Source organism: Tasmannia lanceolata, unplaced genomic scaffold, assembly GCF_043159265.1.
Source record: "Tasmannia lanceolata isolate RefF3 unplaced genomic scaffold, GAP_Taslan_0.1 ptg000002l, whole genome shotgun sequence".
In the NCBI taxonomy this organism is placed as follows: Eukaryota; Viridiplantae; Streptophyta; class Magnoliopsida; order Canellales; family Winteraceae; genus Tasmannia; species Tasmannia lanceolata.
In genome coordinates, this window is record NW_027518679.1 from 47,954,247 (window position 1) to 48,005,701 (window position 51,455).

The window sequence follows — 51,455 nt, forward strand, 5'->3', positions numbered from 1 at the left end:
ACGGGTTCTCCATAGAAAACATGAAACAATCTCCATAGAAAACAAAAAGCAATCAGAGATGGGAGCCTCACTCTGAAAAGCTCCTCGCGACCATAATGTGCTAGCAGGGGAATAGACCAGGACTAGAGTTAAATTTCAAATTACTCATCCAAGTGAGATTTGCATATCCTCATACACATTTCCATCCAAGCTCAACAGGGTACCACCCAGTGTGTGAATGAGGAAAAAGTTGACGACAAATCGATATAAAAATGTGCAAGTTGATATTTGATCATAGTTGTGATCAGATCAACAATCAAACTATACACGCCTGTTAGATAAAAAGGCTTAAATGCATTATAATCGGGAGGGTTACTCTTATTACTCTTCCCAAATATAGTAAATGTAAAGGCCGTTCAAATTGAAATCTTGCACGAAAACCGTTCCATAACATAGGCAAGCCAGAGAAAATAGGAGATGGATGTAACATGGCAGAGCAGATACACTAATACACATAAACCGCCATTCTCAAGAAATATGGAGTTTTACAATTGGTTTCAACTAAAGCACATAACCTTGAGAAATGGCAACACTTTGTGAGCATGGTAATCAAGGCCACCAAGCCTTTAGGATGCCCGATATGAACAGTTCATCTGTTAAAAAATAAATAGACTGCACGGGGAATGAATGGCGCACAAAAAATATATAAATAAACTAAAAGAAGAAGGGTTACTCGATAGCCTTCAACTCAGATTCATTGGCTAGATTGTTCTCGATAATGTATTTCTTTAGGGCCACGATGGGATCTCTAGCAGCATAATGAGACTTCTCAGCTGCCAAAACAAAGAACATGTGAGGGGAAATCATCAATAATAGATGCAGTATTGTTCCATTAAAAAAAAAAAAGATTCAGTATTGTATGATAATGTTTTCTGAGCAACAATGCCAACAGAAGAACTGTGTCAACTTAGTAAGGGAGTGACTTGATTTTTATTGTAGAACAATAACATGTATCACAAAATCTAAGGCTATAGAACGAGGATCGTTCAAAATGGGTGGAATACCCAGCTCGAAGATAAAGATAATGGTGTGGATATGTGTTGGATACGGCTAACCGGTATCCTCTTTTGGCGCTATTGCTTAGGTGCATGGTCTTTCGTATATAAATAACCTTTTGAGCATAAATTTTCTTCATTCTTTTTTTGTTCCTCAACATAAATGAAATGAGAATCATAAGTCCTACATGCTTCTTTTTTCTTTTTATATTCATCCTCATAAAGGAAATGAGAATACTAAGCTAGAGAGAATGGCCATTCAAAAAACAAGCTAGAGAGAGACGTATAAATGGAAGCTTAAATTTAGATAGAATCTTAAATTTTGACATAGAATCAGGTAAATAACTAGGATATAATTTCAAAATATCAATGAAAGAGAGAAGAAAATAGAAAAGCATCCACATCCCACGTAGATGCAAACAGACTCTTACATTACTTGTGTCGAATCACCTGGCTTGGGATATGATTGATGCAATTTGGTTACGCATATTAAGGAAATGATATCCAAATAATACATTTTAAGGTTTTGAGACTTAAGTAGAGCCAAATCCACAAATTGTAGTATCAAAAGACATCAAAACTGGTCAGAGTCAGAAGCTGAGTTCTACGAGAAAGGAAGAAGTATGGTTTGATATTGGCAGAGGAACTGACAAAGAACTGCAAAAAACTTTAGAAAGAATGAACGCAACAAGTACAAATACTAAAGCCTCAAGCTCCTATCTTCAATGAGGAAGAAAGTTTTTCTGAATTGTTAATAGTGTTCCGTTGCCCCAATTAGAGATGGGAAAGACAGAAAAATTAGATATTTAACAAATAGAGGAAGCTCAGATGACGGGAAAACATAGTAAGGATCAAATAGAAGCATCATCGTCATCATCATAATCATCAGAAACAACAACAACGGCACCAAAACACATAAGGCATATTTTGGATCAGCATAGAAATATCTCACGTTAAACCAACAAATTTCCCTAATTTGACAAAAAATAACTTGGGCACCAGACTTCACGAACCTAATTTTCACCAACCAACTGCTTGGCTCTGGGCTACAAACCAACCTACACAGATGGGACGTGTAATAATGGGCAGTTTTTTGAATGTTTGAATATGGCGGCGCTTTGGAAATTGCCAATTGTGTTTGTGGTGGAGAATAATTTGTGGGCGATTGGGATATCGCATTTGAGGGCGACGTCAGATACGGAGATTTGGAAGAAGGGGCCGGCTTTTGGAATGCCGGGGGTACATGTGGATGGAATGGATGTTTTGAAGGTGAGGGAGGTGGCAAAGGAGGCGATTGGAAGGGCGAGGAGAGGGGAAGGGCCGAGTTTGATTGAATGTGAGACTTGGTGACTTACAGGTTTAGAGGGCATTCATTGGCTGATCCCGATGAACTTCGCGATCCTGGTGAGAATTTGAATTTGAGGTTACTTTTTTCTAATTCGTTTAGTGTTGCATTTTCGGTTTTCGTTATGATTTATGCTTGTTATGCTAGTTGGACTGTGATTGAATGGAATGCGTGTTTGTGGGGTTCTCTATTTATGGGTGTGGTTGTAGGGGGGTGGATCTGATCCGTTCTTTATATGTTGGTGGTGATAAAAAAAATATTTTGGTTATATTCTTTTCTTAATTTTTTGCTGTATTGTTCTTGGATTGGAAATTCGTGCTTGGATAATAAATTAACGCCAAAGTCACATGATCACAATCCTCTTCTTTCAGTACCTGTTAAAGTATAAAAGATTAAAAAACGCAATCTCTAACACATTAACCTTTTGGAGTAATTGGTTGTTTCACATGGTATCGGAGCAATTGCCCTTGGTTCAAAACTCCTTTATATTAAAATTGCACATGTAATGGCCAACCTAAAAGAGGGACGACATGTGCCATGTGTAGGCCAACCCTAAAAAGAGGGGCCACACATGAGGGGGTGCGCTAAAATAAAAAAGATTAAATATAATCCCTTCTCCAACAGCTTAAGCTTTTGGAGTAATTGGTTACTTCACATGGTATCAGAGCAAAAGGTCATGAGTTCAAACTCCTTGATACCAAAAATCCACATGTAACCCAAAAGAGGGCCCACATGTGCCACATGTAGGTCAACCCCAAAAACGAGGGGGCCACACATGAGGGAGAGTATTAAAGTATAAAAGATTAAGCGGAATACTAGGGACGCCCTTGCAAAAATCTGAAAGGGCGCCCCATTGGTTCAATGTAACCAAAGTACATTTAGTGTGGGGGTGCCCTTTGGTTACATTCAACCCATGGGGGTGCCCTTTCACCCCTCAGTCTAGCATTCCTCAAAGATTAAATAACGCCATCTCTAATAGCTTAAGCTTTTGGACAAATTGGTTGTTTCACAGTACCTCCCTCCTATACCTAGAAGTAAAAGCCGAGCCAGTGGCAACCGGAATTCCTTCTCCTATAAAGGCGAACCCTCCAAGTACATTGTGCTTTTTGGAGAACATGTGCATTGAGCCGCCCTGGCCGCGGCAGCATCCTGTGGTTTTGCCAAAGAGCTCGCCATTACTGCGCGAGCTGAGACGCCCTTGCTTAGGGCATGAACGTGGATCACGGTAGGTACTACAGACTGAATCTTCTTTTTTTAAGAACTTTATAAAACCAGTTGAAACTGCTTCTTGGCCGTTGTTGTAGAGATGAACAAACCCAAACATTTTTCCTCTGTAATACATTTGCGCTCACATGTCTTCGAATGATCGGCCTAGGATCATGTCTTCGTATATATCTAATCCTTCTTCTTTCGTTATAAGCTGCAAAGAGAAATCAAATAAGAAAAGTTAGGGTTAGGGTTAGCGTGGTTTTCAGATCTAAGATGGAAAATTGAATAATTAGGGTGTTCTGAGATGGGAAAGTGAAAAAATTAGGGTTCTTAGAGATGAAAATTTGAAAAAAATTAGGGTTTTCTGAGATGGAAAGTAGGAAAATCAGGGCATCCTTAGAGACAAAGTTGGAAAATTAGGGTTTTCTGAGATGGAAATTTGAGAAATTAGAGTATCCTGAGATACAAAATTGAGAAATTAGGGTATCCAAAATAACAAAATTGAAAAATTAGAGTATTCAGATATACAAAATTGAGAAATTAGGGCATTCTGAGATACAGAATTGAAAAATTAGGGTTTTTTAATGATTACCAGGTTGGAGGAGGAGGAGGAATTGGATTTGAGCTTATTTTCCTTGACCAGATCAGAGACGGAGGCGATGGGGGAAGAGTGGGGGGAGGATGAGCGTAAGATTTTAGGGGAAATGCGGAATTTTTTGGTGGAGCCGAGGAAGGGGGTGGGGGTGAGGGAATTTTGGGGGGTAGATCGTGTGGTGGTGAAAGGTGGAGGGTGGAGGATCTTGATGGCGGAGAAAGCAGAGATTTTTTTTGGGGCTGGATTGGGAAGATTTTTTTGGGGGAGGGGGGTGATTTGAAGGAGGAATGAGAGGGAAAGGGAGAGGGAAGGCGGAGAAAACAGAGAGGGTAGGTGTGGAAGAGACCGCCATGGACGTTGGCTCCTTCTTCTTCTTCTTTTTTTTTTTTTTTTGGGCAGTGATAAATTCGCTCCCTTCTATGATGAAATCAAACTGTTTTTTTTTTTAAAATGGACTGTACAGCCCACACCATAGGATGATCCGAACCGTCCATTGTATGGGCCAAAATATAAATAGCTTGTGCCCAAAAATCATTTCCATAGGATGATTCTAACCCTCCAATCTAAAGAGAGACTCACATTATGAAAACTTCTATAAATCGGACGGTTGGGATCGTACTATGGAAATGATTTTGGGGCACAAACTATTTACATTTGTGGCCCATCAAATCGTCGGTTTGGACCATCCTATTATGTGGGCTGAGCCTTCCCTCTTATATATATATATATATATATATATATATATATATATATATATATATATATATATATATATATATATATATATATATATATATATATATATATATATATATATATAAGTAAAGCGGAATCCTCTAAGCCGTGGCGGTGCCACGTGTCACCCCTCTCTATAAATATTTCTCCATCCCGTATATTAAATTCCCCTTATTCCATTTCAAACGTTTATGTTTGGATTTTATTACTCGTTTAATTTCTTAATTAAACCTTTATTTTAGCAGTTAATTAGTAGAGTTTGAATAGAATAGGAAAAGCTATAAGAATCCCAAAGGTTATTTTCATTTCAAAGAGTCACATACCTAAAAAAAGAATTCTTTAAAGGATATACTTTCCCTTATTGGAGAGCTTTTTTTTGGTATTTAACTGCTAAATTAGAGGATTATTAATTAGAAGCCATAGAGAGAACTTTTCGGGATTTAACTGCTAAATACGTTAAGAGATTGATACATGAGGGAAGGGTTAATAACCTACCTTCTCGTATTCCTACTTCTTAGTTTTAGGAATTTGCTTGCAAAATTATTTGGGTTGATTTTTTTTTTGCGACTTTACTGGTAAATTAAAGGAAAGATATATAATTAGAAGCTATTAGAAAGCTTTTTTTGAATTCGTTCAGTGCCTAAGCAAAAACCTTTTATCATTACCATATATGATGCAACCGCATCTTTGAGCAACATGGAGTCAAAAATCAAGGTGAAGAGAAGTGTTAGGCAACATGATTTTTTATGAGATTTAGTTGTGAGGTATTTTTTGGACTACACAGGCTTACTCCATATATTCGCCCTATTTTTATTAGAAGCTGTTAGAATTCGTTCCGTACCCATTTTGGATGTGAGTTTTGGATATCAATTTTTTTTTAATTTATGGTTTACATGGTTTTGAAGTATGTTGATTTTATTTATCATTGATATAAAATGATTGTTCTTTCTGTCTTGCTCATTCCTTTAATCAGACCAAGAAGCCGAGAAAGAGTGCAATATTTAAGGGCAACATCAATGATTCTGTTTATAGGTCTGTGTTTGTCAGATCTCATGTTGAGTTTTGTTCTAATAAAATTTCGTTTGTTGGTGATATAGGAACTAAGAGCTTCGGCACCTTTTGTTTTACATTTTGGCAGTCATTCTTGTACAGGCTTATTGCACAACTGGTACCTACTTCAAATTAATTTGCTCTTGATTTTAGCTATCAGATTTTCCATTTTATGTTCTTTAGTTTCTTCTATATTCATCGCATATAGCTAAACAATCTTTTTATTATGAATTATTATTTGCAAGAAAGATGCCATATTATTACCTATGATATCATTAAATGGATTGGGTTACTAAGAATATGTTTGTTCTAATGTGGGGATTTTTGCTTGCACTTTTCTTTTGGTCTTAATTCTTAAATGGGTTGTTGGCATTACTGATTTCTTATATTGTGGTACTGAAATTTTGAGTTACTATTATGTTTCCTTTGTCTAATAAATACATGGTCTCTTTTTGTATGATTTTTGTTAGTTAAACTACATACACACTACTTCAAGAAAAGTTGAAACTAAATCCATACAGGGTAAAGACCCGAATTAACAAATTTCTATTAGGCAGTTTTTTTTTATTTAAAATTTTTGATTACCTTTATAAATCATATTGGCCGCTGATTTTCTTGATTTTTCACATTTTATGTTTTTTTTACATATTTTTTCACAACCTGTGCCCCGTGCGATGCACGGGACTGCAACTAGTTTTAGATAACAGTAGGGCCCAACTCACCGTTACACTTGTCAGTGACAAGTGAGAGGATTAACACGTGGAAACGTGATGGCCTAGTGGGAGAAACAAGGAACCCACTTATGCCTATTCATCAAGTCAGCTCAGCAAGTACGTTCATGTTATTTAATGTATCCTTAAAATCAAGTTCTCGTTGGCTCAACACCAACAGAAAGCGCAGATTCAACCAGGGTGGTATGAACCATACTTTCATTAAGTGATTTATCATATAATTGGAAACATAGGATCTTGAGTACTATTTGAAATTCAAAAGAACTACATAGCCATTGAGCAGCTGCAAAAAGCATGGGCTCGCTTATGGAAATTGGAAATGGATCACCTCCTTTTCAGGGAGAGCTAATGCTTGTTGGGAATTTTGGTTTGACATTGCTTCACAGCTCTTTTTTGCAACAACGCTCCTCATTTTAGCTTTCCTCTTATTAAAATTAAGTATTTCAATAATGAAAATATCAAATTCCTCACTTATAAATGAATTGAAAAAAAATCAAATGACAGCAAAGTAATGGCGAATTTTGAATTCACGTCAGAATTGCGCCATACGAGAAAAAAACGTAAATGCCCTTCGAGGCAGTTTTATCTCTTTTCTTCCACAGTTCTCACATTTGACTTATCGCTACTTGGGGTCACCTCGGTAAAAAGTGGGGTCAACTCTATATAATGTGGGCTTGGCTCAGTCAAAAGTGAGGTCACCTCAGTAAAATGTGGGCTTGACTCGGTCGAAACTGGGGTCGCCTCGATAAAAGTATCCTTGAGGACTCAAAAGCTAAGGTGTTTATTGAAGAAATGTAATGGATAAGGGATTCATGGGGAGAGAGGAGAGTTTAAAAACTAAGCTGTTTATCAACCTGAAGAAATGTAATGGATAAGGGGATTCATTTGGGGGGGGGGTGGGGGGGGGGTGGGGTAGAGAGTGAGAGTAGTCTCTTCTACCATCTCATGGATTAAAAATAGATAGATACTTTCTTTGGATAATAACTTCCATTAGAATAACCAAACAATAGTCGATGTAAACATATAGTAAACATGCGATTTAGGCAAGTTATTCCTAGTTCTTTCTCTAAAACTTCACACCACGAGGAATGCATTGTTCATTTGGAAGTTGGAAGCAAAAGGAACCACAATCATCACATATATCATTGCCACATTTACATGCATCAGTCATATAAACATAACACACATAAGATTTATTTATTGATGCGAGGCTCATCCGTATAACAGCCTCGGCTCTTTATTATTACATTCGTAGATGCAGAAAGAGTGCAAGAAGATAATCAGTTCCCTTATTTTAATACTAGTAGTAGTAGTAGTATCCATCTCTCTTTGCAAAGCTGCAAATTAATCAGCGAAGGGGAAGTTGTAGTATGACTTCCCATTCTCATCGAATACTCCGTAGTAACCGGTCCATTCATTCTTAGTCTTATTGTCCTTATCGTACATATAAAAAATATAGGTCTCAAGAGCTTCCTTCCACCTTGGGCATTTTCAATCGTTGCTTCGTCTCCTCCATTACGAGGCCATCCAGTTGTTGCCACAATAAGCTTCACATATTTCTATGGATAGCATTTCTTCAGATCATAAATGGCTGAATGGAACGCATCCACCATAGAATCAAACACATATTTGTATTCATATCCTCTGTCTAATTAATATAGGGGTTGTGGCAGTGAAGAGGTAATGAGTGATATCCAGCTTTCGATTTGCGATGCTGGGGAAAATATTCGTACGGGTAAACATTAACGAAGAGTCGGGCATCATTGGAGATAAGGAAGTCAAGGATGGGTATTAGGAAGCCCTTGATGCTACTATTGAAGATAAATTGAGAGGGAGGCTTCATGACATCATACTTATCTAGATCAGATATTCCAATGGTTGTGGACACCTTGATGTTTCCCTTAGTGTTTGGATCTTGTTGGATTGCATCATTTATGTTGGTCATTGCCGCGAACAAGCTTTCAGATTCATCAAGTAATAACGCGTCCTGACCAACACAGATATACAGGAATTTGACGTTAGACCAATACTTCAATATGAAATTCTCAACCCACAAAGCTGCTTCTTTAGGGTTTTTGGCGAATGAATCGATAAGATTGTTGGCAACTGGAACGATGACTTTAAGGTGGGTATCACGGAGCGCATCCAAAACATCAAGGTCTGATTTGGTGATGTTGTTAATTTGGCAATGTTTGACCGTGTCTTGAGGATCTATTGCTCGGCTCCTCTCATTTCCATAGACGAAACTGAGAGCAGGGACTGCAAAATTATCATCATCATTATCATCAATATATGGGATTTGTGAGGGACCATAGAAGAAGGCATTCCGTAGATCGGCTACTGCATGAGAGAGCGGCCATATAGGCTCAGATTTTGTCTCATTCATTTAATTCGGTCCGCAAGATGCCTTGTCCTCGATCAACAATTCCTCATATATATATATATATATATATTTATATACTATATAGCAGAAGAGAAATTAGAGAATTTTTTGAATTTTTCCAAAATGCTGTGAGATTTACACGTCCATGTTTGATTTATTTACCATATGGCCCTTTAATATTATAGTTCATCTCATCTATATATCTCTACAGTCAAGGGTAAAATGGTCTATTACAGATACTACAGATATTTATCTTCCTTTTTCTCACCTACTATAGATATTCCCACCTACTACAGATACCACGCGTCCAGGCTCTGATTTGTTTCTGAAAAATTTGTAATTTTGGCAACCGACCCCAGCTTTGAATCCTAAAATGCCTATCTTATCCTACCGCCTCTCTCTCTCTCTCTGAACCATGGAGGTTCCATCTTTTCCATCCAAATGAAAACCCTACAACCTCTCTCTCTCTCTCTCCAACCCTATCTATTCTTTCCCCAAACCCATTTCCCTCTCCCTCCGAAATCCCTCTCCACCAAGGCGACAAATTTCTCTGATTTTTGTTATTTCATCACACAGGTATCTTTCTCCCTCTGTTTCAACTTTCTTTTTCTGAATTTCTCTTATATCAAAATATTATTCGGGTTTGAACCATTCATCCTCTAAAACCAATTCTAGGGTTTGACACAAGAAACATTTGTGCCTCTTCTGATTCTGGGGTTTCTTTTGTCTGCCATTCATGTGATCTCTACACAGAACAGGTCATCTTTGTTACTTCTCTCAACATTAATAACAATCTATGTATAGATAATAGCTTCGAAAACTAGCCCCAAAACTAAAATTCCCATCTACGGAAAATGGAACTGAAGGAAGAGCTTAAAGAGGAAAAGAGAGTAAAAAGAAATGCAGTCAAATCTTCAACAGTAGTATATAACAGCCTGTATTATGTTCTTTATAATCTGAAAAGCCAGACAATTCCAAGCTGCCCATGTGGTCGGAGGCTTCATCTTCTTCTACATTGGAGCCACCTCTGCTTCTGAGTTGCTCTGTTTTCTGTTCATACGTTTTGGTCATTTTGTTATAAGTCAGTTTCCATGTCCTATTGTGCTATCCATTACAAGACCTAATAGATAAATGGTTTAGATTGAACAAGTGGGCTCTATTTATACTATTAGCTGGTCATATTTTTTCGGATAAAAATACGAGCATGCATCATATAACAACTCATATTTACAAGTTTCTTGAGGCATTTAGTTATTACTTTCTCTGTTTCAGTTACCAAAAAATTTGCTTCATCATAAAATCTCCCCAAAAAAATTCACATAATAGTACATTTCCTGCTTTCAACCATATGTGTAATGCATATACCAATAGCAACAACAAAAAGACTTTGCTTAAAAAAAATGAATGGTACTGAGATTAACGAGTTGCCATCAACCATACACATGGCGGCATGTTTAGATGCATACGGACATCATTACCCAGGCCTCCAAAATTGCGGCTTATTTTCAAATATATATATATTTTTAAATGATTCAGAAATCAAATTACTTTAATTTAATCATAGTTACAAATGGGATTTTAAATCTATTTAGAAACCATTAACTATATCATTTCTAGGACTATAATAATCAGTGTCGGCAAATAATCATATATGGAGAGAATGACATTCATGGATTTTAGGTTTTGCAGTTCTTGATTGCTTCTGATATTTTTGCCAACAAATTTTATGGATTACAAAATCGGGTGTGTGCACCAATGGAACAACACTTAATCTCCAATTATTCTCATTATTTTTCTACAAGTGTGCTCTCTTCATACAATTGGTATCCAAGTAGTTCTTTTCATTGAGTTAGGGAAGTTCTGCAGGCAGTGAGGTGGCATGCTATTCTTATTGTATTAATTAGTTACTACAGATTAGAATTTTTCAATGCCATTTTGATAGAAAAGATTCTGATGATTAAATCCCTATCAATTCCGAGTTTTAGTGCCTCATTGAATGCCACAAAAATACCTTTATTTTGCAAATGATTGTAACAGAAAATTTGAAAAACAGCCTCATCAAACCTATTTAGCCCCAAAGATTTGTAGCTTTTTTTTTTTAATTTGATGATTTGAGATGATTGATTTAAATATGTTTGTCGCTTCTGTGCATCGCACGGGATTTTTTTATGGAAACCTCTATAGATTGGAGGGCTAGGATTAGCCTATGGAAATGATTATTGGGGCACAACCTATTTATGTTGTGTTCCACCACATGGACGGTTTGGATCGCAAACCAACCTATGATGTGGTCCGTACAGTTCTTTGTCGGCCCGTGCATCGCACGGGGTTTTTTACTAGTATATATATATATATATATATAGAGGAAAGTGAAGCTACACCGCCTGTGTAGCTAACTTAGCTACACCGCCGGCTTAAAATACAATGGGCCCACATTGTTTTGGTGATCCAAACCATTCATTTGATTGGCCCTCACATAGATAGGGTGTCCACCAAAAATCAGCTCCATAGGATCATCCCAACCCTTCAAACTGTGGAGGCAAAAATGGACAAATTTGTGAAGGTTTTTACACGTTCATTTTTGCCTCCACAAATCGTAGGGTTGGGATGATCCTATGGAGCTGATTTTTGGTGGACACCCTATCTATGTGAGGGCCAATCAAATGAATTCTTTGGATCACCAAAACAATGTGGGCCCATTGTATTTTAAGCCGGCGGTGTAGCTAAGTTAGCTACACCGGCGGTGTAGCTTCACTTTCCTCATATATATATATATATATATATATATATATATATATATATATATATATATATATATATGAGAAAACGGTTCCTACACATATGTGTAGAGAGTTCTCTACACACTAGCTTAAAATACAGTGGGGGTCCACATTGTTTGGGTGATCCAAGCCATCCATTTTAAAGGCCCTCCACATGAATAGGGTGTCTACAAAAAGTCAGATTCATAGAATCATCCCAACCCTACTATTTGTGGAGGTAAAATGGATGTCTTTAAACCTTCACAAATTAGTCCATTTTTTGCCTCCACAGTTCGAATGGTTAGGATGATCCTATGGATCTGATTTTTTGTGGACACCCTATCTAATGTGAGGGCCTTAAAAATGAATGGTTTGGATCACCCAAATAATGTGGCCCCCACTGTATTTTAAGCTAGTGTGTAGATAACTTATCTACACATATGTGTAGGAACCGTTCTCTCTCTCTCTCTCTCTATATATATATATATATATATATATATATATATATATATATATATAGAGGAAAGTGTCTCTAGTCTCTCCCCTAGATAAGCTTATCTACTCCTCCCTTTAAAAAAACACAGTGGGCCCACGCTGTTTGGATGATCCAAAGCATTCATTTGATAGGTCCTAACATAGATAGGGTGTGCCCAAAAAATCAGCACCAAAGGGTCATCCTAGAACTTCATTTTGTTGGGCACACCGTGTCCAAAATGGACGCATATAAACGTGGACGTTTATATGTGTCCATTCTGGGTACCACAAGGCACCACAAAACGAAGTTCTAGGATGACCCTTTGCTGCTGATTTTTTGGGCACACCCTATCTATGTTAGGACCTATCAAATGAATGCTTTGGATCATCCAAACAGCGTGGGCCCACTGTGTTTTTTTAAAGGGAGGAGTAGATAAGCTTATCTAGGGGAGAGACTAGAGACGCTTTCCTCATATATATGAGGAATAAGATTGTACGCTCGACCGTACCTAAAGTTAGGTACGGTAGAGTGCCAAATCACATGGGTCCCACATTTTTGGTGAGCATCTAAACCATTCATTTGCAAGGCCCCATCATAGATAGGGTGCATACCAAAAATCAGCTCCATAGGATCATCCTAACCCATCCATTTGTGGAGGCCAAAATGGACAGACAGTGTTTGTCCACAAATCTGCCCATTTTGGCCTCCAGTTTTGGAGGGGTTAGGATGATTCAATGGTGCTGATTTTTGGTATGCACCCTATCTATGATGGGGCCTTGCAAATGAATGGTTTAGATGCCCACCAAAAATGGGGGACCCATGTGATTTGGCACTCTACCGTACCTAACTTTAGGTACGGTCGAGCGTACAATCCTTTTCCTCTATATATATATATATATATATATATATATATATATATATATATATATATATAGAGAGAGAGAGAGAGAGAGAGAGAGAGAGAGAGAGAACATTTCCTACACACTTGTGTAGGTAAGTTACCTACACACTAGCTTAAAATACAGTGGGGGCCCACAATGTTTGGGTGATCCAAACAATTCATTTGAATGCTCCTCACATAGATAGGGTGTCCACAAAAAATCAGATCCATAGGATCATCCCAACCCTACGATTTGTGGAGGTAAAATGGACGTGTATAAACCTTCACAAATTTGTCCATTTTTTGCCTTCATAGTTTGAATGGTTAGGATGATCCTATGGATCTGATTTTTTGTGGACACCCTATCTATGTGAGGATCATTCAAATGAATTGTTTGGATCACCCAAACAATATGGGCCCCCACTGTATTTTAAGCTAGTGTGTAGGTAACTTACCTACACAAGTGTGTAGGAAATGTTCTCTCACATATATATATATATATATATATATATATATATATATATATATATATATATATATATATATATAGAGAGAGAGAGAGAGAGAGAGAGAGAGAGAGAGAGAGAGAGAGAGAGAGAGAGAGAGAGAGAGGATTTCCTACACACTAGTGTAGATAAGTTATCTACACACTAGCTTCAAATACAGTGGGGGCTACATTGTTTGGGTGATCCAAAGCATTCATTTGATTGGCCTTCACATAGATAGGGTGCGCCCAAAAAATCAGCTCCATAGGATCATTCTAACCATTTAAACAGTGGAGGCAAAAAATGGACAGATTTGTGAAGGTTTATACACGTTCATTTTACCGCCACAAATCGTAGGGTTAGGATGATCCAATGGAGCTGATTTTTTGTGGACACCCTATCTATGTGAGGGCCAATCAAACGAATGGTTTGATATATATGAGAGAACGGTTTCTACACACATGTGTAGAGAAGTTATCTACACACTAGTTTAAAATACAGTGGAGGCCCACATTGTTTGGGTGATCCAAACCATTCATTTGATTGGCCCTCACATAGATAGGGTGTCCACAAAAAATCAGCTCCATTGGATCATCCTAAGCCTTTGAACCGTGGAGGCAAAAAATGGACAGATTTGTGAAGGTTTGTACACGTCCATTTTACGTCCACAAATTATAGGGTTGGGATGATCCTATGTAGCTGATTTTTTATGGACACCCTATCTATGTGAGGGCCAATCAAATTAATGGTTTGGATCACCCAAACAATATGCCCTCCACTGTATTTTAAGCTAGTGTGTAGATAACTTTTATATATATATATATATATATATATATATATATATATATATATATATATATTAAGGAGGAACGCCTATTTTACTGTTCATTGAAGCGTGGCAGCCTCCCCTTTCGTCTTACCGTATATTTTCTACGATTTTAAAAGACTTTGTATACGTGTCAGCCCCCTATTTTGTCTCACCCTGAGAGAGAAAACCTCCGCCTGATATTTTAGAGATTTTCTCTCGATATTTTCTATCTCTTTCTCTCTCGATATTTTCGTCTTACCTAGAGAGAGATAACCTCCGCCCGAAATTTTCTCGATTTTCTCTCGATATTTTATCTCTCTTTCTCTCTCGATCCGGCGTTGCAAATCGGTTCTCCACAAAAGATCGTTTATAATAGAAACAAATCTCCTTTACCTATATTTATTGCTATTAAGTCTCTCTCTACATTGAACGTGTCCATGTTTCACTCTTCGTATTAATTAACCTTTCTCTCTCTTGAGAAATTTTGGCAACTTTCTCTTGCATATGCGATTATTTTACCCTTTATTTAAAGAATTTTATGGGTCGGATTATGATATTCCCACACCCCATTTTTAGAGTTTTTATACGGTAAGCTTCCATTGTATTTTCCAAAAAGTACTCTACATCACACTATAGGATGATCCAACCCTTCCATTTCATGGGCTACAATGTAAAAAGGTTGTGCCCCAAAATCATTTCCACAAGACGATCCTAGCCTTATGATATATCGAGGAACTGCATGTTATGGAAAATTGGAAACGTCTATAGATCAGAAGGTTAGGATCATCATGTGGAAGTAATTTTTTTGGCACAACCTATTTGGGGCCATAGGATGATCCAAACTGTCCATTTGATGGGCCACAATGTAAATAGGTTGTGCCCCAAGAATTTTAGGGGTGGGATTACTTACAGAGCTATCTGATTTTTCATCCCATCAAGCTGTCTTCCACTTCAGAGTTCTCTGATTTTTTATCCCATCAAGCTGTCTTCTAATACATTTTCTTGGTTTTTTTTCTCCCCCCCCACCACACACACACAACTCTCTCTATCTCTATCTCTCTGCCAATGCTTTCCCTATTTTTGTTTCTATTTTTTATGAATTTCATTTTAGCCTTGCAATTATTATTGATTTGTAGAAACTATTGCTGAGATTATTCATTAATTTGTTTGCAGTTCTATTATCTTTATGGGAATGACAGATGACCTACTTTATTATATTTTACACCGAACATCATTCAATTTATTGTGGTTTCTTTTTATTTACATTTTATTTGTTGCCCGTATATATATACCCTTCCCTGGCACATAATATTCCAACGTGGCAATTTTTTTTTGCTTATGGAACCTCCAAAGTCGCTGTTAATACGCTATTTCATACTAAATGAGTTTCGGATAACTACACAACTAATTTGGCTTATTAATTTGTGTTTGCGACCTACTAAATTGAATTGAATTCATTCCTTTTTTGGCTATTGTCTTGAATCATGCTATTTTTATTTTTATTTTTTTTTTGGTTTTTGTTTTTTTTTTTTGGTTCTTCAATTTCTTTTTTGTACTTCTAAATTATAGCCCACCCATTCTGTCCCTCTACTTCGTCCCAATTATTTTGGATATACTATCACTTCGGCCCTGTTTGAATGGTTTTAGTTTTTCAGAACCTGTTGTATTTCCAACACTGATTATTGGATTCAAAATTATGTTTAATTTTGACCCCATTAATCAGTTTGGGTCTCTCAATCGGTTCTCAAATCACAACAAACGGGGCCTACTTGTAATTCGAGTCAAATAATCACTTTTCGGCTCAAATTCTATCCTCAAAAGCTAAATCAGACAACTGTGTCTAAAATACCATGGAAATTTCGGGACTGCTTCTCTCTCTAAATCATGCGCCTAAAATTTATTCAATTGTGGACCCAGTGCTTCTAAACACTATGCCCAAGTATGTGCGGATACCAACACAGTAGTTATCCATATATATGATCTTAGTTATCTGATCTCCTTTGCAAAGGAACGGTTTGGATCATCCATGTGGGCTCCACTCATTTCTATATACTACGATAAAGGACGTGCAGATCAAAACATATTTATCATATAGGATCTCAAGGCTTAATTAAGTGGGGGCCAACAAAGCAATAGTTGGATCATCCATGTAGGCGCTGCTGCATTTCAAAACACTATGTTGGTCAATGTTGCATTCCCTTTCTTTCTTCTTTTTTCCTAATTACAATGTTTTATTTTGTTCTCAAGATTATTATGACCAAAATCAACTTTTCCTTTCATAAGAACTGTTGTTTCTCAAAATTGATTTCTTATAATGTCTTCTCTGCCTTCTTTCTCCATTTTTCCATTAGTTAGAAATTGTTTTATGTTGTTTAGGGCTACCCGTGCATGGCACGGGTTGACTCACTAGTACATAAGTAAAGCTAATGTGGGAAGCTGAGGTTGTGCCACGTGTCACACCCACAGCTTCCCAAAATTAAATACCGAATTAGCATTCCGAATTCTAAAACGTTTTCTACATTTTAAAGCGGAATCCTCTAAGCCGTGGTGATGCCACGTGTCACTCCTCTATGCAAAAGTTTAGATAAATAACGTATCTCCTCATTGCGGCTAAAATTTTGGGAAATCTATAGTTCCGATTTTAATAGAGAGTAATTTTTACGCAAAAGTTGGAATTACAAGAGCCTTTGGTATCTTCAAACGTCTCCCCTTACCATTTTTTAGATATTTCCCCGCTTTATATTAATGTGTTTTGCCGATTGCCTCTTCGCCTAACGCATAACGCTTCCTCAAAGGGGAAGCTCCAAACGCATACAACCTTTCCATTCCAAACGGTCCGTCTCCTGCTATTCCCGTAACGCCAGTTTTGCCATTTCATCACTGAATATCCTTGATTTATGGCTAGCCCATTACTTTCCACATTCCCCAAACATTAATCCCCTTCTCTGAGAATCAATGGCTGCCATGGCCTCTACCTACCTCTTCTTCTCTCCATCACCGCAATCCAATCCTGTATTACAGGCCCATGATAGGATTCGTGACTTTCTACAACTTTTTAAAGGTTATAGTAGTATGGTGGAACCCGGTTCTTTCAATTTTGAGATATTTCTCCTTTCTTCTGTTCTTCTGAAGGGTTATTTTGGTTATAGTTTGGCTCTACCTCTGTTGTTTCTTTCATATTTACCTCATCAAGTGTGTGTGTGTAACTGTATATATATAAAACATGTATAATTTCATTTAATTTTGTTGGTGGGTTTAATATTGGTGTATATTCTATACTAAAGCATGGTCTTATAGAAATTGTGTTGATGCAACTATTCTGGAGTTATGGTTGTCATTTTAGCTCATGATTTTGTTTCTGGCGCACACATTGGTGAGAACACCAATTCATTTGGTGTATGGCAAATAACATGTTGATGATTTACAAGAAGAACCAGAAGATGGGGTCCCATTAAAAGCGACACCAACAGATGATGGAGGCTTTCTCCTACTTCATATACATGGTTCATGTGCACACAATTTGCTCGATGAAAAATCGTCTTTAAACTTAACTGTGCTATTTGTATAGAGAAAAAAAAACAAAAACAATGCTTCCTTCTATGTTTATTTATAGATGTGCATGTGTCTGGGCATCTTTGTCATAGATCTTTTTACCCGTATCATTTCTGTGCATCTGTGAATTTCTTGGGGGTTTACCTTTTTTCGTCTAATGGTTTTCAACCATTTCTTTCGTCAATTTCCTTTTATGCTACTCATTTTTTATGTATATGAATATGATTTTATTTTATGCACACCAGGTGTTTGATGGAATGCATCAACGAGTTATTACTGATGTTCAGCCGTATCGTCGATATTAGAGATGTCCCCAAAGCTGCCAGGGAGAATAATCATCGATGGTCCGTCAAAAACAGGAAGCTACTGCTCTGATCTTTATGCTTCATAATGACTGCTGAACTTGGATATAAGGTAGATGAATTAGATTCTGGTTTTTTTCCCTTGGAAATGGGCTGCGCCTTTATTTTATTGCCTTTCAATTTCTCTCAAATATATCTGTTTTGTAGTATCTATTTTTTCCCCTTATTTTCCCTGGTTGTCTATGCAACGAGAAAGCTAACTTTGTTTTTTTTTTAATGGCGGAAAGCTAAATTTGTTCTAACTTCTATATTTTTTGTCTGCTTATTGGGATGTGATGTTCATCTCAAATCCAGTCATCTTTTTTTTTTTGCTAAAGAGGGCTTCTAATCTGTGTTGATGTTTTGATGATGCAAGTAGTAGTTTATCCCAATTTGCAAGTAGGCGAGCATTTGCAATTGTTTTTCCTACCTCTTGAGTTGTGACTCAGATGAAAATGCAAAATCTATGTTAGGAATGCTTGTTACCCACTGGGTCCCAATCAAGAAAAGTGAATTGTATGTGTTCTTCTTTTCATTTTCTTCTTCTCATTACGCGCATCGAATGCTTGAACGAGATATTACCATTGTTCAGGCATATCGTCGATGCTCGTGACATCCCAAAAGCCATCAGGGCAATATCAAGCCATCAGGGCAATATCATCATAGATGGTAATGTCACCAAGAGCAAACTATTACTCTGATCTATATGGGTTTTACTCTAAATGTAAGCCTTTTGTTTGCTTCTTTCAGTTCATATTTTTTAAATTCCTTGGATTAAGTTTTATACTGTTTCCAATGATGGTATACGCTATCTAATATTTCACGAAGTTCGGTGTGAATTTTGGATTTTGAGATTCTTTTGATCATTTTCTTCTTGAATTTTGAAATTTAGGTGAATGGGTTTGATCGATTGGAGTTGCCAACTAAATATATCATTCTAACGTTGAGATTGTCTTTCAAATTTGAAGAGGAATTCTTCATATGAGTGTTTTTTTATGGTGGTGGTGATAGGCTACATCCATATACATGGGCTACATCGTTATTTAACAATTCCCGTTGTAATACAGGGCTGTAGGCCCACTGTACATGTGGCACATGGATGTGACGATCATGACAGTGACCTTACTTTGACTGGTCTATCCTAAACGTCCACCATATAGACTAAAATGATCTTTTTGTCAAACTGAATCTGTGATTGGCTGGATTGCTTGAATGGTGAGATTTTTGGACTTCAAGGATCAAAATCTAAAGAAATTAGGATGGGCAAACATGAATAGTAAAGAAAAATACAGATTTATAAAATGTGCTCAAAAATCAAAAGTGACTACTATTTTACCAAAAAATATGTTAGAGCTCAAGGTGTTCTTATGCAATTAGTGGAAAAGAGTTGTTTTTAGGAACCAAACATTTTTTTTAGGAAAAAATACACTTAGACCTACTGTGGTTTCTGACACATTCAACTTAACCCCAAAAGTTTAAAAAGTTACAAGTAGACCCCCTGTGGTTTCAAAACGTGACAAGTACACCCCCTTCGTCAACTGTCCGTCAGTTTAACCTGACGGAAAGACTAAAACTAACCATGGTTAATATTTTGAGGATAGAAATACCCTCATTTGCAGAGGGATTAGGGTTACGGCATTTCCCACCGCCGCCGTCGCCCCTCCGGGTGGCCTTCCTCGCCACCTTCGGCCACCACCTTTACCATCTCCGGCCACCGCCGTCACAACCACCACAGACAATCGAACCCCACCCCATGGTTACATCAAACCCACATTTCAAGAAAAAAACTTTGATAAAAATAAAAAATAAAGCCCTAAAACATTAGGCTTTATGTGCAAATCATTATAATGATGTGAATGAAGACAAATAAAACTCCTAAATGGAGGGTTTATGTTGATAAATCAACAAGGGTTTGAATCAAACCCCAATTTTTAGTTTTCAATTATGAAAACCCTAATTTTCAGTTGGGGAAGATGAGGGTATTCTGGTCTTTTCCCCGACGCCGTCTGTTAAAAAAACCCAATGAATCCACATGGGGTCTACTTGTAACTTTTTAAACTTCTGGGGTTAAGTTGAATGTGTCAGAAACCACAAGGGGTCTAAATGTATTTTTCCCTTTTTTTTTTATAAAGGTAACAAGAACTCTATTGAAAAAAAAAAACTTTATTAATATGGCATCAACTGAAATACGTCACGGGATGAGACATCCCACCAACATTAAGACAATTACACCATAACACTACTAGAGAACAGTTACACCATAACAACACTAGATAGGGGTGTTCGTTCGGTTATAACCGAACCGAATAGACCGAAATTTCATAACCGAAATAATTTCGGTTATCAAATTTCGATAACCGAAACCGAACCGAAATTTCTAAAAACCGAACACGAAACCGAACCGATTAAAAATTCGGTTATTCGGTAACCGAATAACCGAATAGTGGGAGAAATATAGGGAAAAAGCAAAATCTCAGTTTGGATCGGAGGGCTAGGATCATCTTATCGAAATGATTTTTTTAGCACAACCTAATTAAGTTGTGATCAATCAAATGGACGGTTTTGATCATCCTACGGAGTGCCCATATAGCACTTTTTTAAAAAAAAATAATGGTTTTTATCATAATTTCGGTTATTCAGTTAACCGAATTTTTTTTTGAGATAACCGAAACCGAAACTGAATAACCGAATTTCAAAAACAAAATAACCGAAACCGAACTGACCAAACCAATTCGGTTTAGTTCGGTTATTCGGTTAGAACCGAATAATGAACACCCCTAGTACTAGTGAACAAACAACATGCAGCTCCAGCCCACAGACCAAACTAATACCATAGCATAATCGGATCCTTTATATCTTTCTTCTCCTTCTACGATTTTATGACTTTTGGACTTCCAAACTGTGCATCGCACGGTTGGTCTTACTAGTATATATATATATATATATATATATATATATATATATATATATATATATATATATATATATATATATATATATAGAGGAAAGTGTTTCTACTCGGTCCCCTAGATAAGCTTATCTACTCCTCCCTTTAAAAAAATACAGTGGGCCCACGCTGTTTGGATGATCCAAAGCATTCATTTGATAGGTCTTAACATAGATAGGGTGTGCCCAAAAAATCAGCACCAAAGGGTCATCCTAGCCCTTCGTTTTGTAGTGCCTTGTGGTGCCCAGAATGGACACATATAAACGTCCACGTTTATATGCGTCCATTTTGGACACGGTGTGCCCAACAAAACGAAGGGCTAGGATGACCCTTTGGTGCTGATTTTTTGGGCACACCCTATCTATGTTAGGACCTATCAAATGAATGCTTTGGATCATCCAAACAGCGTGGGCCCACTGTATTTTTTTAAAGGGAGGAGTAGATAAGCTTATCTAGGGGACCGAGTAGAAACACTTTCCTCATATATATATATATATATATATATATATATATATATATGGGAAATGTGTGCGTACTCGGTCGAGTAGATAATCTTATCTACTCGGTCGGGTTAAAAACAGTGGGGCCCACATTTTTGGGGTGATCCAAACCATTCATTTGAAAGGCCCTTACCTAGATAAGGTGTCCACCAAAAATCAGCCCCATAGGATCATCCTAACCCATGCAACAGTGGAGGGGAAAATGGGAAAAAATGGACAAACACAGCTTGTCCACAAATCTGCCCATTTTTCCCTCCACTGTTGGATGGGTTAGGATGATCCTATGGGGCTGACTTTTGGTGGACACCCTATCTAGGTAAGGGCCTTTCAAATGAATGGTTTGGATCACCCCAAAAATGTGGGCCCCCACTGTTTATAACCCGACCGAGTAGATAAGCTTATCTACTCGACCGAGTACGCACACCTTTCCCTATATATATAAGAAAACGGTTCCTACACATATGTGTAGATAAGTTATCTACACACTAGCTTAAAATACAGTGGGGGCCACATTATTTGGGTGATCCAAACCATTCATTTTTAAGGCCCTCACATAGATAGGGTGTCCACAAAAAATCAGATCCATAGGATCATCCTAACCATTCTAACTGTGGAGGCAAAAAATGGAATAATTTGTGAAGGTTTAAAGACATCCATTTTACCTCCACAAATCGTAGGGTTGGGATCATCCTATGGATCTGATTTTTTGTAGACACCCTATCTATGTGAGGGCCTTTAAAATGGATGGCTTGGATCACCCAAACAATGTGGGCCCCCACTGTATTTTAAGCTAGTGTGTAGAGAACTCTCTACACATATGTGTAGGAACTGTTTTATATATATATATATATATATATATATATATATATATATATATATATATATATATATATATATATATATACATATGAGAAAACATTTCCTATACACTTGTGTAGGTAAGTTACCTACACACTAGCTTAAAATACAGTGGGGGCCCACATTGTTTGGGTGATCCAAACCATTCATTTGAATGGTCGTCACAGAGATAGGGTGTCCACAAAAAATCAGATCCATAGGATCATCCCAACCCTACGATTTGTGGAGGTAAAATAGACGTGTATAAACCTTCACAAATTAGTCCATTTTTTGCCTCCATAGTTTGAATGGTTAGGATGATCCTATGGATCTGATTTTTTTGTGGACACCCTATCTATGTGAGGACCATTCAAATGAATGGTTTGGATCACCCAAACAATGTGGGCCCCCACTGTATTTTAAGGTAGTGTGTAGGTAACTTACCTACACAAGTGTGTAGGAAATGTTCTCTCTCTCTCTCTCTCTATATATATATATATATATATATATATATATATATATATATATATATATATATATATATGAGAAAATGGTTTCTATACACAAGTGTAGATAAGTTATCTACATACTAGCTTAAAATACAGTGGACGGCATATTTTTTGGGTGTTCCAAACCATTCATTTGATTGGCCCTCATATAGATAGGGTGTCCACAAAAAATCAGCTCCATAGGATCTTCCCAACCCTACGTTTCGTCGAGGTAAAATGGACGTGTATAAACCTTCACAAATCTGTCCATTTTTTGCCTCCATGGTTCAAAGGGTTAGGAAGATCCTATGAAGCTGATTTTTTGGGCACACCCTATCTACGTGAGGGCCCATCAAATGGAGAGATATATTTTATAACTATCCATCCTAGTAACGCATTATTTCCTATCTGTTTCCAAAAATAATAAATGGACACAATAATGAGATTTTTTCCAGTAAGGCCATTCTTGGCAACCATGACATTTTTTTTACACCGAGTAGTGGTTTTTCAAGTGGTGAGAGAGGGCTGGGAAGATGTAACCAACAAGATCTCATAAGGGGGGCAAGCATATACAAGCTTATACATAAGGAGGGCAGGCCTTCAAATTTTAAAGGGGCTGGGCCAAATTGAGTTGGGCCTATTAAGGATTTGGCCCAACTCAACAGGGGCAACTGCCCCTCTTATACTACATGTAGCTCCTCCCGTCTTCCACCATCTCATGGATCAATATAAGATCTCCTAGGTCCCTGCTCATATTTCGTATTAAAAATAGATAGATACTTTCTTTGGATAATAACTCCCATTATAATAACCAATCAATAGTCAATGTAAACAAAAGGAACTACAATCATCACATATATCATTGCCACATTTTCATGCATCAGTCATATAAACATAACACACATAAGATTTATTTATTGATGCGAGGCTCATCCGCCTAACAGTCTCGGGTACGTCTTTATTATTACATTCGTAGATACACAAAGACAGAGCAAGAAGATAATCAGCTCCCTTATTTTAATACTAGTAGTAGTAGCAGTACCCATCTCTCTTTGCAAAGCTGAGAATTACGGAGCGAAGGAGCAGGGGCAAGTGCAGACGCTGGGGAAGGGGTAGTATGGCTCCCCTTTCTCATTGAATACTCCGTAGTAACGGCACCATTCATTCTCAGTCTTATTGTCCTCATCGTACATACCAAGAATATAGGCTTCAAGAGGCTTCTTCGACATTGGAGTTCCATTATTCACATGTTTAATTAGGTTACAATTGTATGTTCGGGCATTTTCCATCGTTGCCTCGTCTCCTCCTTTATGAGGCCATCCAGTTCCTGCCACAATAAGCTTCACATATTTGATTGGAAAGGATGCCCTCAGATCTTGAACGGCTGAAAGGAGCGCATCCACCATCAAATCAAACACATATTTGTATTCATATTCTCCGTCTATTACAAAAGGGGTTGTGGCAGTGAAGAGATAATGAGTGATATCCGGGGTTACATTGCTATGCTGGGCAAAATATTCGTACGGGTAAACATTAACGAAGAGTGGGGCATCATTGAAATCTTTGCTTGCAAGGATGGGTTCTAGGATGCGCCTGACGCTATTCTTGAAGATACATTCAGAGGGAAGCTTCTGGATGTCATAGTTTTCCAGATCATGTATTCCAATGGTTGTGGACACCTTGATTTTTCCGTTAGTGCGTGGATCTTGTTGGATTGCATTATTTATGTTGGTCATTGCCTGGTGCAAGCTTTCAGATTCATCAAGTAATAACACGTCCTGACCAACACAGATATACTGGATTTCGACCTGAGGCCAATAGTTCAATACGAAATTCTTAACCCACAAAGCTGCTTCTTGAGGGTTTTTGGCGAATACATTAAGATGACTGTTGGCAACTGGAATGATGACTTTAATGTTGGTATCGCGGAGCGCATCCAAAACCTGAACGTCTGCCTTTGAAAGCCGCAATTTGGTGATGTTGTTCATTTGGCAATGTCTGACCGTGTCTTGAGGAGGTATTGGTTTGCTCCTATCATTTCCGTAGACGAAACTGAGAGCAGGGGCTGCAAAATTATCATCATCATTTTCATCAGTATCATAATCATAATAATCATATATATAGGATTTGCAAGGGACCATAGAAGAAGGCATTCCGCAGATCGGCTACTGGATGAGAGAGCTGCCATATAGCCTCAGATTTTGTGAGGACAAACTTATGGTGAGCTAGCTTGCCCAATCACATGGGTCCCACATTTTGGGGAGTGATCCAAACCATTCATTTGCAAGGCCTTATCATAGATAGGGGGTGTACCAAAAATCAGCTCCATAGGATCATCCTAACCCCTCCATTTGTGGAGGACAAAAATGGGGCAGATTTGTGTCTGTCCATTTTTGTCCTCCACAAATGGAGGGGTTAGGATGATCCTATGGAGCTGATTTTTGGTACACCCCCCATCTATGTAAGGGACTTTCAAATGGTACACAAATATTCCCCATTTTTGGTACACAAATCTGCCCCATTTTTGTCCTCCACAAATGGAGGGGTTAGGATGATATATGGAGCTGATTTTTGGTACAACCCTATCTATGATAAGGCCTTGCAAATTATATATAATTCTTGATGGTGTGCCCTGTTTAATTGACGGCAAAGGGAGAATATGACGGTTTTAGTAGTGTTGAGAAAGGGCTGCTGGGTGGCAGTGTGTGGGTGTGTGTGTGTGTGTGTGTGTGTGTGAGAGAGAGAGAGAGAGAGAGAGAGAGAGAGAGAGAGATTTAAGCAAAATCTTAAATAAGTCACTTGGATTTTTGGATGGGATTTCTTGCGAGAGAAAAATGGAGCGCGAAAATCAAAGAATTGGAAAATTTGATTTTATTTGGTGTGGCAAACCCACAATAATAGTGGCAAATTAATTGAGAAAAATTCAAATTTTTAGAGGCGGAAAAGTCAACTAGTTTGGGACGAAAGCTTTGTTGAGTTGAGCTGAGTTGAGTTGAGAGGGAGAAAGTAGTGGAAACAATTTTTCAAAGAAAAAAAAAATCTCAGAAAATAGACGAATCACAATGGAAAGAAACATGATTAGTGTATTATATATATTTATTTAGGGGGATGATATTTTCACCCCCTCTGCAGTACGCATTCGCCCCCCTTATAAGGTGAACAGTGGGCAACTTTAACGCTTTTTGACTACAAGTCATGTTAAAAGGGGGGTGAATGTGTACTGCCGCGGGGGGTATTGAAAATATCACCGCTCTCTATTTGTATGGGACTTATTTGCTAGGGACTTTTGTAGTAATTGGTTGTTTCAACAAGATGGGAGAGGATACTCTGATGGGAGAGAATAATCTGAATGAAAACTGACTTTCACCTCATTACATGCACATATTTTGTAAGAGAGAGAGAGAGAGAAAGAGAGAGAGTCATGCCTGAAGGAGATGCCATTGAAAACACTATCACAGACAAAGAAGAACACTCTGAATTAAAACTGACTCAAATGCAAATGCGGATGCCTCAACCCTTGCACCCTTGCTCCTTATATAGAGGGAAGGAGTGCTAAATTTCTACAACCCTGTCCACACTTGCATCTCTTTACTATAAGTGCTCACAACCACCACAATAAATTTTGAATAAGATGGAAATGAATAATACAAAATCTGGTACAAGGTGGCTGTTCTCTCCTAGGAAATGGCTTTCACCCGAAGTTTTCTAGACATCTTCTACTAATAAATGGATTCCTACAATGCAGGTCATCAAAACCACCACAATAAATTTAGTTTGTATTAATATATATATAGATTCCTAGAATGTAGTTTTCATATAAAGCATTTAGAAATTTTACATCTATCAGTTATAAGATATTTAATTGCTATAGAGAAATTTTAGATTTAAAAATGATTTAATAACAGCAATATGGAAATTTAAATTTATAATGGTTGATATAAGTTGGAAATTTAAATTTATAAGGTTTTATAAATTTATAAGGTTTTGCACATTTATAAGGCGTTTAAAATTGTAATGGTTTAAATAAGTTGGTTTTATATCCAAAATGTACAAAGTTGCAAAGGAAATCTAGGAAAACGATAGTGTTAGGGAGATGATATTTTCACCCCCGCCCTCCTTGCAGTACGCATTCGCCCCCCTTATAACGTGAACAGTGGGCAACTTTAACGCTTTTTTTTTGCGTTAAATCACATTAAAAGTGGGGCGAATGGGTACTACATGAGGGTGAAAATAACATGGCAATTGTATAGTGCAAATTAATGACAAATAGAGAAAGAGCCAATCTGTTAACGGTGGGGAAAGTGACCCATGCAAGAATGATGCATGACAGAATAACAACACGGTTCTACGATGTGCCGAAGGAAATATAGGCAAACCAATTGTGTTCTACGATGTGCCGAAGGAAATATAGGCAAACCAATTGTGTTAAAGATAACTTTACCAGCAGTATGAAAGGGTTTAGCTATAGTCTAGAGAAAGCGTGAGACACGCCAAGAAAGGGACCCTTATAAATTCTAGATCAGCAATTTATTGCAAACCAAACAAACACAACTGCCAATGATTTCTACCACGCGAGGTGATGTACCCACTGAGAGAGATCGTGAAGATCATAATCTCATAAGATTATCCAAATAATAAATGTAAGATTTAGACCATTCTGTAAATATTCAATCAAGCCATTTTGAATTGATTGTATTATTGAAAATCTCTTAACCTAGAGTAATCTCGATAATCTAGTTATTGACGTAATCAAACTAACATTAAATTTATAAGGAAATAGCTTAATCTAACTATATGCATCAGGCCAGTCATGGAAGATCAAATCTGTTTTTGAACATGAAGGGATCATTATAGAATCCTCCGTCCAGAAGGAAAATTAGATACTTAGAAACCATAGTTCTAATTCAATTTATGTTTGTTTGTCAGCGGGTTAAATAATAAAAGACGAGCTAGCACATTATCAAAGCATCTATTGCCACATCAGTGGCCAACAATATTTATTTGGGATTTGCTAGTTAGTTTCAGGTAAAGCCATTTCGCAGCTGGCCTTTGCATGAGAAAACAGCCACACATGCGTACTTTTTAGCAGATTTTGTCTTATTCATTTAATTTATCGGAGGTGGCTGTTCTCTCGTGCAAAAGTTGGCCACGAAATGGCTTTCTGCGGAATTGCCTAGCAAGCTAGCAAATACCTCAAGAGGCGTGTTGCGTGGTCTTCATCGCATCCCGAATGGACATCCCATGCATGAGAAAGGATTGTGAAAAATAATGGTTGTCGTTCACACGAGACAACATGATTCTATTCCAAAAAATAAAATAAAAAAGTGATTCCTATAAGTGTCTTAAAAAATGTAATTCTAATTCTGGAAGCACTCCAAAGAATAAGAATTGATTCTAACTTCTATAGAGGGTTAGGATCAACCCTCTATTGTGCGGTCCCTGTATAGATCGGAGAGTTAGGATCAAGCTATATATGGAAATGATTTCTGGGGCACAACCTAAGGTTGTGTCCCATCTAATGGACGGTTTGGATAAACCTATGGTGTGGGCCGTACGCTACTTTTTGAAAAATAATGCACTATAAAGCCTTTCATCATATTAAAATTCGCAAGTTGATATTATTTTAATGATACTGACATACGATGTTTTAAATGACGAGGGAGTCTAGACTCACTGGTGTCTTCGGAGAAAAGAGGACAAAGGGCTCCCTCATTGGTCAAATCCCATTTAAGATGGCACGGAAACTTAAAACAATAAAAAGTCTCTAGGGGAATTGACCAATAGGGCCGCCCTTGACCAATAGGGCCGCCCTTTGCTCCCTATTGTCCAAGGGCGCTCATGAATCTAGCATTCCTCTTTAATAATTGTGCCAAGTCACCTTGTCTTTTTATTTTTTAATTAAACTATAGGAGCTTTTTAGGAATTGTAATCATGGTTTTAAATTTCGTCCAAAATCTGAAATTTCGGACCGGAATCGACCCAAATCGAAATTAGGCCAAATCCCAAATTTTGATAAATTCTAAATTTCAGTTCAAAATTAGGTAAATTGGTTTTTTTATATAAAAACAATATTATTCTGAAATTTCAGCCGAAATTACCGAAATTTCAGAATGAATAAAACAAGACATTTTTTAATTACCAGATTTCGGCCGAAATTACCGAAATTTCGAAATGAATAAAACAAGACTTTTTTAATTACCGGATTTCGGCCGAAATTACCAAAACTTTTCGGCCAAAATTTCGGAATGAATAAAACATGACTTTTTTAATTAATGTATTTCAGCCGAAATTTCAGTTTCGGTGAGGGCCGAAACCGAAATTTTAAACCATGATTGTAATAATTAATAACCTTTGACAGATGGGTTAAATAATAAAAGACAGGCCGAGTGAGTGTAATATCAAAACATGATAGATTAAAATACAATAACCTATTTTTCAATGTAGTATTTGAAATTAATTAATGAGAAATTTACCATTTAAATTCTAAAAGATTCTGAAATGACATTTAGGGTCGATTTTCAACTTATTGACCTGTCAGTTTCACTGTACAGAAAAAAGACTGAACCACTCTTTTGTACAATCTCCAAAGCAATCAGATTTTTTAGCATGCGCGTTCGGCAACCATTATAAAATCTATTTACGCCTATTTTGTAGGCCTAAGAATTAGAGAAAATAGAAATCCCAATAATCTTGTTCGGCTCACCTACCCACCACAAGTCCATTTCTAAAAAATTTCACTTTTGCGCCTTTTTCACCCTAAGAGATCTCATCAATCCGGAGTTGCTTTCGAGATCTCATCAATCCGTTTCTCTCAGCTTAAAATGAGAAGCCTTGCCGAACACACCTGCCATCCCATTCTTTCCCAAGAAAAGCGGGAAAAACAGATTGATGAGAACCTTCAGAAATGATTATTAGTCGCTTTGAAGAATCCGAGTTTTTCGTCGTAAGAGAATGTAAAATTTCTGAAACGGGCTCAACGGGCCGAGTAGCTGAACAAGATTCTATGAGATATTTTCGCTCTTCTCATTCTTCACCACTTAAAAAAGGAGAATCCCTGTCATGCCCCAAACCCCACCCTGGGGCGTAGGACGTGGCAGCGCCTTACACTTGCAAGACGAGTCACACAAATGTACAAGGCTACAAAGCAATAACAGAACATAAACCTGGCATTCCATAATTAAAATATATATCAAAGTCTCAATTACTGCAGGCCCAACAAGGTCAAATCAAATCTCAACTCTCCCCTGAATCAAAAGTAAAATAATAAAGTCGTTACATCTTATTCAAAGTACTCATTTCCTAATGAATTGAAAATAACTAAACTAATCTTCAAGCCAAAGTCCAGTTCAAATGCTAAGCGTCCTGTTCCTCGTTAACCTCACGAGGGTCAAGACCTGAAAATGTTATATAACCACAGTCAGCTGAAAAGCTAAGTACATAATAAAGCGCTACTCTAAGTACAGTCTAAGCATATGGTCCTCAGCAATTCCTCATATACATACATACGTATACATATCTACACACACACACACACACACACACACACACACACACACACACATATATATATATATATATATATATATATATATATATATATATATATATATATATATATATGGGTATGTCATTTGTAAGGGTGTAAACGGATAGAATTCGAATCGGATATGGCTATATCCGAATTCGATTACAGTATAAACTATCCGGATTCTGATTTGGATTCGAATTCAATGGATATTTAATATCTATTACCAAATTCGACTCCGATGGATGTTGTTCGAATTCGGATATTATCCGTATCCGTTTATCCGGTAAATTCGAACATTTTATTGCAGCACTTTATCTTTCTTCTCCTTATTACTCCGCGAATGAATTTTTCAAACCCTAAAACTAGACCTCTACCTTCTCTTCTCAAAATTAACACTCAGACTCTAAAATATATGAGATCCTCTTATTCCTTTTAAAACAAAGGCAGGAGAGAGAGAGAGAGAGAGAGAGAGAGAGAGAGAGAGAGAGAGATTTTCACCCCCGCCCCCCTTTCAGTACGCATTCGCCCCCCTTATAACGTGAACAGTGGGCAACTTTAAAGCTTTTTTTGCGTTAAATCACATTAAAAGTGGGGCGAATGGGTACTACATGACGGTGAAAATAACATGGCAATCGTATAGTGCAAATTAAATTTAGTATGTATAAATATATTTTATACATTTAGTATGTATAAGTATATTTTCGTGTATAGCATTTAAAAATTTTGCATCTATCAGTTATTTAATCGCTATAAAGAAATTTTAGATTTAAAAATGAGTTAATAACAGCAATATGGAAATCTAAATTTATAATGGTTTAAATAACTTGGAAATTTAAATTTATAAGGTTTTGTAAATTTATAAGGTTTTATAAATGAGAAAACGGTTCCTACACATATGTGTAGAGAGTTCTCTACACACTAGCTTAAAATACAGTGGGGGCCCACATTGTTTGGGTGATCCAAGCCATCCATTTTAAAGGCCCTCACATAGATAGGGTGTCTATAAAAAATCAGATCCATAGGATCATATCAACCCTACGATTTGTGGAGGTAAAATGGATGTCTTTAAACCTTCACAAATTAGTCCATTTTTTGCCTCCACAGTTCGAATGGTTAGGATGATCCTATAGATCTGATTTTTTGTGGACACCCTATCTATGAGAGGGCCTTAAAAATGAATGGTTTGGATCACCCAAATAATGTGACCCCCACTGTATTTTAAGCTAGTGTGTAGATAACTTATCTACACGTGTGTAGGAACCGTTCTCTCTTTATAAATTTGTAATAGTTAATTTTATATCCAAAATGTACAAAGTGGCAGAGGAAATCTAGGAAAAACGATAGTGTTAATTGTAGATGGCAATTGAATGGTGCAAAATGTTAAAAATAGCTTTCATGGCAGTCTGAAAGTGTTGAGCTATAGTCTAGGGAAAACGTGAGACATGCAAAGAAAGGGACCCCTATAACTTCTTGATTGAGAGAGAGAGAGAGTTAGTTGTAATCTGAAAAGGCCTCATCATCTAAGATTTATCCAAATAATTTGTGTAAAAGTTTATCATGGCATTGGCAGCTTATAAACAAGCTCGTAGAGGCTTTCGTAATATTATGGAGGCAATCATGTCTCCCTAAATCATTTCTCAAATGTTAAGATTAAAATGAGATAAAATTAACTCAAATTTTCCGTATCTTCATATCCCATAGTCTGAAAACCATCCCTATGCACACCATTCATCTCACAATTTGTGAATTCTAATAATCCTGTTAGAAATAATCTCAGAGTTGCAAGAAATTATTGTAAGGATTACGGTGCAGTGCGGCAACAGCAGATGCTTCCATGGAGGAAGGTACCAATTAGAAATGCCCCTGACCATGAGGAGCATTAGAGTGGAATATCAATTATTTTATCCTCAAGTAAATATCTCTTAATTTCTTTAAGAAGAACGATAGACGGAAGGGTGCCCGTCCATAAAAAGCCAGAAAGGGCCCTTGATTAGATCCATGTCATTAAGTGCAATAGAATTTACTTTCTTAATCGATTTTAAAAGGTTACCGAAAATAACATGGATCCAATCAAGGGCCCCTTTTCAAGCTCTTTATGGAAGGGCGCCCTTGTGTCTATCATTCCTCATTATAAATATATTTAGTAGGAGATACTCTATATGATAAAAACGCTACATATATTTCATAGCTGTATGTCATTCAAATGAAGACATACGCTCCGTGGAAATAGGCTTGGCCAGGGACGGAGTCAGGGGGGCCAATTGCCCCCCCTGAAGTTTGGAAATTTTTTAAAAGCCTTTTTTGGTAAATCCCAGGATTCTTATCCGTGAAGTGAGTTTTATTAAGCATTTTTTTTGTAAGCACCTATATTATACCATTCTCTCTCTCTCTCTCTCTCTCTCTCTCTCTCTCTCTCAACAACAAAATATCTTAGAAATTTGAAGGCCAAAAGCGGAAATAATTGAGATTTTATATTGTGTGTGACGGTATGTTATTTTCAAAAAGGATTGTACCCAATTTCATGGGATGATCCAAATCGTTCATTTGTTTGGCCACAATGTAAATAGTTTGTGCCCCATAAATCATTTTCATAGGATGATCCTAACCCTCCGATCTAAAAGGGACAACCTCTACAGATAAGAGGGTAAGGATCATCATATGGAAATGAGTTTTAGGGCACAACCTATCTATGGTTGAGCCCAACAAATGAACGGTTTTGGATCATTCCATGAAGTGGGCTGTACAATCCTTTTTGTTAAATGGTGGACCATACATCCCAACACAAAACTCATAACTGAGATAGGTAATTAATGAAATTTTATATGTTGTCTGCAAGTGAAGTCCAATGTTTTTCAAAAACTGTTGTGTGGCACTGTGGCCCACTTCATAGGATGATTCAAATAGTTTATTTGTTAGGCCACAATGTAATAGGCTGCATTCCTTGAATCTTCTCCATAGGATGATACTAAAGCTCCGATCTACAATGTGATTGCTTCATAGGATCATCTTATGGAGATTATTTATGCGTTGCAGCCCATTTACGTTGTGACCCAACAAATGAATTGTTTGGATCATCCTATGAAGTGGACTTAGTACTTTTTGAGAAATATTGGACTACATGTGTGGGCAACATATAAAATTTGGAGAATTATTTGGATTTTCATAGCAGAAAGAGATCCTTTTTTTCTTGGGCTATGCTATGCATGCGTGTAAATTAGCATGCTCTATCCATCATAACATGAGGTGTAAATATTGGGCCCTATTATATCAAAATATGAGGTTTTAAATTTTGGGCTCCACCTTATGCATGGGATAGGGGGAGATGGTGGGCCCACCAATAAAATTTGAAGTCTAAAATGGTGGGCTCCAACATGCTATAACGCCATTCTTTGCCCCCCGTGAAGCAAATTCCTGGCTTGGCCAAGCCACGTAAAATCTCAGTGTTTATCTTGTTGCTTGTGTTTATTTCAGATTTTCACTTTATGGATCGGATTTGCCCAGTGGATTTTCTCAACACGAGATAAATAATGGGATACATTATAATATCTGGGGTAAAAGTTTGCTTTTATTGTTATTGATATGATTGAAGATACGATAGAAGGAGTTTTTGGAAAAGAAGTCTTCTACTTTAATTTATTTGCCAAAAGAGTCTTCTAGTTTCATAATTTGCGAATAGAGTCACAAGGTTTGCGTGAATTTTGCAAATCAGGTCATTCCATCAATTTGTGACCAAAATACCCATGGTAGATTTTTTTTTGACTCACAAAAGACCAAAATGTCCTTATATGTGAAAATTACGTCAGTGATGTCTTTTGATAGGATGGGTCCCAGTAGCTCAATTCAAACCCATGCATAGGGTGGGGCCTGCCATTTTGCGTCGCATATTGACAGGTCTTTCACATGAAAATTACCTTGTGGAGGACCAAAATACTCGTGATGGCCAATGATATGTTTTGATAGGATGGGTCCCACCAGCTCAATTCAAACCCATGCATCGGGTGCGTAGGTCCCACAATTTCCACCAAGCCCGTGTGCATGGTGTGTCCACAATTTTACATGTCACGTTTTGATGGAGTGGGCACAACTTTTTACACCCATGCATAAAAAGCTGGTATATATAGAAATGATATTCCCACACCCTGGATTGAAAACTTATTATTGATTGTCATGGAGAGATTTTATATGATGGGTGGCAGTGTGAACCCGTATTTTTCAAAAAGTACTGTACTGCCCACTAATCCGTCAAATTGTTGGGCCACAACGTAATTAAATTGTGGCCAAAAAATCATTTTAATGTGGTGATCCTAACCCTCCGATCTATAGAGGGACCGCACATTATGTAAGCTTTTATAGGATCAACAGATGGAGTGGGCCGTACTGTACATTTAAAAAAATAAGGGCTTACATGGCCGCCAATCATATAAGATCTGTGTCATGGATATTTCCATCTTTTTACATAGTTAATTTTTGCCTTTCCACGTATCAGGACATTTTCGTCTTTTTCAGGGAGTTGAAAAAATTCTGCCGTGCGTATTTTGGTCACAAACCGATGGCTTAACCTGATTTACAAAAGTCACTCAAACCTAGCTACTCTATTTGCAAAATGTGAAACTAGAAGACTCTTTTGGCAAATAAAGCATAGTTGAAGACTTCTTTTGCAAAAACTCCTAAAAATTATCCTACCTTGATATTAAGTGATGAACGACATTCAAGAGACTTTTTTCTATATCGGAAGGACATTACTTGGTTCCATTATTTAATTATCTTTTCCTATCTCTAGAAAGATATGCAGGCTAACGCCTATAGACACCTCATTTTGTCCCTACTATAAAACAACACAGTCGATCAATCTTTCATATAAGAGAGGTAAATGTCATATGAATTTTGCGAGATCCCACATCGGAAAGGGAGAGAAAGTTTGTGGGATATATATGTGGATTCTAACTCCCCTTGTGTAGACGCGCTTTTAATATCTCCAAGGGGCGGGCCCCGCCGAGACGGTCAGACACGATAATGCTTCTAAGAGCAATGGGTAGAAGACCCAAAACTGGACAGTATTTACACAGTGGGGATCAGGACATGACATTATGATATCAAAACCAAGTTTCCCACAGTACAGTTTGATAACGAGGATGCTGGTCCTAAGGAGGTGCATTGTGAGATCCCACATCGGAAAGGGAGACAAAGTCTGTGGGCTATATATGTGGATTCTAACTCCCCTTGTGTAGACACGCTTTTAGCATCTCCAAGGAGCGGTCCCCGCCGAGACGGTCAGACACGATAATGCTTCTAAGAGCAATGGATAGAAGACCCAAAAATGGACAATATTTACACAGTGGGGATCGATCAGGACATGACATAATGGTATCAAAGCCAAGTTTCCCACAGTACAATTTGATAACGAGGATGCTGGCCCCAAGGAGGTGCATTGTGAGATCCCACATCGGAAAGGGAGACAAAGTCTGTGGGCTATATATGTGGATTCTCCCTCTCCCTCAATAGACATGTTTTTAGCATCTCCAATGGGTGTGCCCCGTGGAGTGGCAACCAAACAGAATTCTCTCTCTCCCTCTACCAATGAGATTTCTCTCTCATCCCATACATAATTCTATCTTTAGTAAAACTGGGGCCGGGTACCACATATCATGACCTCCAGAAGCAGGATTTCAAGCATTTAAACCAAATACTAGTTTCATTCATTTTAACATTTTTATTCTGTTATAGAGCGAGAGAGAGAGAGAGAGAGAGAGAGAGAGAGAGAGAGATTCCACCTTCATTTAAAAATGTAAAAATGAATACTAGATTCCACCTTCATTTACAAATAGAGAAAGAGCCAATCTGTTACGAAGGGGAAAGTGACCCATGTCGAACCAATGCTAACAAAACAATTATGGTGGGGAATGTGACACTTAGGAACGTCCATTATCTGTACATATCAAAAAGTAAAAATTTCTTAAGAGGATCCTTAAGGACACTCCTTTCCATCCAAGAGATAAGATTGTTGGACCACTCATCCAAGACAGAATAACAACACGGTTCTACGGTGTCTCGAAGGAAATGAAAGGGTTAAGCTATAGTCGATCTAGACAAAACGTGAGACACGCCAAGAAAGGGACCCTTATAAATTCTAGTTCAGAAATTTATTGCAAAGCAAACAAACATAAATTCCAGTGACTTCTACCACGAGGTGCTGTACCATGCACTGAGAGAGAGAGAGAGAGAGAGAGAGAGAGAGAGAGAGATCATGAAAATCATCATCTTATAAGATTATCCAAATAATATATAAGATTTAGACCATTCTGTAAATATTCAATCAAGCCATTTTGGATTGATTGTATTATTGAAAATCTCTTAACCTAGAGTAATCTCAATAATCTAGTTATTGACATAATCAAACTAACATTAAATTTATAAGGAAATAGCTTAGTCAAACCATATGCATCATTCCAGTCATGGAAGATAAAATCTGTTTTTGAACATGAAGGGATCATTATAGAATCCTCCGTCCAGAAGGAAAATTAGATAGTTTGTAGAGAAACCATAGTTCTAATTCAATTTCTGTTTGTTTGACAGCGGGTTAAATAATAAAAGATGAGTTAGCACATTATCAAAGCATCTATTGCCACATCAGTGGCGCCCTACATTTATTAGTCTTTATCAATATTTATTTGGGATTTGCTAGGGAGTTTCACGGGAAGCCATTTCACAGCAGGCCTTTGTATGAGAAAACAGCCACACAGGCGTACTTTTTAGCATATTTTGTCTTATTCATTTAATTCATCTGAGGTGGCTGTTCTTTCGTGCAAAAGTTGGCCACAAATGGCTTTCGACGAAATTGCCTAGCAAATATCTAAAGAGGCGTGTTGCATGGTCTTGATCGCATCCCGAATGGGCATCCCATGCATAAGAAAGGATTATGAAAAATAATGGTTGTCGTTCACACGAGACAACATTATTCTACTCCAAACAATAAAATAAAAAAGTGATTCCTCGTAATTCTAATTCTGGAAGCACTCCAAAGAATAAGAATTGATTCTAACTTCTATAGAGGGTTAGGATCAACCCTCTATTGTGAGGTCCTTGTATAGATCGGAGGGTTGGGATCAAGCTATGGAAATGATTTTTGGGGCACAACCTATTTAGGCTGTGTCCCATCTAATGGACGGTTTGGGTCATCCTATGGTGTGAGCCGTACGCTACTTTTTGAAAAATAATGGACTATAAGACCTTTCATCATATTAAAACTCACAAGTTCATATTATTTTAATGATATTGACATACGATGTTTTAAATGACGAGGGAGTCTAGACTCATGGGCGCCCTTGGAAAAAAGAAGGCAAAGGGCTCCCTCATTGGCCAAATCCCATTTAAGATGGCACGTAAACTTAAAACAAGAAAATGTCTCTAGGGGAATTTGACCAATAGGGCCACCCTTTGCTCCCTATTGTCCAAAGGCGCTTGTGAATCTAGCATTCATCTTTAATAATTGTACTAAGTAACCTTGTCTTTTATTTTTTTAATTGGATTATAGGAGCTTTTTAGGAATTGTATTCATGGTTTTAAATTTCGTCCAAAATATGAAATTTCAGTCGAAATTAGGCCAAACCCCAAATTTTGCGAAATTCCAAATTTCGGTTCAAAATTAGGTAAATTGGTTCTTTTATATAAAAAATAATATTATTCCGAAATTTCGGAATGAATAAAACAAGCCTTTTTTAATTATCAGATTTCAGCCGAAATTATAGAAATTTCAAAATGAATAAAACAAGACTTTTTTTATTACTGAATTTCGGCTGAAATTACCGAAATTTTTCTGCCAAAATTTCGGAATGAATAAAACAGGACTTTTTTTAATTAACGGATTTCAGCCGAAATTTCAGTTTCGGTGAGGGCCGAAACGCATACCGAAACCAAAATTTTAAACCATGAGTGTAATAATTAATAAGCTTTAAGATGGGTTAAATAATAAAGGGAAAATTACATATGCACCCCCTGTGGTTTGGCCATTTTCCACTTTGAATCCTGTGGCTTGGAAGTTACCAAGGACACCCCCTCAACTTTTCGTGGGTTTTTTGAAAGTGACGACGTGGACGGAAAGGGGGAAATGACTGTTATGTCCTCTTCTTCCCCAACTGAAAATAGGGTTTTCATACTTAAAAACTGAAATTTGGGTTTGATTCAAACCCTTGTTTATTTATCATCATAAACCCTCGATTTAGGGGTGTTATTTGTCTTCATTCACATCATTATTATGATTTGCACATAAACCCTAATATTTTAGGGATTTTTTTTGTTTTTATCAATGTTTTTTTATTTAAATGTGGGTTTGATGTAGCCATGGGGTGGGGTTTCATTGTCTGTGGTGGAGGCGACGGCGGCGATGGCTGGACATGGCGACGGCGGTGCAAAACCAGTGATAAAGGCTATTTCTGTCCTCAGAATATTAACCATAGTTAGTTTTAGTCATTCCGTCAGGTTAAACTAACGGACCGTCAACGGAGGGGGTCTACTTAAAAATGACAGGAAGTTGAGGGGTGTCTTTGGTAACTTCCACCACATGGTTTAAAGCAGAAAATGGCCAAACCACAGGGCGTCTATCTGTAATTTTTCCCCAATAATAAAAGACAGGCTGAGTTAGTGTAATTTTTGGAGGGGTTAGGATGATTCAATGGTGCTAATTTTTGGTACACACCCTATCTATGATGGGGCCTTGCAAATGAATGGTTTAGATGACCAAAAAAAATGTGGGACCCATGTGATTTGGCACTCGAGCGTACCGAGCGTACAATCCTTTTCCTCTTTATAAATTTATAAGGTTTTGCAAATTTATAAGGCTTTTAAAATTGTAATGGTTTAAATAAGTTGGTTTTATATCCAAAATGTACAAAGTTGCAAAGGAAATCTAGGAAAACGATAGTGTTAGGGAGATGATATTTTCACCCCCGCCCCCCTTTCAGTACGCATTCGCCCCCATTATAACGTGAACAGTGGGCAACTTTAACGTTTTTTTTTGCGTTAAATCACATTAAAAGTGGGGCGAATGGGTACTACATGAGGGTGAAAATAACATGGCAACTGTATAGTGCAAATTAATGACAAATAGAGAAAGAGCCAATCCGTTAACGGTGGGGAAAGTGACCCATGCAAGAATGATGGACACTCCTTTCCATCTAAGAGATAAGAATGTTGGACCGCTCATCCATGACAGAATAACAACACGGTTCTACGATGTGCCGAAGGAAATATAGGCAAACCAATTGTGTTCTACGATGTGCCGAAGGAAATATAGGCAAACCAATTGTGTTAAAGATAACTTTACCAGCAGTATGAAAGGGTTTAGCTATAGTCTAGAGAAAGCGTGAGACACGCCAAGAAAGGGACCCTTATAAATTCTAGATCAGCAATTTATTGCAAACCAAACAAACACAACTGCCAATGATTTCTACCACGCGAGGTGATGTACCCACTGAGAGAGATCGTGAAGATCATAATCTCATAAGATTATCCAAATAATAAATGTAAGATTTAGACCATTCTGTAAATATTCAATCAAGCCATTTTGAATTGATTGTATTATTGAAAATCTCTTAACCTAGAGTAATCTCGATAATCTAGTTATTGACGTAATCAAACTAACATTAAATTTATAAGGAAATAGCTTAATCTAACTATATGCATCAGGCCAGTCATGGAAGATAAAATCTGTTTTTGAACATGAAGGGATCATTATAGAATCCTCCGTCCAGAAGGAAAATTAGATAGTTAGAAACCATAGTTCTAATTCAATTTATGTTTGTTTGTCAGCGGGTTAAATAATAAAAGACGAGCTAGCACATTATCAAAGCATCTATTGCCACATCAGTGGCCTACAATATTTATCACTCTTTATCAATATTTATTTGGGATTTGCTAGTTAGTTTCAGGTAAAGCCATTTCGCAGCTGGTCTTTGCATGAGAAAACAGCCACACAGGCGTACTTTTTAGCAGATTTTGTCTTATTCATTTAATTCATCGGAGGTGGCTGTTCTCTCGTGCAAAAGTTGGCCACGAAATGGCTTTCTGCGGAATTGCCTAGCAAATACCTAAAGAGGCGTGTTGTATGGTCTTGATCGCATCCCGAATGGGCATCCCATGCACAAGAAAGGATTATGAAAAATAATGGTTGTCGTTCACACGAGACAACATTATTCTATTCCAAACAATAAAATAAAAAAGTGATTCCTCGTAATTCTAATTCTGGAAGCACTCCAAAGAATAAGAATTGATTCTAACTTCTATAGAGGGTTAGGATCAACCCTCTATTGTGAGGTCCTTGCATAGATCGGACGGTTGGGATCAAGCTATGGAAATGATTTTTGGGGCACAACCTATTTAGGTTGTGTCCCATCTAATGGACGGTTTGGGTCATCCTATGGTGTGGGCCGTACGCTGCTTTTTGAAAATTAATGGACTATAAGGCCTTTCATCATATTAAAACTCACAAGTTCATATTATTTTAATGATATTGACATACGATGTTTTAAATGACGAGGGAGTCTAGACTCATGGGCGCCCTTGGAAAAAAGAAGGCAAAGGGCTCCCTCATCGGTCAAATCCCATTTAAGATGGCACGAAAACTTAAAATAATAAAATGTCTCTAGGGGAATTTCACCAATAGGGCTGCCCTTTGCTCCCTATTGTCCAAGGGCGCTTGTGAATCTAGCATTCCTCTTTAATAATTGTGCTAAGTAACCTTGTCTTTTATTTTATTTTAATTGGATTATTGGAGCTTTTTAGGAATTGTAATCATGGTTTTAAATTTCGTCCGAAATATAAAATTTCGGTCGAAATTAGGCCAAATCCCAAATTTTGCAAAATTCCAAATTTCAGCTGAAATTTCGGTAATTTCGGCAAAAAAATCGGAAATTTCGGTTCAAAATTAGGTAAATTGGTTTTTTTATATAAAAAATAATATTATTCCGAAATTTCGGAATGAATAAAACAAGACTTTCTTTAATTATCAGATTTCAGCCGAAATTACCGAAATGAATAAAACAAAACTTTTTTAATTACAGGATTTTGGTTAAAATTACCAAAATTTTTCGGCCAAAATTTCGGAATGAATAAAACATGACTTCTTTTAATTAACAGATTTCAGCCGAAATTTCAGTTTCGACGTTGCTCCGGCAGCAACGAGACATCCCTCGCTCCCTCCTTCTCTTTCTCTCTCTTTAAACATGATCATGACGATGATTGATGTAGTTTGTATTCAAATCAAAATACAAATGCATGAGGTATCCAAACGGGCCCTAATAGATTTTAAGCAGACCTAGTAAATATGTGATCAATGAAGATAAGAACGTCATTTGTGAACCGAAGGTGGGATATTGGCTGTGCATTTCTACCCAGTTTCAAACCTTTAATAAGACTCCTTTCTTCCCTTCGAAATATTATAAGACTTGGAACTTCCGCTATTAAAATAAAATGATAAGGAGAAAGGAGATTAACTTGTGGAATGCCTCTCGAACTCCCACGGAAACCAGCCAGAGCCCCATTCACTATGATTGAGAACATTAGCAATGACTTAATCCACCTCCATCTTTCACCAAATTCTATCTTTTCCTAAATAAATTCACATGATCATGCGCTTTTTCCATATCTATAGATAAACCCTTGCTCTCCCTCGCTTCCAAAAATACCAAGCTAGCCAACAGAATTGAGTCAAAGAAGCCCACTTGTAACGAATTGGGTTCGCATGAAGTTGTGAATCTTGAACCCGAACAAAGCAAACCGATGAACTAGGAAACATTAGTGTGACGTGCAGAATGTAGACAATGTTCAAATCTCTACGGCTCTAGCTAAACCTACTGATATTTTCTATTGAGAAATTATTCTAATCAGTGTAGACATTCCACGTGTATGAGGTGGTAGAAACAAGATGCTTTGTGGCTCTAGGCCATTGTGCCATTAATTTCCAATGGGGATTTGATGATTGGGAATTGAAGAGAAATAACCTGAGACAAATCCATGTCCTAGAGTTTTTATATGGTGAAAGGTCATGCACGCAAATGCAGCAGAAAAAGTACAGTGCCATGTAAACCATTCATTTGTTAGGGGGTCTGACATAGATAGGTGGCTCCCCAAAAATCTTCTCTACAGGATGATCCTAACTCTCCAATATGTGGATGTTTAAAATGAGCAGCACGGGTTCTCCATAGAAAACATGAAACAATCTCCATAGAAAACAAAAAGCAATCAGAGATGGGAGCCTCACTCTGAAAAGCTCCTCGCGACCATAATGTGGTAGCAGGGGAATAGACCAGGACTAGAGTTAAATTTCAAATTACTCATCCAAGTGAGATTTGCATATCCTCATACACATTTCCATCCAAGCTCAACAGGGTACCACCCAGTGTGTGAATGAGGAAAAAGTTGACGACAAATCGATATAAAAATGTGCAAGTTGATATTTGATCATAGTTGTGATCAGATCAACAATCAAACTATACACGCCTGTTAGATAAAAAGGCTTAAATGCATTATAATCGGGAGGGTTACTCTTATTACTCTTCCCAAATATAGTAAATGTAAAGGCCGTTCAAATTGAAATCTTGCACGAAAACCGTTCCATAACATAGGCAAGCCAGAGAAAATAGGAGATGGATGTAACATGGCAGAGCAGATACACTAATACACATAAACCGCCATTCTCAAGAAATATGGAGTTTTACAATTGGTTTCAACTAAAGCACATAACCTTGAGAAATGGCAACACTTTGTGAGCATGGTAATCAAGGCCACCAAGCCTTTAGGATGCCCGATATGAACAGTTCATCTGTTAAAAAATAAATAGACTGCACGGGGAATGAATGGCGCACAAAAAATATATAAATAAACTAAAAGAAAGAAGGGTTACTCGATAGCCTTCAACTCAGATTCATTGGCTAGATTGTTCTCGATAATGTATTTCTTTAGGGCCACGATGGGATCTCTAGCAGCATAATGAGACTTCTCAGCTGCCAAAACAAAGAACATGTGAGGGGAAATCATCAATAATAGATGCAGTATTGTTCCATTAAAAAAAAAAAAGATTCAGTATTGTATGATAATGTTTTCTGAGCAACAATGCGAACAGAAGAACTGTGTCAACTTAGTAAGGGAGTGACTTGATTTTTATTGTAGAACAATAACATGTATCACAAAATCTAAGGCTATAGAACGAGGATCGTTCAAAATGGGTGGAATACCCAGCTCGAAGATAAAGATAATGGTGTGGATATGTGTTGGATACGGCTAACCGGTATCCTCTTTTGGCGCTATTGCTTAGGTGCATGGTCTTTCGTATATAAATAACCTTTTGAGCATAAATTTTCTTCATTCTTTTTTTGTTCCTCAACATAAATGAAATGAGAATCATAAGTCATACATGCTTCTTTTTTCTTTTTATATTCATCCTCATAAAGGAAATGAGAATACTAAGCTAGAGAGAATGGCCATTCAAAAAACAAGCTAGAGAGAGACGTATAAATGGAAGCTTAAATTTAGATAGAATCTTAAATTTTGACATAGAATCAGGTAAATAACTAGGATATAAATTCAAAATATCAATGAAAGAGAGAAGAAAATAGAAAAGCATCCACATCCCACGTAGATGCAAACAGACTCTTACATTACTTGTGTCGAATCACCTGGCTTGGGATATGATTGATGCAATTTGGTTACGCATATTAAGGAAATGATATCCAAATAATACATTTTAAGGTTTTGAGACTTAAGTAGAGCCAAATCCACAAATTGTAGTATCAAAAGACATCAAAACTGGTCAGAGTCAGAAGCTGAGTTCTACGAGAAAGGAAGAAGTATGGTTTGATATTGGCAGAGGAACTGACAAAGAACTGCAAAAAACTTTAGAAAGAATGAACGCAACAAGTACAAATACTAAAGCCTCAAGCTCCTATCTTCAATGAGGAAGAAAGTTTTTCTGAATTGTTAATAGTGTTCCGTTGCCCCAATTAGAGATGGGAAAGACAGAAAAATTAGATATTTAACAAATAGAGGAAGCTCAGATGACGGGAAAACATAGTATGGATCAAATAGAAGCATCATCGTCATCATCATAATCATCAGAAACAACAACAACGGCACCAAAACACATAAGGCATATTTTGGATCAGCATAGAAATATCTCACGTTAAACCAACAAATTTCCCTAATTTGACAAAAAATAACTTGGGCACCAGACTTCACGAACCTAATTTTCACCAACCAACTGCTTGGCTCTGGGCTACAAACCAACCTACACAGATGGGACGTGTAATAATGGGCAGTTTTTTGAATGTTTGAATATGGCGGCGCTTTGGAAATTGCCAAATTGTGTTTGTGGTGGAGAATAATTTGTGGGCGATTGGGATATCGCATTTGAGGGCGACGTCAGATACGGAGATTTGGAAGAAGGGGCCGGCTTTTGGAATGCCGGGGGTACATGTGGATGGAATGGATGTTTTGAAGGTGAGGGAGGTGGCAAAGGAGGCGATTGGAAGGGCGAGGAGAGGGGAAGGGCCGAGTTTGATTGAATGTGAGACTTGGTGACTTACAGGTTTAGAGGGCATTCATTGGCTGATCCCGATGAACTTCGCGATCCTGGTGAGAATTTGAATTTGAGGTTACTTTTTTCTAATTCGTTTAGTGTTGCATTTTCGGTTTTCGTTATGATTTATGCTTGTTATGCTAGTTGGACTGTGATTGAATGGAATGCGTGTTTGTGGGGTTCTCTATTTATGGGTGTGGTTGTAGGGGGGTGGATCTGATCCGTTCTTTATATGTTGGTGGTGATAAAAAAAATATTTTGGTTATATTCTTTTCTTAATTTTTTGCTGTATTGTTCTTGGATTGGAAATTCGTGCTTGGATAATAAATTAACGCCAAAGTCACATGATCACAATCCTCTTCTTTCAGTACCTGTTAAAGTATAAAAGATTAAAAAACGCAATCTCTAACACATTAACCTTTTGGAGTAATTGGTTGTTTCACATGGTATCGGAGCAATTGCCCTTGGTTCAAAACTCCTTTATATTAAAATTGCACATGTAATGGCCAACCTAAAAGAGGGACGACATGTGCCATGTGTAGGCCAACCCTAAAAAGAGGGGCCACACATGAGGGGGTGCGCTAAAATAAAAAAGATTAAATATAATCCCTTCTCCAACAGCTTAAGCTTTTGGAGTAATTGGTTACTTCACATGGTATCAGAGCAAAAGGTCATGAGTTCAAACTCCTTGATACCAAAAATCCACATGTAACCCAAAAGAGGGCCCACATGTGCCACATGTAGGTCAACCCCAAAAACGAGGGGGCCACACATGAGGGAGAGTATTAAAGTATAAAAGATTAAGCGGAATACTAGGGACGCCCTTGCAAAAATCTGAAAGGGCGCCCCATTGGTTCAATGTAACCAAAGTACATTTAGTGTGGGGGTGCCCTTTGGTTACATTCAACCCATGGGGGTGCCCTTTCACCCCTCAGTCTAGCATTCCTCAAAGATTAAATAACGCCATCTCTAACAGCTTAAGCTTTTGGACTAATTGGTTGTTTCACAGTACCTCCCTCCTATACCTAGAAGTAAAAGCCGAGCCAGTGGCAACCGGAATTCCTTCTCCTATAAAGGCGAACCCTCCAAGTACATTGTGCTTTTTGGAGAACATGTGCATTGAGCCGCCCTGGCCGCGGCAGCATCCTGTGGTTTTGCCAAAGAGCTCGCTCATTACTGCGCGAGCTGAGACGCCCTTGCTTAGGGCATGGACGTGGATCACGGTAGGTACTACAGACTGAATCTTCTTTTTTTAAGAACTTTATAAAACCAGTTGAAACTGCTTCTTGGCCGTTGTTGTAGAGATGAACAAACCCAAACATTTTTCCTCTGTAATACATTTGCGCTCACATGTCTTCGAATGATCGGCCTAGGATCATGTCTTCGTATATATCTAATCCTTCTTCTTTCGTTATAAGCTGCAAAGAGAAATCAAATAAGAAAAGTTAGGGTTAGGGTTAGCGTGGTTTTCAGATCTAAGATGGAAAATTGAATAATTAGGGTGTTCTGAGATGGGAAAGTGAAAAAATTAGGGTTCTTAGAGATGAAAATTTGAAAAAAATTAGGGTTTTCTGAGATGGAAAGTAGGAAAATCAGGGCATCCTTAGAGACAAAGTTGGAAAATTAGGGTTTTCTGAGATGGAAATTTGAGAAATTAGAGTATCCTGAGATACAAAATTGAGAAATTAGGGTATCCAAAATAACAAAATTGAAAAATTAGAGTATTCAGATATACAAAATTGAGAAATTAGGGCATTCTGAGATACAGAATTGAAAAATTAGGGTTTTTTAATGATTACCAGGTTGGAGGAGGAGGAGGAATTGGATTTGAGCTTATTTTCCTTGACCAGATCAGAGACGGAGGCGATGGGGGAAGAGTGGGGGGAGGATGAGCGTAAGATTTTAGGGGAAATGCGGAATTTTTTGGTGGAGCCGAGGAAGGGGGTGGGGGTGAGGGAATTTTGGGGGGTAGATCGTGTGGTGGTGAAAGGTGGAGGGTGGGGGATCTTGATGGCGGAGAAAGCAGAGATTTTTTTTGGGGCTGGATTGGGAAGATTTTTTTTTGGGGGGGGGGGGGGGTGATTTGAAGGAGGAATGAGAGGGAAAGGGAGAGGGAAGGCGGAGAAAACAGAGAGGGTAGGTGTGGAAGAGACCGCCATGGACGTTGGCTCCTTCTTCTTCTTTTTTTTTTTTTTTTTGGGCAGTGATAAATTCGCTCCCTTCTATGATGAAATCAAACTGTTTTTTTTTTTTAAAATGGACTGTACAGCCCACACCATAGGATGATCCGAACCGTCCATTGTATGGGCCAAAATGTAAATAGCTTGTGCCCAAAAATCATTTCCATAGGATGATTCTAACCCTCCAATCTAAAGAGAGACTCACATTATGAAAACTTCTATAAATCGGACGGTTGGGATCGTACTATGGAAATGATTTTGGGGCACAAACTATTTACATTTGTGGCCCATCAAATCGTCGGTTTGGACCATCCTATTATGTGGGCTGAGCCTTCCCTCTTATATATATATATATATATATATATATATATATATATATATATATATATATATATATATAAGTAAAGCGGAATCCTCTAAGCCGTGGCGGTGCCACGTGTCACCCCTCTCTATAAATATTTCTCCATCCCGTATATTAAATTCCCCTTATTCCATTTCAAACGTTTATGTTTGGATTTTATTACTCCTTTAATTTCTTAATTAAACCTTTATTTTAGCAGTTAATTAGTAGAGTTTGAATAGAATAGGAAAAGCTATAAGAATCCCAAAGGTTATTTTCATTTCAAAGAGTCACATACCTAAAAAAAGAATTCTTTAAAGGATATACTTTCCCTTATTGGAGAGCTTTTTTTTGGTATTTAACTGCTAAATTAGAGGATTATTAATTAGAAGCCATAGAGAGAACTTTTCGGGATTTAACTGCTAAATACGTTAAGAGATTGATACATGAGGGAAGGGTTAATAACCTACCTTCTCGTATTCCTACTTCTTAGTTTTAGGAATTTGCTTGCAAAATTATTTGGGTTGATTTTTTTTTTGCGACTTTACTGGTAAATTAAAGGAAAGATATATAATTAGAAGCTATTAGAGAGCTTTTTTTGAATTCGTTCAGTGCCTAAGCAAAAACCTTTTATCATTACCATATATGATGCAACCACATCTTTTAGCAACATGGAGTCAAAAATCAAGGTGAAGAGAAGTGTTAGGCAACATGATTTTTTATGAGATTTAGTTGTGAGGTATTTTTTGGACTATACAGGCCTACTCCATATATTCGCCCTATTTTTATTAGAAGCTGTTAGAATTCGTTCAGTACCCATTTTGGATGTGAGTATTGAATATCAATTTTTTTTTAATTTATGGTTTACATGGTTTTGAAGTATGTTGATTTTATTTATCATTGATATAAAATGATTGTTCTTTCTGTCTTGCTCATTCCTTTAATCAGACCAAGAAGCCGAGAAAGAGTGCAATATTCAAGGGCAACATCAATGATTCTGTTTATAGGTCTGTGTTTGTCAGATCTCATGTTGAGTTTTGTTCTAATAAAATTTCGTTTGTTGGTGATACAGGAACTAAGAGCTTCGGCATCTTTTGTTTTACATTTTGGCAGGCATTCTTCTACAGGCTCATTGCACAACCGGTACCTACTTCAAATTAATTTGTTCTTGATTTTAGCTATCATATTTTCCATTTTATGTTCTTTAGTTTCTTCTATATTCATCGCATATAGCTAAACAATCTTTTTATTATGGATTATTATTTGCAAGAAAGATGCCATATTATTACCTATGATATCATTGAATGGATTGGGTTACAAAGAATATGTTTGTTCTAATGTGGGGATTTTTGCTTGCACTTTTCTTTTGGTCTTATAATTCTTAAATGTGGGCATTACTGATTTCTTATATTGTGGTACTGAAATTTTGGGTTACTATTATGTTTCCTTTGTCTAATAAATACATGGTCTCTTTGAATGGATTGGTGTCCACAAAAAATCAGCTCCATAGGATCATCCTAACCCTTCGAACCATGGAGGCAAAAAATGGACAGATTTGTGAAGGTTTATACACGTCCATTTTACCTCCACAAATCGTAGGGTTGGGATGATCCTATGTAGCTGATTTTTTATTGACACCCTATCTATGTGAGGGCCAATCAAATCAATGGTTTGGATCACCCAAACAGTATGCCCTCCACTGTATTTTAAGCTAGTGTGTAGAAACCGTTTTCTCTCTCTCTCTCTCTCTCTCTATATATATATATATATATATATATATATATATATTATATTATATTAAGGAGGAACGCCTATTTTACTGTTCATTGAAGCGTGGCAGCCTCCCCTTTCGTCTTACCGTATATTTTCTACGATTTTAAAAGACTTTGCATACGTGTCAGCCCCCTATTTTGTCTCACCCTGAGAGAGAAAACCTCAGCCCGATATTTTAGAGATTTTCTCTCGATATTTTCTATCTCATTCTCTCTTGATATTTTCGTCTTACCTAGAGAGAGATAACCTTCGCCCGATATTTTCAAGATTTTCTCTCGATATTTTATCTCTCTTTCTCTCTCAATCCAGCGTTGCAAATCGGTTTTCTCCCCAAAAAATCGTTTATAATAGAAACAAATCTCCTTTACCTATATTTATTGCTATTAAGTCTCTCTCTACATTGAACGTTTCCATGTTTCACTCTTCTTATTAATTAACCTTTCTCTCTCTTGAGAAATTTTGGCAACTTTCGAGTATTTTACCCTTTATTTAAAGAATTTTATGGGTCGGATTATGATATTCCCACACCCCATTTTTAGAGTTTTTATACAGTAAGCTTCCATTGTATTTTCCAAAAAGTACTCTACATCACACCATAGGATGATCCAAACCTTCCATTTCACGGGCTACAATGTAAAAAGGTTGTGTCCCAAAATCATTTCCACAAGACGATCCTAGCCTTACGATATATCGAGGAACTGCATGTTATGGAAAATCAGAAACGTCTATAGATCAGAAGGTTAGGATCCTCATGTCGAAGTAATTTTTTTGGCACAACTTATTTGGGGCCATAGGATGATCCAAACTGTCCATTTGATGATGGGCCACAATGTAAATAGGTTGTGCCCCAAGAATTTTAGGGTTGGGATTACTTACAGAGCTATCTGATTTTTCATCCCATCAAGCTGTCTTCTAATACATTTTCTTGGTTCCCCCCCCCACCACATACACAGACACACACACACAACTCTCTCTATCTCTATCTCTCTGCCAATGCTTTCCCTGTTTTTGTTTCTATTTTTTATGAATTTCATTTTAGCCTTGCAATTATTATTGATTTGTAGAAACTATTGCTGAGATTATTCATTAATTTGTTTGCAGTTCTATTATCTTTATGGGAATGACAGATGGCCTACTTTATTATATTTTACACCGAACATCATTCAATTTATTGTGTTTTCTTTTTATTTTATGGGCCATTTGATGGGCCACAATATATATACCCTTCCCTGGCACATAATATTCCAACGTGGCAATTTTTTTGCTTATGGAACCTCCAAAGTCGCTGTTAATACGCTATTTCATACTAAATGAGTTTCGGATAACTACACAACTAATTTGGCTTATTAATTTGTGTTTGCCACCTACTAAATTGAATTGAATTCATTCCCTTTTTTGCTATTGTCTTGAATCATGCTATTTTTTATTTATTTATTTTTTTTTTTTGGTTTTTTTTTTTTTTTTTTTGGTTCTTCAATTTCTTTTTTGTACTTCTAAATTATAGCCCACCCATTCTGTCCCTCACTTCGGCCCTATTTGAATTGTTTTGGTTTTTCAGAACCTGTTGTATTTCCAACACTGATTATTGGATTCAAAATTACGTTTAATTTTGACCCCATTAATCAGTTTGGGTCTCTCAATTGGTTCTCAAATCACAACAAACGGAGCCTACTTGTAATTCGAGTTAAATAATCACTTTTCGGCTCAAATTCTATCCTCAAAAGCTAAATCAGACAACCGTGTCTAAAATACCATGGAAATTTCGGGACTGCTTCTCTCTCTAAATCATGCGCCTAAAATTTATTCAATTGTGGACCCAGTGCTTCTAAACACTACGCCCAAGTATGTGCGGATACCAACACAGTAGTTATCCATATATATGATCTTAGTTATCTGATCTCCTTTGCAAAGGAA

At 37.3% G+C, this 51,455-nt stretch overlaps 2 protein-coding genes, 1 long non-coding RNA gene and 1 pseudogene across 4 annotated transcripts; all 4 read right to left on the reverse strand.

Moving 5' to 3' along the window:
* Positions 1 to 2,657: 2,657 nt before the first annotated feature.
* LOC143892633 (pyruvate dehydrogenase E1 component subunit alpha-3, chloroplastic pseudogene) lies at positions 2,658 to 3,721 on the reverse strand (annotated as a pseudogene).
* Positions 3,722 to 8,347: 4,626 nt separating this feature from the next.
* On the reverse strand, positions 8,348 to 9,085 carry LOC143892640 (glucan endo-1,3-beta-glucosidase-like). The gene has a single exon (XM_077397395.1). The coding sequence runs from the start codon at positions 9,083 to 9,085 to the stop codon at positions 8,348 to 8,350; it is 738 nt and encodes a 245-aa protein (XP_077253510.1).
* Positions 9,086 to 24,043: 14,958 nt separating this feature from the next.
* LOC143876235 (putative glucan endo-1,3-beta-glucosidase BG1) lies at positions 24,044 to 26,735 on the reverse strand. Its single transcript, XM_077377958.1, has 2 exons — positions 26,580 to 26,735; positions 24,044 to 25,219 (listed from the first exon to the last, which is right to left on the reverse strand). The coding sequence occupies exons 1-2, from the start codon at positions 26,593 to 26,595 to the stop codon at positions 24,222 to 24,224; spliced, it is 1,014 nt and encodes a 337-aa protein (XP_077234073.1). The 5' UTR covers positions 26,596 to 26,735; the 3' UTR covers positions 24,044 to 24,221.
* A 16,241-nt stretch (positions 26,736 to 42,976) lies between these two features.
* Positions 42,977 to 47,303, reverse strand: LOC143886039 (uncharacterized). 2 transcript variants are annotated; one of them, XR_013253674.1, is made up of 3 exons: positions 47,048 to 47,303; positions 46,261 to 46,666; positions 42,977 to 43,677 (listed from the first exon to the last, which is right to left on the reverse strand). It is a non-coding gene; the product is annotated as an uncharacterized LOC143886039 (long non-coding RNA). The 2 variants fall into 2 exon arrangements; XR_013253675.1 differs by having other exon boundaries at positions 46,274 to 46,666; positions 47,048 to 47,302.
* Between the last annotated feature and the right edge of the window lie 4,152 nt (positions 47,304 to 51,455).

Coding starts and splice junctions, on each gene's coding strand:
- LOC143892640 (XM_077397395.1), bottom strand. CDS start 9,085: ATGAATGAGACAAAATCTGAGCCTATATGGCCGCTCTCTCATGCAGTA.